This window comes from Manacus candei, unplaced genomic scaffold (genome assembly GCF_025592945.1).
Source record: "Manacus candei isolate 608988 ecotype Guabito, Panama unplaced genomic scaffold, ASM2559294v1 h1tg000097l, whole genome shotgun sequence".
In the NCBI taxonomy this organism is placed as follows: Eukaryota; Metazoa; Chordata; class Aves; order Passeriformes; family Pipridae; genus Manacus; species Manacus candei.
The window spans coordinates 1,263,258-1,334,806 of NW_026138145.1; the positions used below are offsets into that span (position 1 = coordinate 1,263,258).

Sequence of the window (71,549 nt, forward strand, 5' to 3'; positions counted from 1 at the left end):
CATGGTCCAAACAACTCACGCTTCAATTTTTTTCCATCCTCTCCTGGGATTATTCAAGGAACAATATCCAAATAGGCCACTCTATAGCCTGAGAGATGCAAACTGGGCCCAAGCTGCTGGTTCCCCCACAGGATAGCAGGAATGGGGCACAGAATCACAAAGTCATTTTGACTGGAAAAGTCATCTGAGATCACAAGGTCCAACCATCCCCCAGCACTGCCACGTCCACCACTAACCCACGTCCCCATGTGCCACATCTACTCGGCTTTTAAATCCCTCCATGGATGGTGATTCCACCACTGCCCTGGGCAGCCAGTTGCAATGCCTGACCATCCTTTCTGTGAAGAAATTGCTCCTGATATCCTATCTAAACTTCCCCTGGCACAACTTGAAGCCATTCCTCTTGTCTTGTCACTTTTTACTTGGGAGAAAAGACACCCCCACCAGGCTCCACCCTCCTGTCAGGGAATTGTAGAGATCAAAAAGGTCCCCCCCTGAGCCTCCTTTTCTCCAGGTTGAACACTCAATTCTCTCAGCTGCTCCTTGTAAGACTTGTGCTCCAGACCCTTCCCCAGCTCCATTGTCCTATTTACACTTCATTTCTAGGCAGGTTTTGATTAATAGGAATTGATGCTATGGCCCAAAATTTGAGTCCTAAAATAGGCCTCATCCAGGAACAAGTGTAAAACCCAGAGTTCTACTCTTCCTGTTTGAAACCCAGGTCTCAGACATGATTCCTTGAACATCAAGTGGAAAGCAGGGCCAGGAAAACGTTACAGACCCTTCACCTTGGAACAGCATCACCAGAAGGAAAATAGCACATGAGTCATGAGGCCAGAACTCACGGAGGCTTTCAATGCCTTCATAAGGGAATATGAAAAAACAGCAAAAGAAAAAAAAATTTGGATTTGCAGCAGGACTGAGATTTCAGTTAACCTCATTCTCATGCCTTGTAAAATATCTGAGAATAATTAAATTTGTTCCTTTTCTTTAATTAGCCTGTGTCTCATTAGAGCAGTTCACTGCTATGTCTTTATTTACTTGATTTATATCTCCTCCACACCTTTGCCTTCCCTCCTTCACCTAATCTTAACATCTCTCTTTTCCTTCCCTTAAAGCTCTTTATTTCAACGCTTTGATGTTATATTGGCTTCCCCTCGACATGTTTTGTTTAAAAGAAAAACAAAGACAGAAAATCTATACACAAAACAGAAGTCAACTACATCTTGACAAATGAAGCTTTTAAAAAGTCAGAAAAAGCAGATTTAGAGATGAAAGCTCATTCTTAACCCAGCTTCCTTCTTCAGAGACCTTAATATGATCTCTTTATGTAACTGTTTGCCAATTAATTCAAAATATAATGCAAGCTGCAATTTTGCTTAGAGACATGCATTCATTAGGGTTGGGGAAAGTATATAGTTTTCAGGCTTTGATTGATTTTTTAAATCTCATTGAGACGTACAGAACAAGACATCTTTTAAAAGACATCAATTGTCCAAACAACCACGGTTTATATCTACAAATTCACGAGAAACAGATGGTTTGCACACAGGGTAGAAAACAGAGTTATCCTGGAAGAATGGCAGGAGCATTTAATCTTAGAGTGATGACAAGTCCTGTTCAAGTTGTGACCTACATCTAGAGAAAACAGCAGTTCTTCATCACAGAGTTGGCCTTTCTCAACATATGAGCAAAGCTTATGAACAGAGAGATCAGATTCCTGAATATGTAAGATTATAACCTGTAAAAGTTGCTCTGGGCACTTGTAATTGTTATTTCCATCCTCTGGAAGATGCCTCTGTATTGCCCTATGGCATAAGGACATGTGGCTTTACAGGTAGACACATCCTTAAAACCAGCCCAAATTCAAATAGGAATAGGAAGCTTTTTTCCCACCAGTTCTGCTTGAGAAACACATCTTGGAGAGACAGTAATTGCAGGGACAAAGGTTTTACAGGCTCCATTTCTGATTTCATACCTAAACAGTGCTGCTGCCCCAAAGTTGTTCTGCTCATCCTTCCTATAACAGCTCTCTGGCCTTCTCTGAGATACAAGATAAGAAGCTGTGGAATATGTTATTAAGGTGTACTGGCATGTGCTTCAGGTACCCAGAGTATTCATTAAACAGGAAACTGTTTAACTGGGCTCAGATTTAATTTTCAGGGATTCCTGAGTGGAACCAGGAGTCCAAACCTCGATGCCTTTCAGATCTCTCCACTCCTGACTCACTGGAAGTGCTTCCAAGTCCCTACCCTGCAGCTCCAGCTGCAGCCTTTTTACTTAACAACATTACTGCAACATTAAGCTACAGATGCAGCCCAAGATCTCATAGAAAATGGAGTCACTGCCTAAAAAAATAAATTGCAGACCTCTAAGTCCTGGTATAAACTAAAGTATTCCCTGCATTCTTAACATGTAAATGGGCTGAAGCATCAAACATGGTCCCGTGGTATCATATTCATGGAATCACATAATCATTAAGGTTGGAAAATACCTCCAAGACCACTGAGTCCAAGTTTTGACTGACCACCACCTTGTCAACTAAACCATAGCACTCAAGTGCCACATCCAGTAATTTCTTGAACATTTCCAGGGATGGGGACTCCACCACTTCCCTGGGCAATCCGTTCCAATGCCTGACCCCCCTTTCAGTGAAGAAATTCTTCCTGATGTCCAACCTGAACCTTCCCTGACGCAGCTTGAGGCCATTTCCTCTTTTCCTGTTGACATTTTAACAGGACTGGGTAGGAAGATGGCCAGAATCCTTCTGAGATTGCAGTCCACCTGGATTAGCTTCCAAGTGAACCTTCCTCAGTGAGCCTCATTTTTAAAAACTCCTACCCAGCCGTTTTTGGCACTTCAATTAAATGCATTACTGTATAGAATACTGAAGCTAAAATAAACTACTAGTGGAGCATTATCACCCATAGAATTTGGCTGGAGACCATACCAGCTCTGCAGGCATAAAGACAATCTCAGACATTACCATTCTTCAAATACATAATACAAGTCTTGTGATATAAAGGGTACAATGATATGTCTGCAGACAGAGCTCTCTGAGTGTGGTAGTTTTATGTTATTTATGTTAGTGTTTATGTTATTTAACTACATAAACCCACTACAGGTAGGACTCCAACTTCTTGTGCCACCAGACCTTAGGTGACACAAGCCAGGTGGAGAAAGAAAAACAATCTGAGCAGCAGATTAGTGAAGGAAATGGACTGACCACGAGAGAGGGGCACAGTGCACACAAAAAGCAGAGAAAGGAAAGCACGGGGCTGTTGGGTGAAGTGGTCAATGTTTGGCCAACCAGTGGGAAAGAAAAGGAGCAGAGGAGAAAGGCTGTTACCAGCAGCATGGAGGGAAGGCACAAAAGAGAACTGCTGGACTGAGGCCCAAACACGCTCTCCCCTTGAGCCAGGAGCAGGCCAGGGGTAGTGATACAGCCTCGTTCTACCCTGCTTAGAATCATAGACACATAGAATGGCTTGGGTTGAAAGGGACCTTAAGAACCATGTAGTCCAATCCCAGACCATCTAGTCCAATCCCTGCATACAGGGATCTGTTAATAAACATCAAAACTGCAGCTGGGGATATTCTGACCAAGCCCCCTTGCTCCTGTGGCCACCCTGTCCTCACCCCAGCACCCCGGTGTGGGTGGCAAACACCCATTCCACAGGCACTCACTTCTTGGATCCAATTCCAAGTAACACATTAGCCCTCTCAGGACTTTTTCTCCCAGCATGTAAGTTGGAGGACTGTGAAAAGCCAAGTGCTCAGCTGCAGCCCAGCAATGTGCCTCCCTCAGGGACAGCACACGCTGCTGTAGGGACACAGGACCCAAACCACACAACAGCAGCACAACACTTCTCACATTCCAAGACCTCGCTCTCAAGACAGCTACAGCTGGTTCACGAGGTAGGAGAGCAGCACAGGGTGGCAGAACAGCACTGCAAGAGTATGAGACACCAGATTTTAATTTCAGGGAGCAGGAGCCAGCTCTGAGCTTCATGTTCAATAAACGAGACCAGTAAATTAGTAAGGAGGTGATTCTGGAGTAGGAAAGAATGGATACCAGCATACAGTCTTAGACCTGGTTCAGAGACTGTCTAATGGTGTCCCAAAATACGATGCTGTTAGAGGCTGTGTGAAAATAAAACCCAAAATTTAAAAAGTCAGCAAAACCAGCAACAAGATGACAACATAGATGGGTTCCTCAGGAGTCCCACATAATCAGGATCCTGGCCCTGTCCTCTTTGCTCAGACAAAACTACCGAGGAGAGGAATTTCCTCTGCGACAGAGCACGCTGGAAGCATGCCCAGGCCCACCATGGCTCCATCCCAGTAGTTCAGCGTGGAGCCCCCGGTGCTATTCACAATCAAGAGAGTGAATTGTATGGCCCCCTGCTTCTCCCTGTCCCTCTGGCAGCCAAATTCCTACACTGGGGTTATGCAAATCCAGCTCAGTCCCCCCCTGCCCCCCCACTCCTCAGCTCTGTACAATATTTTATTGAGCTATTGTTTCTCCGGGACAGTACAGAAAACATCACGTATTGTTCTCTGCTGACAGTCTCCAGCCACAAAGGAAAACATTCCTGCCCTCACAGCTGAGGTTTGCAAGCACACAGCACGTGCTTACACCCCATTCGTTGTAGCACAGTCTCACGAGGTCTGGTACACCAGTTATCATCCAGGCAGCCTGTTTCCCCAGCTGGTGTTATCCCCAGGCACTCTGAACAATGGGTCCCCCCTTAGGCAGGTGACAGGCGGCTTCTCCAGCATCCAAGGTGCAAAACCACACCCCCAACGTCACCCACCAGTTGGCCCGTTGCAGTTTACAGGCTGCTGGGCTCCCTGCAGGTGGGATTCTGTAACCGGGGTTCAAACACTTCATAAAGAATGCTCTGGGAGCTGGGACAGGCTGCATCGATGGGCCAAGACCAAAAGCATGAGGTTCAACAAGGCCAAGTGCTGGGTCCTGCCCTTGGGTCAGAGCAACCCCCTGCAGTGCCACAGGCTGGGGGCAGAGTGGCTGGAAAGTGGCCCAGTGGAAAAGGACCTGGGGGTGCTGGTGACAGTGGCTGAACATGAGCCAGTGTGTGCCCAGGGGGGCAAGAAGGACAAGAGCATCCTGGCCTGTATCAGAAATAGTGTGGTCAGCAGGACCAGGTGTCATGGTTTGAGATCTCCAAGATCCAATTCCCTAGCTCCATTCCCCCTCAGCTCTCCTTCGAATCCAAGCGAAGGCCTCACCTGTGGACTGCGTAGCAGGGACAAAACTCGCTTCACCACAGGTATATCACGAAATGCAGGGGCATCTTCGTGAGAGTCCCTTCCTCAGGGGATTCACCCGAGTCAGAACATCTTGGGCAGCTTTCAGTTGAAAATCTTTGCCTCAAAAGTTCCACCAGAGCTCCTGTGCTCTGTCACACCAGGGCAGTGACCCTCTGTTCAGCACTGCTGAGGCCACACCTTGAATCCTAGGTTCAGTTTTGGGTCCCTCATGACAAGGGAGATATTGAGGTGCTGGAGCGATTTCAGAGAAGGGAACAGAGCTGGGGAAGGGTCTGGAGCACAAATCTGATGAGGAGTAGCTGAGGGAGCTGGAAAGGCTCAGCCTGGAGAAAAGGAGGCTCAAGGGGGACCTTCTGGCTCTGCAACTCCCTGACAGGAGGGGGGAGCCAGGTGAGTGTCGGGCTCTGCTCCCAGGGAACAAGGGACAGGACAAGAGGAAACTGCCTCAAATTGTGCCAGTAGAGGTTTAAACTGGATATTAGAAAAACTTCTTCACAGAAAGGATGTTCAAGCACTGCCAGGGCAGTGGTGGAGTCCCCATCCCTGGAGGGATTTATAAAAGCCGTGTGGCTGTGGCACTTGGGGCCATGGGTTAGTGGTGGGCTTGGCAGTGCTCGGTGAACAGTTGGACTCGATGGTCTCAGAGGTCTTTCCCAACCTAAATGATTCTAATTCCCATGACATTGAGCTCTGGGATCCTCCATCATCTCAAGGAGCTGATATGTGTGGCCAAAGCAATTGCAGAGCTGGGCCTGGTGGAGGCAGGTCATCAGTGCAGCAATATTTTGTTTCTCCCACCTGACAAAAAAAAAAAAGCAGGAGAGAATTATTTGTCAGCTCAATCCCTGTGTTAATCTAGTTGCAAGTATAATATGATTTCCCTCCTGCCCCAGTAGTAGGTATTGCAACACCTTACATATGGATCATTTTAATCTAATATAATCTGGCTGGCTAGAAAGAAGGTTTCCCTCCACCACAGCTGCTTGTGATTAATGCTAAATATACATGCCAAGCTTCAATCAGCAAGAGTGTGCATCTTAGCTAGTCTGCATTTGGTAAATCAACAGAAAACCCTATAAAATGCAGAAGGTGCTGCAAAGCTCTACATGCTTAAGTTATATCCAGCTTCCCCCCCCCAGATGCTTCCTCTATTTGCCATTTCTAATGTATCATGATCTACTATTCCTTTTCTTTAAGCAAAATTGATTTAAAAGCTGCTGATCGCAGGAGATAAGAAGTGTCACCTCACCTTTACAAATAACAAACCCTGGGCAAATACTCATTAACTGTTTTGTCCTCTTCATTTTACATTCACTTACTGCAAACTTCAGCAAGAGGAGAAGCATTTCTGTTGAAATTAAGATCAAGCACATATGTTATAATAAAAACACAAAGCCAATAAACGATAGCTTTTTTATCACTATTAAATACAAACATGTATTCTTATTTTACCGTAATTATCAGACTGGGATTAATATAATCTCATATATTGCTTCCCTTCACGGTGAATTAAATGATGTAAAAAGTCTCCCACTAGTATTCTTACCCAGCAAGAAACATTTTAATTGTAAATTTGCCTTTTGGAGTCTTTAAATTACACACACACGAGCATTAAAAAAGGCCACTACTATGGGAGCTGTGTATCCACTAATCTGTAAATAGACTCCCAGTCCAGGACTCATCTCTGAAATGTGGCATCAATTGCACAGGCTCCCATTTAGTTTTAGTTGAATAAAGCCATACTAGATACGCAAATAACATCAAACTTGCCCGGATTAGAAAGGGGCACCTCATACTCTAAATCATGATTGTCAATCATCACCCAGGATTAAGGGATATAGTTTAAAAACCTAAAAGCAAGCACTTCCTTTTAACTTCTGCCTACTGTGCATTTTGGATTATAGCCCAGAAGCAGCATTACTTGAAACAAGGCTGCCTCCCTTCTGCCATCTCCGGGAAGTGCATCTTTGCCATCTGTTAGCCTCTGTTTGGGGAGGAAAAAAAAAGTCTCAGCAAAGCATGCAATTTAGATTTGAGATCTACTGCTGACTGTGATTATATTTATAACTTGCTTTTCACAGAAAAATGGGGGGTTATTTTTGGCTTAATAAGTGCTTTCTGAACACAGTCCTCGTTCTCATCACAAAGATGTAAGGCAGTTAAAAACCAGAGCAGCTGCTCTGCTTGTACACAGACCTGGCAGCCTCCCTGAATCCCCAACTTCCACGTTAGGGGTTGTGAGGGAATTGCCTGGAATGCATTTCATTGTGCTCCTAAAAACAGATCAGCATCCCATGGATAATTCACCTGTCCTTCTGCACACAAGACAGTCAACACTCAGCCTTCCAGATCTGTTCCCCACCTCTCCCACATTCTCCTGGTTGAGCTACAAGACACTTGGGCAAAGTGAGAAAAAGTCTCTTCTTTGCTGTCAGAAAAGACCACAGGATAGGGAGATTTGGTCAATAACTATTAACACTGAATGGGTGTGCCAGATCAGTGAGCCAAGCTCAGGATTGGGCCATAAACCGGGAATAATTTATGGAGACAGTTAACAGACTGGGCTGCTGTTCGGGCCCTGGCTCATAACTTAATACCTGATTTTCCAGGTATGTGGTTTTTCCTTATCAGATGTAAAATTCAGGCCATTCTTAGGCTTTTGGTTATTTCTGCCCAACAACTGCTGTGCCAACTCAGGTACCTGCACATGCAGGTTCTGTGGAGAGCAGGACACGGATGAACAGCTCTGGGACTCGCCCCATGTAAAAGAGAAATTACACAAGGAATCCTGCAGAGAGGTACCTGTCTACACAAACAAGGACCTGTTTGCTCTGTCTGAAGGCATTTCCAGTTGGTGTTCTGTGTTTCCATTTCTTTGGCTACTGCCAGAGACAACACGAATCCATCCCATCCTTCACGTCCATCCTTGTGGACTCAGCTGATGCTTGCAGAGCACTAAAATATGCCAGATTATGGCACAGCCCCATTCAAGTTTTTTCCTAATGTCCAATCTAAATCCCCCCTGAGTCTACTCAGGTTTCCACTGCAGATACTTCAAATGTCCTTGGATGTGATCCTCCCCAAGCAAAGGTTTCTTCCTGCCTCTGTTTATGATTGTGTCTCCCCTTCTCTCTCTGTATATATATGTATATATATATTTATACACACATTTGTACACCTTTGGAACATTTTTGAACATATGGTATGTAGCAGTCAAGTCACAAGGAAGAAAAAGATAAACTAGAAGAGAATACAGTATCACTGTTATCCTAGTCCACAAAAATAGGATTAAATCAACTTTGACAGCTACCTAAAACCTTCTTCAAAATGAATATTTTTGTAATATCTTTGTAATTGAGATGCTCACCAGAACTTGAGGACAGGGGTCATACCCTCAGCTGGTATGAAGCTGCACTGACTCCATCTGCACTTCCAAAATCTAAAGGAGCCAGTGATCTTGCCCCTAAGGTACAGCTCATGGCTGCAAACTGATTAAAGAAAATATACACTGGTTCTTTAAGCAAGAAGGGGAAAAACCTCAGCTAAGGCTAATCTTATCAACATATAACCTTTTAATCAGATTATTGAAACAACATGTTAATTTATGAAAAGTTCAGCATTCTATTAAATTGCAAACAACACAGTGAATTGCAACCCAACAGGTCGCTTCATTGAATTCATGCAGCCACTCCTGGCAAAGGCATTCCAAATTTGAACTTAATTAATATTCCTACTCCTGGTTTCCATAGTTTCTTTTTAAACATGAGTACCAGCAGAAACTGGCAGTAACTTTACCCATATTCTCAATAATAACCCCCCTCTGGCTGTCAATATGTATGAAAGGAAAAATTTTTTGCATACCCCAAACAGCCTGTCATTTTCCTGCCTTTTGTCAATAATATGTTGGCAACTTCTTTCCCCTCTTTTTTTGCTTACACAGTTTAAGATGCTTAACTGTTTCTCTGCTTGGGTTGTGAGCAAGGCAGTTTCCTTCCTTTGAGTATTGACCTCAGCAAAAAAACCCCACATTTCACAGAAGGATGGGGGAGGGGGAAGAAAAGCTTCCCTTGGAGAATCAAAAACTTAATGGCTAAAATGCTTGGGGCAGTATTTAATATTTTTTCTTCCTTACCTAGGAACATCAAAAATGACTAGTGTCCATCTTGGACCAAGAACTTATTATTCTAAATATGATTTAAAGCTATTTTTGTATTCCTGTACAAAAGGAATATATATAATATATTTCATACAAGTCATACCTGAGCTACCCTGAATATCAGAAACACAGACCAAGAAAGCCTCACTCACCACATGGACAGAAAGCAGGAGATCCCACTTGGATGAGGAGAAAGAGGGAAGAGACATTCCCATCAGTGTCCCACTCCCACAGGAATCTTTCTAGAGGGCACAACTACTCTACAGCTTCACAACACTTCCCTTTCTGCATGATGTAGTTCCCAAAACCATCTTTCCCTGTCACGTGAGCCTGTTCACCAAACAAACCCCTCATTCATGGTATCCTCTGAGCGCTCTTATGAAGAATTTCAGGTAAAAATCTGCATAACAAATCCACACTGAGCTCTGTGCTGCTCCAGGACACTAATAAAGATTAATCCCTCAAGCCTGGTAACCAGTGACTTCAGATTTATGCCTTTGGATTTCTGCACAGGATAACCCTGGGCCACTTTCCTTGGGGAGATCAGTGTGTCTGTCTCATCTGGCCAAGCAAACCCCAAATATTTCAGCCAGTGTCTGACTGAACATCTCTTACAAGCAGAGTTGACCAGTTGAGCTTTAAACCAGGTGAGATGCAGGTGATGTCAGCTGGCAGGTGGAAAACAAGTTCACTATTTACTCTGTTAGGGACTGAACTTAAAGCTTTTTCCTAAACTGAAACCAGCATCTAAGTCCAGGGTCTTGCCATGGATGTATCCAAACTGATTCTTCTCTCTGAATTTCCCCATCCCTGGAAGTGTTCATGGCCGGGTTGGATGGGGCTTGGAGCAATCCAGTCTAGTGGAAGGTGTCCCTGCCCATGGCAGGGGAGTTGGAACGAGATGATTTTTAAGGTCCCTTCCAACAAACCCTTCTAGGGTCCCATTAATTCCTAGGGATGGCCCATTAGTCCATTTTAAACAAAAGTGGCAAAGGTATAGATTAAAAAAAAAAAATGTTCTGATAAATTTCGTGGGAAAAGTTCAATGAAAAGTCCGGAAGTATAAATTTGTTTATCACTAAACAAAGGCTACAGAGTAAGCTCAGCAGTAGTTTGTTGTTTATCCCCCTGTTGATCAACTGAAATGTGTGAACTGGTGTCCAGTTAGATCATATGTTAATATATGGGAGATATAAGGGATGTTGTGTGTATCTCAGAAGGATCCACAATACAGATGGACGCTCAACCACCCAAAATTTGGGGGACACGGCATGGCACAGAGGGTGCTCCAGAGTGATTTAAAGGAGTTTTGAATCATACAATCATTTAAGTTGGAAAAGACCTCTAAGATCATCAAGCAGAGGGAGGAACCTGTTGGACATTATCCCCCAGGAAACCAAACTTGGTTTATTCCAGTGTTCAAAAAGCTGCACAAAAAAAAGCAATTAACACCCACCCTGACAAAACAGGGCTTAGATACACACAGTCAGTAAATAAATGCAGTGTTCTTTATGGCCTGAAGTCTCTGCTGATCCTGCTTTAAAAGTAGCTGTGGGTGGGGAAGTGGATGACTTTCTGAGGTTCCTTTCAATCTGAATTATCCTGTGTCTATCATATATCTGGGAACACAAGCAGTGAAACCTACACCTGCCATGCAAGTGCAGCCCTGGTTGAATATTCCAATTGCAAAGGCTACTCTAAAGAAAAATTCCATTTAGGAAAGATTACAATTCCAGTTAGGAAAGATTAAACTCGCAGATTACAAACTGGCACAGTGAGCCTATGTCACACCCTCAACAAGCAGGGGAGACAGACAGTGATGGCAACAACACTGAACACAACAAGGCAGCCTTGGGCTGGACACAACCCCTGTTTCATTTCACCAAGGCTGATGTCAACCACAGTTTCCAGGATTTTGCAGAATAAGAAGGCTGCCTCACTGCAAAAAGGTGATCTTCCACCCTGTCATTCCAAATTCTGCTGTTTTATTGAGTTCAGTCAATGAGGTTCTGTTAGCTGTTGTCTCCTGTGTTGCCAGACGGGGAAGCTCAAAACCACCTGTGAGTCAGGAGGGGACAAGATGACAAGCAACTGCTTGACTGATAAAGATCCTATTCTTGGAATAGCTCCTGTCTATCCTGCCAAAAATGCCTTGGCCGAGGAGTGTGTGGTGGCTTGGGAGGAAGGATGAAGAAAAGTGAGGGAGTGCTGAGGATCAAAACTCCCTCCAGGTAAGGCAGACCCAAGGCAGAGTTGAAAGAGAACGGTCAGGTCAGATGGAAGCACCCTGGGAGAGACTGGGCATCTGAGAGGATGTCCAGCCAAACCCAGGATTTCCTGGAGATAAATAATTTCTCCTTAATGTTGGTGGTAGCCTTCAGCTTCAGAGACTCTCAAACTCCGAAATCTGAGGGAACCAGTTTAGGAAAAAATAAATTGATCGGGAAGCCCAAGTGATCCTTTGATGGGACAAAGAGATGTTTTGTGGTTCACGGTTCATAACACAGAGAAGGACAAATATGATGGCTGGGAATGTCCTTCACTGCTGCACAGGGGAAAAAGATCTCTTAATTCTTCAGCTGCTCTGTGAAGGGCAACAGACATGATTTCTGTTATGACCTGATAAGCCTCAGCTAGAAGATGGATCCCGGAAAAGAAGAGGGTGAAAACAGTGAGGACATTTGAGGGCAGGTCCTAAACAGAGCCCTGAAGGAAGCAGACAGACATGAGATGCACCCCAGACTGCCAGAGTAGCTCTGAAATACCAAAAAGCCTGAGAAGTCACTCAGAGCAGCCCCAGCATTGCACCTTCCACCTGCGAGGGGAAGTTCACTGTGTTCAGCGTGGAAAAAGAGATCCAGAAAAGAAACTGTCAAGGGCATCTGAAGAAAGTCCATTTCTCCAAGAAGGCAGTGCTGGAACAGATGGATGGCATCTGTAGATTGTCTAACTTGCACTGTACCTCATCCTGCAGCCTCAGACAAGTGCACAATCATCAGTGGAGCAAATGGTCAGACAGCAGCTGCCACTCAGGCAGGCAGAGCTGGGATCCGAGGGGGAGCAACGTGAGAGGGGGCCTGTTCTGCTCTGCCAAGGACCAGCAGGTGTGCAAGGAGAGAGATGCCAAGCAGAAGGGAACCAAGCTAGAAGAAAACTCATTTTGTTTGAAGTTAGCCACTGTCAGATTAAAGAAATCAAAGACTTGTTTAGAGTAAAGCAAAGAGAAATAAAGGAAGCATTTTTCAGATTTCAGTCCAAGCCTTTTGTCCAGTTTAACCTCCTTTCTCTTGCTCCTCCATTTGCCCGTTTCCTTCATCAGTCACAACAGAGTGGCTCTTCCAGAAGAGGCTCATCCCTTGGCTTTGAGATCCCCAAAGAGACCAAGATCAAAGCAATTTAGGAAGCACAGTTTTCATGGCTGCATCCTCATGTGCACCAACGTGCTTCTTCACACAGCACTGCCATGGGAGATAAATCCACAAGCAGTGCTGTGCCACAGCAGCCAGAGGGACTGTGCAGAATTCCTAAAGACAACTCCTGAACAGAGAAAGAAAGCATTTGCCTGCTATCAAATTCTCTGCTCTCTAGTCCACCACCAGACTTACCAGTAAAACAACATCAGCTCTAGATTATTCCATTTGAAAGGTAAAGGGAACCCCAATAAGCCATGCAAGCTGAAAGGGCTGAATTCATCACAGACAGTTTTCAGGGGTCAAAATATCAAGCATCCATGGTTTTCTTGGCCTCTACAAGTAGGTGAGCTGTCTTACTCATCAGGTATCTCATGTTAGCTGCTCCAAAACAAGTGGCTTGGGTCACTTCAGAACTGATGAAGCAACTGAGACTCTTCTAGGAAGCAAATCATTTGTCCTACTTTAGTTCTATTCCAGGATGAATCAGACTTTGGAACGGCTCCCTTCTCTCTTAGTCCATGACTTAGGGAGCCTACTCAACTAGCACAGTACCCATTTAAACTCACAGAATGGGAATTTGGTGATACCAGTCCCCCATGATGTTTCCATGCCTGGAGAACTGCTCCACTTTTGCTTCGTTTGGCTCCAGATACGTCTTGTGTGGCAGTGCAGAGCAGCTTTGTTGTCTCCTACAATCTTATTTCATCACAGAACTGGCTCTGTTCCATTTCCCCTTGGAGTCCACATTGATCGACATCCAAAAAAATAACATCCCGCTAAATTAAAGCAAAAAATTCGAAAGTGTTATGTCACTCCCCCTGAGCTTCCTCAGCACATCTTGTTCTTTCTATGCCTATTTTATGCAGAGAATGTTCAAGAAGAAGAGCCATTCCTTGTCTTTTTTTTTTGGCATGAAGCAATTTTCTGGCACTGACAATTAAAAACAAGTGCACTTCAATTCAAAGTTGGAGACAAGTGTAAGAGGGTGTCTGACAGCACAATATATAACTCATGCCATTTTTTTTAAACTGAGCTGACAGACTCTTACAAGTTTCAAAGAGCAGACACCCTGAGCCTGATTAGGACCTTATTCAGCCCTGGAAATAAAGAACCAGGATGAACTCTCTTCTTTAGCAGACATTGCTGTTGATTTCTGCCCTCACAACGTGACTGAACAGTTGAGCACTAAGCACTCCCGTTGAATCATTATTTCCTGCCTTCTCTTTTTAAGCAAGGCCCCTAACGTTGCTAAATGTACCATTTTCACATGAAACAAAACAGAAAACTGCCCACCTTCCTGTTCATTACCTCATACAGTGGGGTCTGAATGGAAAACACCAACGTGGAGGGAATTACGTGTTGCACAAAGAACAGTTTGGGCTTTCTTGACGTTCTTAAATGGGAACCAAACCACGTTTTGGATCACGTCGCTGCCACACGAGGAATTCTCCCTCTGGTGGTCTGATCCGAGGGTACATTCTGGAATAATTTCCCAGAGGGAAGCTGACAGCTCTTTCACACCCTCCCCCCTCCTCCCTACACACAACCAGCAGCATTATTCTTACAGGGTTGTTATTTATAAAGACCAAATAAAGTAATTTCCTTTAAAGCAAAGCGCCTTCGTAGTGTAAAGACTTCAAAGAGGCCTTTGCCCACCTTTGTAGTGACTACCACAACCTTGAACTTACATCTTTTTGTTCCCCCGAAGTCACTTTTACCTATTTTTCAATTTTCAGAGAAGAGCATCCTTCTGTTGCTGACAAAAGCACCACCTTAGCACCCCTCTCATCAAAAAAAACTAAGTGCCATCAGCTAAACACGTTCCACCGTCTGCTCTGAGTTATACACCAGTCATGGTAGGTTTTAATTTGATTAGTGATTGGGCTAAAAGCAGCTAAATAAAAATTATAATGCCCAAGAGCCACTTAGACTTGTTCAGACACTTTAAATACCAAATCCCTTCAGCAACATAACATTATCTTTATAGACAAAACTGAGTTTAAAAGTACAAATCTAATTGATCTCAAGTGCATTGGAATTACTATATTTAGGCATTGGATTATGCACTACAGAAAGCCTCATGCTATGTAAGCAACAAAACTAATTGTGGGAAGACAAAGGTATGTGTCTAACGTGCTTATGGACTTTTAAAAATTCATATTTCCATTGAAGCTGGCAAAGTTACAGCTGCTCACACCAGCAGTGAATTTGGCACAGCGCCCTGTATGTTGAGCCAACATAAGCCAGCTATTTCTGGTCTCCTTCAGAAGACCTGGACTTCAAGCTCTGCCTCAAAATTACTATTTAAGGCTCTCACTGTTGCAGGAAGGGGGGGGAAAAAAAGTAAATTAAAACCCAGCAAGTTGATTCTCAACAGCTAAGCTAGACTTTCTTTCCTTTAGTCTCGACTGGGGGTTCAGTTCACGCAGACATTTATGGCAGATGCTCTGACACCACAGAAGGATGTCCTTACACATTTAAAGGAGTTTTTCAAATGTAACATTGCTATTTCAGAATAAAGGAGTTGCCTAGACAAGAGGAAGGAGCAATTCACCCCCACAGACACTTCTGATATTAATATATCTCAGCATGTATTAAAAAAAAAAAGGACAAATAAATGGAGAGGTTCACTAGCCCGGTTTAACTTGTGTCTGGCTGGTCAGGAACATTATTTTAAAACCTTCAGAGGGATGCAAGGATTCTGGCTGTGACCCCAGGAGGGAAAAGCAACAAAATCCACTTTTTTCCCTGAATATAACCCCAGCTCTGCATCTCAGAACAGAACAGTTGTAAAAGAGACACTTGCAGACAACATGATTTAAGATCATAGCCTGGTGTAGGTTGGAAAGGACCTTAAAGACCATGCAGTTCCAACCCCCTGCCATGGGCAGGGACATTTTCCACTAGACCAGGTTGCTCCAAGCCCTGTCCAACCTGGCCTGGAACACTTCCAGGGATGGGGCAGGCACAGCTTCCCTGGGCAACCTGTGCCAGGGCCTCACCACCCTCACAGCCAAGAATTTCCTCCTAATATTCCATCTTACCCTGCCCTCTGTCAGTTTAAGATATCCCTCTAAAACTTAGTGGATCACCCCGTGTTGCACTTTCTGCATATCCCTGGATTTTCCAGTGATAAGGCCCAGAGTGCAGCCTATTCCCTTGATCCCTCTTTATAAAAAGATACATTCACTGTTTAAACTGACTAATTTTACCCCCAGAGGCTTCCAAAAATGCATTAAGGAGGGAAAACAAGTAACATAGCAGAAGACAAAACAGGTCCTAAAAATATATATATATATATATATATATATATTAAAAAGCAGTCTCCGGTTAATTCAGGAACATCCACAGAAAGAATCCACCTATTAAGCATCTAAACTGAGGTTGTATCCCAGTATTATCACCAGAGGTTGGGCTGGGTCTTGGAGGTCTCATTTCAAGCTAATTCCTAACAAGTCAGGGAGAGCAGGAATGGAGCTGGATCAGAAATTCCACAGAAGAACAAGAATCTTTCTGGGTTGAAAGGTTAATTTTTTTTTTCTTAATGAGAAATTAAAAACACACACACTGGGAAACAAAGTTAAGTTAAATCTAGCTCAGCTTTACACATTTTACCAATTCACTCTGCTGTCTGTAGAACACAGCAATATAAATATTGCTATCTCTGTTAAAATGAATTATTGACAATTTTAATACATGTTGCACAGTACATATTAATATAGAAAAATACATGTTATCAGCAGTGCAATGTTGACCATGTACTAATCCATTCCACCTGCTCAAATATTAGTGCAAATAATTATATATTTGTAATGCATCATTGCTGTCTAGTTTGAATCTCTGCCTCCAGAATAAATGTCTCTTCTCTGAAGTTGTTTGCTATTATGAGTAAAATGTTATATATTCATACTCAAATTGACTTTGGGTGGATAAGTAAAATGAGCAACCTTCAAAAATCCACTTGCCTAAGACTTAGAAAGTCATTTTAATGAATTGTTTACAGCAAAATGGGTGTTACAAAAATGTTTCAAATGCAAGCTGGTGTTCTCTGGCTTCTCTACAACACCCAAATGCCACAGTCAAAGCAGTGGAGAGCTCACAGTGACCATCTTCAACTGGCAACATCAACCCAGGTGAACCTTAACTGTGTCTTCCAGCAGGAGCTGTTTATCCTGACACCATGGAGCTTGTTTACCTAGGAATTGGTTCTGGGACATCTCTCCACAGTTCCTTTCTTTCCAGGCAAAGAAGGAGCCTTGATGAGGTTGGACACATGGTAGAACAACAGCTCCTGTCCCCACCAGACTGATGATCAACACGGAAAAGAAGATGGACATCCAAGACCTGCCAGGGCTCCTCTCTGCTCTTGACTAGAAGTGAGGTTGGGATAGGGATGACAAGGACAAGGGCAGCCCTGGGAACAGGTGAGGTGGGGTTAAGGTGAATAAAGGGAAGGCTGTGGGGCAAACAACCTCCTCTGGGGAGAAGAAACAGCCCCAAAACTTGCAGAGCCCCACTGTGCACACAAAGGGGACAAATTAAAAAGACCAACACCTCTTAGTCCATTCTCCCCTCTATCCTTCCTAAATCCAGATTTAAGAACAACAAAACACAGTGTGAGGAAGTTTTTTTTGCAACAGCCACTGCTGCTGTGATGCCTATTTCCCAAACAGCATTTCTTTCTTCCCACTCTGGCTCCAGCAGCCTCACAGACAGTTTTGGATTTCAGTGAGAGACAAGAGAGAAGGTTTAACACTTCAAGAAGAAAAATTTTAAAATGTCAACTTTCAAAGAATGTTGTATATTGGAAGATCAGCTGAACAGGCCAGCACTGGCAGCTGTGGCTCTCTTGAGATGGTCACACATGCTCTAAAATTACATTACTGGGGTGGAACAATTCTGACCCCCCCAAGGAGACTGGACATCAGGAAAAGGTTGTTCACTGAAGGGGCAGCTGGTCATTGGAACAGGCTCCCCAGGGAAGTGGTCAGGGCACCAGACCTGCCAGAGTTCAAGCAGCATCTGGATAATGCTCTTAGTCATATGATTTAGTTTTAGGTAGTCCTGCAAGGAACAGGGAGTTGGACTTAATAACACTCGTTCTCTGATTCCATGAGCTCAGAGCTACTGGACCCTGTATCTCTTGGACCCAAACTCCCATACAGGCCACAGGACAAGCAAAGATCTCTTCTGTAGCACAGAGGTGACACAAAAGCCTCACATTACTCCACACTGAGGCCACACAACCAGGGGAGGGCAGAGGCAGGCAGAGGATGTGGGTGCTGACCCCTCACAGCAGGGATGAGCTGCTCAGCTGGGACCAGGACAGGCTTTGGCATGGCAAGGGTGGGAACTGCCACAGTCTGTGGCTCAGCCAGCATTCCAGCCTCTGCTCCAAGGTCCTCTCACTTCACAGAGGGGAAGCAGCAGTGCAGATGAGCAGGATCTGGGACTGCTGCAAGGGAGCCTCAGATTTAGTTTCATCCCATATCAGGATGGACTTCAGTTACAAACAAATAAACTACAAATAAAATTTCAAGATATCTTGACCCTCAAGTATAAAAACAATTCATTTTGGTTTATTAAGCTGTTCTCAAAGATACTCAACTTTGGCTCAACTTTGCATTTCATCTTGCTTTCCTGGCACATTAACTAAAGGGCATCAGCTGAGATATCTAACACTTTTTGCCCCATGGTTGGCCCCTTACATGAAGTTTCATAATGCACAGCCAGGTCAGGGGAGAGAATATGGAAACAGAGCCCTGCAGAGATGAGAGAATATGGGGAAGCTAGAAAAACACAGAGGAATGAAGCCAAACTCCTCCTACTGGGCTACATGTGGATGAAGAACCACTATGTAACATGTAAAGGTCTTCCAGAAGCCACACTGCAAAGTTAAAAGATTTTTTTCTCTTTGGTAGTGTGGTAACAGAGGGGAAGGGATAGTGCAGTCCTGAGATCTGAAAGGAAAACAGGGCACAGGGACATAAAGCTAATAGAATAAAAGTAGAAACCAAGGTTTCCACACACACTGAGGGCTGTATTGACACAGAGTAAGCAGTGCCCCACACAAGAGAAAAGAAGAGAGGCAAACACAGCTGCTTCCCCACTCTAAGATAAGCAGAAGAGGTGGTATAGAAATAAACCTACTACCACCAAAAGAAATCAGAATGGAGGGGAAAAAACACAAGCAAAGCAGTGAACATAACTGGCAGGAGGTCTGGCTCCCTCCCCTCCCTGAAACAGGTGTAGAAACACCAGGGGAAAAAAAAAAAATCAACAACATGCCAGCCTTGATGTCCAGAGAGAAAATACTCCAATGCAGACAGCAAAACAAAAATCTGTCTCTGTTTACAGCTACCACAGAGGAGGTGGTGGCAGAAATAATGCCTAGAAGCCAATTTCCAGCAGAAGATCAGGAGAGGGAAGGTACTCCTACCTTTCTGTTGTCCTCTGGAAGAGTGTTGATGGCTGGCTTATCCACCCTGCTGCTCCTGAGACAAGAAGGGCAAAGGAGAAGAGCTGCTACCTGCACTTAAAATTAGATAAGTGATTATTTAGATAATGTTTTCCTTTGAATAGAAAAAAATCATCACCTCAGACTGGATTCCACGAGTGGTTCAACTCAAGTGCTAACATGAACTAAGATAGTTATTGCCATGAGAACTTAATCCAAAGAGTACTCCAGTGTTTTGGAATTTTTCATGGCATCTAAAACTGAGTACATTAGGTTTAGTGCCATGCACATAGCAGATTGAGAAACCTGGAACTGTGGGTTTCTGAAGGACAGGCCGAGGTGCACCCAATCCATGAAGGGACCCAACGGGCCTCACACTCTTCAGGTCACTTTGTAAGACACAAAATTTCCTGCAGAAATGGAGCAATCGCTTCAGAGGACACTCAATTACGCCACTGACGATTTAAAATGACTTTGTGAAGAGGAAAATAAAACCACACCCAAAGTTTTCTTAGTGATCACGAGCTAACCCCACCCACTCCCCATCCTCAAATCCAGCAGTCACTTACCATCCTCCAGATCACTGTAGTCTTCAAGTTAAAAAAAATCAGCTCAGCTCTGGCAAGTTCTCCCTCCCTCCCACCAGGCTGCACAGTGCTGAGGCATTTCTGCTCCTCCCAGAGCTCAGGTTCAGCATCACCACCTGTCCTGCAGAGCAGACCCACAGCTGGGTTAGAGCCTCTTCCTGGTAAATCCAAGTCTCCAGATGAATGAACAGCTGCACAGCAAAGTATTTGAGCCAGTCCCCTTCCTCTAGAGGCTCACTTCATTTCAGGGTGGGAGATTTAATGCCAATCCTGCTTATTCTCCCAGGTTGATGTGTGTGTCAGGTTTCCATTAATCCTGTTTTAACCTCCTCCTTCATGTGCTTCTTCATTTCAAACTGCTCCTTCTCCACACCCTTTTAGTTCATGTCTTCTTCACTCCTTACCCTCTATTTCCATATTTCCAAGCACTTCCATTTCCCCTTTTTTTTGTTGCATTATTTGTGAAGTATTCTTACAGAACACCAACTCCTCCCTGCCCTCTGTGCACACGCAAACAGAACACAAACCCAAATGATCTTAATAAATTACAGGACTTGTAAAAAAACCCCACAGCTTATTTTTCAGCCTACAACAGTTTGCTGCAAAGCCATTTTCCCCAATTGTAGACAACATAATTACACACACACACACACACACACACTCTCCCCCTCTCAGGCAGTTGTTTGGCTGCCAGCCTGATAAATAAATGCCCACGTTGTAGGAGGGAACATTAGACAGGCAGTACTTTAAATCATTATATGAACATTAAAAGGCATATTTGTATTTTAAGATACTATTTTATTGCATTCAGAAGCCACTGGAAATATTTTTCTAAATTACCTGCTATAAGAGCTCTAAACTTAAAAATGTGTGAAAATTATAGTTCCCCGCCCCATCCCAATCCAACCTGTATTATAAAATAAACTTACTGACAATGCAGCCTTCTCCAGAAATAAAAACTTTCAGTATGTGCTTGGGGAGGTTTTTAAAAGGAAGGGGAAAGCTCACACCAGTGATAAATTTGGTCAGTAAAATTACTTTTATTCTTTTTTTTTTTTTTTAAATAGAAGGGCTTATACAATTGAGTATAAATATCTTTGAAGAACATGGAAATGAAATGAAAAAAAGTGTCTGGAAGGAATTTTTTTTTTTTATTGAGGAAGAGTTTACATCTCTAAGTTTAAGTATTCACCTACTTTTTGCTGCCTCCTGTTAACAGGCATAATGGAAATATTGCACTGAGCATATGCATGGAAAACACAGCTAAGAAAGCGAGGAATATGGTAAATACATTTCATACAACCTTAAAAAAATTCAAACAATCATACAACAAATTCTGAAGCACTTCTGTGATCTGCAATCTCAAGATGATGTTCACTGTTCTGAGGTGTTTACAAATTGACACTTTTTTCTTTTTTTTTTTTTGTAGAAAGATTTTGTATTGGTTAATAAAACCACAGCCTTAAAATTGTTGGCTTTCGGTTACAGAGGTAACAGAGAGGTATCATCTGAACTCACATCAGAGCTTTTGAAAAAAAATGGCAGCAGTACAAGCATGTGCCTCCTCCAGTGTCCAAAATTCTTTGTGGCTCTGCCATGGCCAAGGAATAGAGCAGTGCAGCTCAGCAAAGCAGCCAGTCCCCTGGAATACTTGGAGACACTCTGGCATCCATCCTCTTGTTTACTGATACAATGCTCTGCTAAATATAAAACGAAGCAGGAGACCCTCAACTAACCAAGAGAAGTCCCACACAAGTCCTGTCAATGTTGACTACACCTGGGAATTCATTAAGGAAAGAGGAAAACAGAATTATCTGACCAACCCATAAAGTAAATTGATAGAAATGCTGCTCTGAAGGTGGGAGAGAGAAAAGTTTCCATAACAGTACAAACAATGTGTTAGAAAGGATTTGCTCAGGGATGGTGTAGGTCAGATTGAAGACACAAACCACTGTACTTCCAACCTCGTTTCCACAAGAGTCTGCGCTGAGAAAAGGCTTATTTACATCAATTTTCAACTGCTTGTGGAAAAGCCACCCCAGATGTTTCAAACATCACTGTTCCTTCAGTTCACTGTGGGTCCATGTCAGAAACACCTTGAATAAACACTGGAGCACAAGGGACACAGAGTAGTCTGTGTCCAGTATGAAAATTATGAGCAGTGGAAGAGCAGCTTTTGCACACTTCAACATTTTATATTGCTCAGGCACTGAGGATCAATTACCTTCAGCACAGGAATTTTCCACCCGAGGTTTTGGCCAGAGCCACATGGGAAAAACTGGGCTACATTTTATCCTTTCACTTCATTAGAATTTGAATTTATTTACGTAAAAAGTAAGACAGGAGAAAGTTTTTGTATATTAACCCAACAATGGGTACCTTCACCTTGTAGTAAGGATGCCTTAGGCAAGGCAGCTGCATTTACTTCAGGAGCATGTATAAAATTCAGTGTCCTGGTATCAAACAGAAACAATAATATCAGATCATACAATGCCAGTACATTCCAGTGGGCTTTTGACTATTAGGTAAAAAAAAAAAAAAAGAGTCAAAGAGCTAAAAAAAAAAAAAAAAAATAATCCAAAACTTTTCACTTTAGTTCTGTTTAGAATGTTACACAATGAATAAATTACATCTTTCTGGGATAGTGTTGCTTTTGCTCCTCCATCTGAAAGAAATTCCAAGCTAATTAATTAGAGCAAGAAATTACATTGAGCAGGATAAGGTTTTAAATGAAAGAAATGACTTAGAAACACCAATCAAAGATAATTTGATTATGATTAGCTGTGCTGAAGTCTAAGTCATTAAAATTGATGAAGGATGTTTTTACACTGGTCTAGTCTATGTAATCCATTACCTACGCTATGCTCTGTACTTCAAGTCTAACAAACGGTATCTCATAATTCAATATTGAAGACTAAAATACTTCCAATGCACCACTTGCTTTCCTACACCAACATGTTTCCAATTAAAAAAACAAACCAAACCAAAAAAAAAAAAAAAGAAATCAGTAGCAAGTAGATTTGTGAAATTCTTCACTGGGAGAACTTTAGCTCACGTGAAACACCACCCCGAGTTTTACCTGCTCACCTCCTACACTGTCATGTTTAGATATGGCTGCTGCTTTATTCTGAACAGTCACTGTCCCACAAAAGTTACGCCCACAGTTGGTAAGGAATCATTCCCTGTGCTTTCTGACAACTGAGGCCTGCCCAAAGGAACAGGTTCTCTTGCTGTGCTCTCAGCTGAAGTGACGGGCGAGACGAGCGGACCTATAATCGACACGCAGCTGAACGAAGGAGTGAAGGATGTTCTTGTCCAGATTAGCAAGTTGTTCTCCTGAGCAAACTTGCTTTAAGTTATCAGGGGCTACAACCAGAAGATTGCAAAGTGCATGCAAGGTATCAAAGAGCTGTAACACCAGAGTGATCTGTGGGCAAGAGAAAAGAAAGAAAAAACAGATATAAATTATTAGAGTTGCTTGAAGTCTTGTAACAGCTTGTTCACCTAGGTCTTCAAAATACTCCCTCCTGACAGAGGATTCACATCCATCATCCTCTCCTCGTGTCTTACCTTGAAGTCTTTGGCACACTTCCTGTACTCAGCCACATCACAGATAGCCAACATGCCCCCCATGCAGCTGTAGGAGTATTGCTGGAGGTGTTCGTAGATGAGCCGATGGAAACGAACTCCAAGCTCCATCAAAACTGTGTCCACGTTCTTGCCATCCATGGAATTTCTGATCTTTTCCACCTGCTTTCTAACATAGCCACAGACCTTAACACAAGCCTAAATTTAAAACAAAATAAGAATGATTAGGTAACTTACTTTCTAGGAATCTGTTCTTCTCAAAGTGGTTTCCGTATCATAAGCCAAACATCAGCCACTAATCTTTAAACTCTCACAGCACAGCACTGAAATTAGTCACTCTCCAATTAACAATTTTCCAACAGTTTTTTATTTGCCACGTAAAGATGCAAAAATGTGAGTAGGAAGATGGATGCAAGACAATATTCAATTAAGTTATAGTTCAGAGCAGTTCAGAATAGAACAGTTTCATTTTGACTTTTAATTCAAACAATGATCAACCAAGGGGTGGGTGGGGAGGGGGAAGTGATTAAAAACTTTGTCAGCTGTAGTTATAAATTCAAATTAACAACCATACAGGCATCTTCACCATTCCCACATAGTAAAAGTCTCCACTTCTCCCATTCCCATCTGGGAATGCTCTCACTTCTTCCCAGTGAGTTTGTTCTCTACTCCTCCCTGTATTGTTCCCTAACAAGAGCCCAATGTGAGGCAGCCCTACAGCTCCTCAGAAACCCCCAGGCTGGGATTCAGACAGATTTGGTGGTCCAGACAGCACTGTGCAGTAAAGAATGTTCATGCAGTACCTGTGATGCTTTGTCATGTTCCTGCCACTCTGAGGGGAAAAACCACCCAGCAACCAGAGAGTACCTGATAATTGATTTTCTGAAACTGATAGCTCAAAGCTAATTATCAGCTAAAAGCCTTGTTCCAAATCTGGGCCTCTTGGGACGGGAAAGAATGTGCCAGTTCCTCCAGCACCTACTGATTTGTGTCTGACACTGGAGACAAAACTGCTCATGTTCATTTTCAGCTTGAGAAAATAGCCCACGACAGAGTTTGGAGGTGCTTGGTGCAGAATAGAAGTAAATTTAGCACGTGCACATGTTGTCTGAAGCATGTTTGGCAGGGAACATCCTCTACCTGATGACACTCCTGAGCTGAGACTTCAGTTACTTACATTAGTATATTGAATCAAAACATTGTTTTCATCTTCTGGTTTAAAATCTGTCTTCTTCTGCTCTGCAGCCAAGATGTGCTTCATCTGTCCAATCATGCAATTCAGTGTCCTTTAAAGTTACAAACACGGGTTGGGTTTGGAAGGGAACATTTTCATTTCCTTGATTTTTATATTTACACAAACTAACACGACTCTGTACAAAAGTCAGCAGCATAAAGCAATGAGGAAAAAGCCCAGCACCTAATACTTGACTAATTTACAGAAGATACAATAAATGCTTTTAGTGTGTCAAAGGAAATATTTCATTTAACAAACATGCACAAATACACACTCTTTTCTAGAGTTGCAATGTAATTCTATAGGGGAGATATGCTTGGTTTTTAGTGAGCAGCTGGAAAAAGAAGCATCAGCCCAAAAATCCCTAAAACCTCTTCCCTCCAAGTTCAGTGTCTTGGAGCACAGCACACAGCACACTGGCCAGCTGCTTTTAAAGGGGACACATTAATTGGAAGGTAATCCATTCAAATCCAGCTCTTCAGAGAAATTGGAGAGGATCCTTCAATGCAGAGGGAATCAGAAAGCTGAAGGGAGCATTCCAAAGGGTTTAGGAGAATTAGATCACATTGCATATTAGTCAGAAGCATCAGAACACACTTGGAAAGTGAAGGAGGGGTGAGGGGGAAGGAAAAACCTCTTCCTTTGCCAGAGCTTGGTATTTCTCTTGTTCTCACAAATCTAATGGAGTTTTACAGTGTCATTTATTTCTCCCTTATAGGATTTATCTGTTCAGAACATTATCTGAGGTCAAGGCCCTGGTTTCCTTTAAGTCCAAAGCAAAGGTCAAACAGCAAAGCAGCTGAGAGAGGCTGCAAACCTCTCCCAGTGCCTACCTTGGCCAGGAATATCCCTCTGGTTTTTCCCCCCCTTCCCTTTCCTTCATCTCTCTCACCCTTCCAACTTCCCTGAAGAAAATAGTCAAGGCCATTACAGGCATTGAAGGATTCAAGCCGGAGTGGGGTGGAGGGGACACAAATATATGTATCCAAAGAGGGAACAAACTCCTTTTTTTCCTATGCACAGAGCTCAGATTTGTATTTCAGGTGCACTTCATCCAACAATCCACACAGAAATTTAAGGAAATTATATCTTTCATTCTCCTCAATTTCCATTTGCAATAAATACTCCCAGAAGGCTGTTTACACAAAACACATGCTGAAAGAAAACTGGTTGAACTAATTTTGTTTGGCTAATAAATCACTTTTAGAGGTAGATTCAATTGCTGTGAATGGCACTCAAGAAGCTGCACTTGGACTTTTCCAGATTGGATAATGCTGAAAAAGCACCAATGTTTAGAAAAATTGCTTTATATTTTCAACTCAATTCCTTTAAGCAAGACAATCCATTCTCAACACCACCAGTGGCACCACAAAGCAGCATGAAAGAGGCACACAGACACATCTCACATGTAATGTTCATCTCAAAATTAATCTCTTTTGTATGGCTGAAACACTAATTTTTTTGAATTCTCCATCCACAAACCTCTGAACATACTGTTCTCCAACTTGTTCTCACAAGTCTTGCTATCACTTTTAAAAGATTAATTATTTTATACACAAACTATTTTAATGCTGATGACCAACCTGTATCTGTCCAGATCTAAGCTCATGGCCTCAGTGCTTGAAATATTTCAAACTTTGTGTTTAAATCTCTAAGGTCATTTGCAGCAGGAGCAGCTAAAAATCTCAATTGCCACTTACACATCCCCTGTTTCCACCTTTCTTTCTGCACTTTCAGAAAATAATACACCAAATCAAAAGTAGGGCATCACACAACAGCTCCATTTCCCAACATTAAGCTTGTTAGTTTATTATTTGCCTCTGCTGCAAAACAGCTGTGATTTTAATTTACAATTTTTATAGCTATCCCCTCATTTATATTCTGAGAAATAGAAAAAAGATTAAATGAGTCACAACCTCAAAGCAAGTCAATGTCAGAATCAAAATTATTCCAGGTCTACAGACTTCTATGACTGGGTCTAATCCATAGCACTGCACAGATTCCAGCAAATCATCTAACCTATTTTTGTCAAACTTTGCTCCTAATGGAAATCCTGTAAGTGTTTAACCTATTTCAATCATCATTTCTCCCTCTTTTAAAGTAGAAAAAAAGAGTTTGAGACAATAAGGTAAAACTGAACTATTGCACTCTTACAACATAACCATCTTTAAACACCCTTCCAGAAGTATTTATGGGTCAGAAATGTGCCATAGAAAAGATGACCCTCTAACCATATAAAATCTGAATTTCCTATGCACAATAATGCATGTTTATCATTTAAAAAAAAAATTAAAATATCAATTTTGCGTTCAGGAATAATTCATGCTTAAAAGGACAGTTAACATGCATCAGAAAGGAGTTTTACACAAATTAAGAATTAAGAGAAAGTTTAAATCTCTACTTACCTATCAATGCCCATATCCAGCTTCACTTCCATTTGTTCTATGATATCCTTTTTCTTCTGAAGGCATTCAGATAATTTAGGAGAGGAACTGCAATGGTGTGACAGTGTTAAAATATCAGGACAAATTTCTCTGCTGGGTCTGCTGCTTACAACAGGATTCAGTGAAGATTTCCCATCCCATCAGAAAGGACCCCAAGGCACAGCCACAAACCCCCTTTAGTCCTACCTGGAATGCAGCAGTGATGTCTCCAAGGAAAAATTGCTTCTCCTACCTATCAATACTCTTGGAGCTCACTCTCCTTCATTAGTTTTCAAAGGAACCAATTTAACTTCCCTTCTTCCCCCTCCCATTATGGCATTTTATCTTCCACAATATCAAGTTGATCTACTCTGAGCATAAACTCCTCTTAACAGAGATGAGGAATGAAAAAAAATTGCTTTCTTTACCAAAAAAACACCACTCACATTGGAAATATTAATCAAAATAAAGGTACCTGATTAATGGCATCAGATGATCATTGAACTGCTTGTCAAATAAATGGAAAATTGTATTGGCCTGGTGGACAACATCCAAGAAATACAGATTTGCATTCTTTGAATCAGAAGAGGGAATGCCTAAAGCAAAGGAGGTTTCATTAGGATTGTACAGATATGCAGTTCTTATAATTAGCATGATGACTTTTTAAATATGCAGAATTTTTCCATGAATGCTTAAATCACAGGCTTAAGAGTTTCAAAAATTCACAGAAGTGCCATATATAGGGTACTTCTCACAGCTATATTGGGTAACAGGCACAGAGAAATATCTCACTGTTAAAATTTCTAAAAGCACAACAGGACAGTCAATTTAAAACCTCCTTCAGAATGGGAGTTTAATTTTGCCATTAAAAAATGACAGGTTCTCACTGTCAAGATTTTAATTTCTTTTAAAAAGCAGTTTTCTTATTTATTGCCACTCTAAAAAGCAGAAACATACAAACAAGCACAGAATTCTTATGAAAATTAAGACACTAAGCCTTAATATAAAAATATTCTCTTGTTATGACACAGAGAACAATTAAAGAGGCAGAGAGTGCTGATGTCCCAATTCCTGTGATAAAAATGTTTTTGAAGACAGAAGCCTGTTCCCATCTGAGCACCAATTCCCCAAATGAAAGTTACACTTCAGAAGACATTAAATGTTGACTCCAAAACACATAAAATTTCATTTAACCAACACACTGTGAACAAGGCCAATCAATAAGGCACAGCAAGGACCTGCAAAGATCCTCTGTACAGAAAGGCCAAGGAGATGAAATGCTCAGAGAATTCTGTACTCACCAGCAAGGCCTGTTTCTAATGCATAATCGATGTGTTCAGTGCATAAGAACTCTACAAGCATAGAAAAAATTCTGAAAGCATTCTTGGGTAAGTCAGAGGGATCAGAGAGCTTCAAAGAAAAAGGAAAAAAATTATCCTAAAGGTCAGTTCTACATAGATTTGAAAGTTTATTTGATATGGCTCAGGGGATAAGCTTAAAATGTAACAAGTATTCCAGAATAATTGGAATTTTATTTTAAGTGAAAAGTATCCATATAGAGAATTATAGGAACAGCCTTTAGTATCAATAAACCCTTCAGCATTTACAAGTAAACTTAAGCTGCCACAGATGCTACAAGAAGCAAATCTATAAAGTTTCTAATAATAATAATAAAGGAAGATATTAATTAATAGTCCTTAAAACACAGTTTTTCAGATGTAATCTTAGGAATTACCTAAACCACTGGATGCTGGGAATATGCATACAGAAGAAATTACTTTATTCATTCCCTATATTTTTATTTTTTTAATAAAGAATAAAGGCCACAGGCCACAGTGAGAACCAGGACAGTGGGTTAAGCTGGACCTCCAGTTTCTGTCCTTTTATCACTGCAGTAAAACTAATGCAGCTGAAGCTCAGCTCCATTTGGGCCAGTTCAGCTGGAGCCAATGGAGCAGGAACACTTTTATGAGGTGAGGCAATGCCCACATTTCCACACAGCACCTGTACTTTGATGAGCTGGGAGCAACGTGGGATTTGGGACAGCAACCTGTCAGTAAATCCCCTTTCTAAAGGAAAACGTGGCAGGGCTTTTGGACATAAGAGATACAGCTTTGGTTTTTAAGGAATTGGGTGAAGGCTTTTATGAGTAAGAAGGATTACTATTGCAATTCAAGTTAATTTACACAACAACACTCACGGATATTTCTGCAGTTTTTCCCCCCCAAAACCACAAAACCCCCAACAACAGACATTTACAAACACTGAAATGTTTCAATATATGGTTACATTCAGAACTAACAACTTATTTTTCCTGAAGCAGTCACAGTTGGTGCAGTGCATCTGCACACATTTGCTATGTGACATAAATATCACAATTAAATAGCCAGGGATATGTGTACCTTCTCTTTTGCAAAGTGGGTTGCCTTGTCCACAAACCCCTCAGTTCTAAAACCCTAATTCTAAAAATCTCCTTATATGCCAAGATCCATCAGGGTTTCCACCCCAATACAATTATTCTTAGACCAAATATGAATAAATCTGATCCCAACAGGAAGGCAGGGAAAAAAAAAGGTTGTGCACACGTGGAAAAAATTAGTTTATATCTTGAATTAACAACTGTTTCTAGCAACTGGGATACTGAGAAAATTAATGATCCACCTGTTTGTCTTACAGGCAGTGGTTTCACCACTAGGAAGGAGGTGATCCCAGGGTGTGCAGGTAACACTGCTGTGTCTGTACCCTGTTCTATCTTTGGCCTTGCTAGGTTTATAAAATACTAAAACCTCTAAATGTCTGAAATGCTAAGTTTTTCTGCCCTCAGCTCATTTGGAATGTTAGAGGAATTAAAACTTGTTAGAAATCAGTCTGTTTAGCTAATAAAAAAAAATCACTAGCATTTAAGATTGCAATTGAATTTCAAGGGCTTTCATTTACCCTAAGTGCCAGACAAATATGACTGACAGGCAGTAAAAGCAGCAATTTAATCAGAAATAAAATACTTTTTTTTTGTTGTTAGACCTAAAGCATTTAAAGAACACTGGAGGGTAAACAATGTTAAAGACTATTTTTCTCATTAGTGATCATTCACCAAGGCAAGAAGAAATTACACTTGACACAGGAAAACAAGTGTTGAACTGTTCACTGTATTTTTAAAGCAGGAAAAGAAAACCACACTAAAGGCTTCTCGGGTCTTGGGTGTAATTCAGTAAGAAAAGCAATGTAGGTAGTAAATTTAACCATCCTCACTTCTTCAAAAAAAAATATTAAAATAGTATTAAAACCCACAAAATACAGCTAAATGCACATGTAAGAGCAAACTCTGCTCCACTACCACCCTGTTCCCATGGAAAAAAACCCAAAAGATAATTTATTTAACAACGTCCTCCCTTATTCTTATTCCTCAATCAAAAATTTAACCCCGAGTTAGGATTTCACACGCAAAATGAAGATCACAGGAAGCAAACTCACCCTGTGACATCTTTCAAAAGCTTGTTTGGTTTCTTGCAAGAGGTTAACCACCACTTCTTGTGACAGGAAAGTTTCCCCATGTGTGTCAATGCTTGGCCCCAAGGGTAGGTTTGTACGTTGCCTCAATCTCTCTTTGAGGTCTTGAATGCTGGAACAGAAACATTCCCAAAGAAGAATTCACTGGATGGAAATTTGGCTACTGAAATTCCCCAACAATTTAGGACATTTTAGTTGTTAACTTAAAAAAAAAAACCAAACAGGACCCAAGACACAGTTTAGGATATGCAAGCATTAAGACAAGTCTTGCAAGCTTTAAAAAACATTGCCATTAAATGCAAAACTCCCACCTCTGATTCCACCATCAACTGTGTTCTACCAGGGCTCGTTCACACGTGGGACCAGCTACTCCCCTTTGTGGGATAAGAGTAATTTCAATGGAATCCTGTGGCACTTATGCTCCATGGACAAAGTTTAGCCTCCATACACTGTCACACTGCACTTTCAAAGCACTAATGAGAACTTTCCATCTCATCCACACCCACAGATCCTCTCATCCTCAGCAGTCCTTTATTTAGCCAAGCATGCTCCGACACATTTCCATGCATAAAACAACCCAGAAAGTTACTCACTACGGTAAATTTAATTTTCCCCAAGAAAATTAAATTTTCATTTTTTTTTTTAATTACTTTGCTGCTGCTTTTTCCACATCACTTCTCATTCCTGACACACTGAGCTCTTTGAAAGGCACAGTAGCCTCACCACCTCTGCTTCACACGAGTTTAAATCCTTCCTATCCCATTTCTCACTACTCCTTTCTTAGTTTCTCTACCCTGAGGATAATGAAGTCTTGTTTTACCTTTCTCTAAGTCCATTGCATCTTCTGGGCTCACTAAGAGCTTTCTCACTGACATTGCTATGGTCTTTTCCCCTTCCTAGGTCTTGGGAGGGGAACCACAAGACCTGGGCAGGTGAAAAAAAATGTATGCTTTTAGATACACACATATACATGCTTTAGGTACCTTAGTTTTGCTTCAGTCCTTTTGTGGATCTGGATCCTAAGTTGAAACATAGGTTGAACTGGTATTTTTCACTTCCCATATGTATAAATACCATGCATCACCTTTCACATGTAACACACTTTTTAGCAGAACATAAAGTGAAAGTAAATTACAAAAAGTTGTAGGTCTTTTGCAGTTCATCACTGTACATCTGACAGGGCAAATAGGACATTTCTCTCCTCACCACCTCCCTTCCATCTTAAAATCATGGAACTTCCCAGAAGGAACTTACCCTCCAGTGCCAATGGACCTCTTCTGGTGGTTTTTGGAATCATAATAGCGCTGCAGAATCATTGCACTCCTGCTTTTCAAATAACCAATTTCCACCTCAATGTAATTCTCCAGGTAGGAAATGAAAATGGATTTGATAAGCTTAGACAAGAAAGTCTGCTTATCAGTACCCAGGTTGAATTCCATCAATTTGCTTGACAGATTAGTGGTTCTTCATGCAAAAGAAACAAAGAAGGGGAGAGGGGGAAAAAAGGCTGAGTTTGTAAAGTGCATCATATGTTTGTAAAGTACACAGCACAACAGAACCCTGCAAGGCTTGGGGCTGTTCTACATTTAAGGAAAGAACTTCCCATAATTCAGGTTTAACTACACACAGCACAACTGCCATCAAGTTGCCAGTGAGATGGGTAGGTGTGGCTTTTGCACAGTTTTGAAAAGACCATTAAAGATCACTGCACTCAGTACTTCCCATTAAAAATAATAATGGCAATTTGAAGTTTTCTTTAGGAAAGCCACCATTGCAGAAGTTAATGGCCATATCATTTTTTTTCAATTTTTATGAGAGGTTTCCATTTCTGGCTCCTCTTTCAACATCTTGAGAATCAATCCATCTATCACAAGAGAATATCTACAACAATAATTTCGCCATTGATATATAAATACCTTGTATATAGATCATAGAGATTCTTTAGATACTGTTCTGCATCTGATTTCCTGTGTTCTTCTAGCTGGTCCTTTACATAACCCTGTGGAATTTGGTACATCTGTTAGAAGATCAACTGACAACCACAGGTTCTTAGATCATTAACCACTTCTTCCTAGATTATATATAATTTCCTGCAAAATTTATGTCTTACTTTAGGTAATTCATCTATCCTTTGTTTTTAAATCTCTAATTTACACATCCAGCATTATCTACAGAGAAAGTTAAATGCATCTTTTAGAAGAAAAGTATTTAATAATAAAGGCAGTAATGTGTGAAGCAAAGACAAAAGGCAGATGGCTTTGAAAATATGCTTGACCAACTAACACCAAATCCCCTCGTTTTAAGAATCAAAAGCACCAGAGGCCTCAGGGCATCTCTGCAGTTGACAGTAAGCAAAGGAGATGGTTCTATATTTGCTTATCATAATACAGACACAAAGCAGATACAAGCTTAGAGTCTTCTTGTCATTGACTATTTGGACAAAAGTATTATTTACCATAACATACTAAGTCCAAACTGACACAGAAAATTGGGGTTGAAACACAAGCTCCATCTCTTCACCATTAAGGAAGACATCTACAGGGAAATTGCTTTTTGCAAGGGATGTCATGTTGTTGACTTTAAGCACTTAAGTGAGTGTATTTGCAGGATGGAAAACTTAACATTTTCAATTATTCTAGATTTTCATATAAATATTGCATTAGCTGCAAGACAGTATTCACAACATAAGTTATTTTCACTTATTCAGTGAACACACATGACACCCAATCCCAAGAATGAGCAAATTAAAGATGCTTATTAAACTTCTTTTCCTGACATATTCTTGGTAGGGGGCATAGAGAAGAAATCAAATACACATATGACATCTCATGAATTACCCAACAATATTCCCTAATAATTTTACATATTGAATTTGAGTATTTTCAGTCACCCTGTATCCAAAGCACAAGCAGCTTTATTTAATATAGGCTTGATTATCTGTCTGAGTTGTTACAGAGCAATGAATATGATTCTACAAGGTTACAAATATTGTAAATTCTCATTAGCTGCTGTTACTGGATAAAATATTTTTTTATTAAAAGTTTCCTCGATGAACTTCAACATGTTAGAATGTGAAATACCTGAAGTTTAACTTCAAAGATATTTTGAATGAGTTTGGCTAGCACAGTCTCTGGATTGCTAAAGATTTCTCCAACTTGCTTATTCACTCTCTGGCAGAGAATGGCTGCATCTTCAAAGACATCATTCCTCAGGAATGCTCCCTAGGGATTTAAAAGCACATTTCACAATAGATTTACAACCACCTATAGGACTAAATAAATCAGCACCCAAAGAGATACACGTAAAACAAACTCCATTACCTCTTGACACTGTTTTATATACACATCAACACAGTGGGAATAGCCCTGTGGAAGGAGAAAAACAACTCAGTGTTAAAGCAGTGCAGAATGAAATCAAGCAAATAAAACACCTGTGAAAGTTATTGCAAAAAAATTGAGATTCATTCAAAGTGTAGACTTTTCCAAACTCATTTTTGTCACAGATCTAACATACCTTCACTGACCACCACTACAGGAATACACACAAGTTTCAACATTCTTTCTCAAACATAAAAGTTCACAAACATGCAGGAAAAGATTAGCTTAGAATGTTCTCCACTGATGTTGCCTCCAACCCTCCATCATCTGCCCCCCTTTATTCTCTGTCATCTGATTTCAGATGGAACATCTGGGTATTTTTGAAGTTATACATTTTTGAAGTTACACATGTCATCTGAGATGGTGGTTGTTCCCATGCAAGATGTTCACTTGAAACAGGCACTTGTTGTACCACGGGTTGTTTTATTCATGTACTCAAATTAAACCCCTCAGTTTTTACCTTAAAATGAAGCAAAACTGCTGCTACTTCTCTCATCCTGGAGATTTCTCCTCTCCGCTGTGCACTGGTAAACTCTTGAATTAACTGGCACTCTAAATCGTGGTACTTACCTGGAGAGAAAAGGGGATAACAACAAAAATCCATCAGGCACTGACAAAAACTGTAATACTGACAGTATTGCTTACTTCCCTAATCATCTTTAACAATTCAAATATAGGAATATGGATTGAACTGCATAGATAACTTACTTGCTATCTTCGATTTTACTTCAGAAAACCTGTTAACAACAAAAAAAATAGCATGATTAAATTCAAATCCACATCACAAGAGGAATCACAGGCATCCCAGAACATTAGTAAGAGGCACTCTACTTAAAAATGAAAACATGTAACACAAAGATGACAGAAAAGTTCCCCGCTTTATACCCCTAAAAACCTACAAGCATCTAATTCAAATCTAGCATTAAGTCAGCAAAGCAAAATTATCCCATTAAAAGTCTGTTAAGCAGTTTAGGATGTGTATGTAAAGATGATCCTACAACATGAGCATGTGAACACAAATTTGAGAATAGAGGAGAGGGAAATAAGCACACAATCCAGCTCAGCAGCTGCATGAATCACTAAGCACAGCACCAAAGGGGAGACAAGGGAAGCATCAGGAAACTACAGCTATGTGAAGATTTAGTTTCTTAAAAAGATGTGCAGATAGATTTTTACCTATCAAAAGGCAGTTCCTGTGCAATCAAATGCAGTTTCTGAATGATATCAGCTGCCTCTTTAATCTGTTGAGAGGAAAACATGACAGAATTATTAAAGAAGGTCTGATTGTGGGCTATTCCTTTCCTACCCCCCCTGTACAATTTCATACCCATAGTTCCTATTTCTAAAGCTGGCTGAGTTGACATACCCATGGAAGAGATCAACCCCTTCAAGCTCCTGTATGTACTTTTAAGATGCTTAAGGTATTTTTCTTTAACACAAAGTTATATAGGTCAAAACATGGTGAAAAGTCTTGCTGCATGTTCCCATTAGGCAGGTCTGTGGGGGTGTGTCAGCTACCTGGACAAAAATCTCTTCACTGCACTAGGCCAACAGAGCTTGAAGACCAAAAGATTCCTCAGGGATGATTAGATCACACCTAGGTAGAGCAGTCTCATGGAAATCTGTACCCTCCCATTTGGGAATAAAGTATATAACTGTAACACAGAGCTGTGACATCAAATTTCAATAGTAATTAGGATGAAAGTCTTACTGACTCACACCCAACCAGAAGAGACCTCTGTTGAACTCAGAAGGGAAATGGCTCGTCAACCCTGTCAGGGAAAGCACTGGGAAATGCTTTAAAACTGATGAAATTGGCTGTATCTAAAAAAGCCATGACCTTGCTCAACACTCAGAGAGGAGGAAGGGGAAAAAGGGGATCAAAGCAGAGCATTCTCTCAAGGAAGGAGAAACAGAAGCTGCATTAGAAATTATAAACTCTGAGGTCCAAAGCAAAAACCAAGATGAAAGTCAGTTAATTACATAGCTACAAATTAAGAATAGCTGTATAAACACAAAGGTTAACAAATAAAGATAACACAGCATGCAAATTTGTGCTCTGTCCTTGGTAGCAAAACCTTTTATCATTTATTCTTCCACCATGGATCAGCATGGGAAGTGCATCTAAGTAGTGCTTAGTGACTTCAGCTCCATTGGCCTCAATAAAATGACAGAAAACACCAATCTGAAAATGTGGGGGATGCAGTTGGCTGCAGCTGAACCTCAGTGGATTTAAGCCCAGTGTTGGCTGGGCCAAACCGGACACAGCTCTGGGATGGTTTTACAGGCTTTACTGAGCTGTCCTGGGGATTAGAAGGCTCCTCAAAGGGGCTGGTGAATAAAGGTCTGTGTATTGGGGGTACTGACTGACAGTGGCTGAACGTGAGCCAGAGTGAGCCCAGGAGGGCAAGAAGGACAATGGCACCTGGCCTGGATCAGCAATAGTGTGGCAGCAGGACCAGGGTAGTGATTGTCCCCCTGGGCTGGGCACTGGTGAGGCCTCACCTGGAATTCTGGGGTCAGTTTTGGGTCCCTCGTGACAAGACATTGAGGGGCTGCAGTGTGTCCAGAGAAGGCAATGGAGCTGGGGAAGGCTCTGGAGCACAAGTGTGATGAGGAGCAGCTGAGGGAGCTGGGGGGGCTCAGCCTGGAGAAAAGGAGGCTCAGGGGGGACCCTCTTGGTCTCTCCAACTCCCTGCCAGGAGCGGGGATCCAGGTGGGGGTCGGGCTCTGCTCCCTGGGAACAAGGGACAGGATGAGAGGAAATGGCCTCAGGTTGTGCCAGAGCAGGTTTCAATTGGATAGTAGGAAATATTTTTTCACAGAAAGGGTTGTCCATCCCTGGCACAGCTGTCCAGGGCAGTGTTGGAGTCCCCATCCCTGGAGGGATTTAAAAGCCGTGTGGATGTGGCACTTGGGGCCATGGGTTAGTGGTGGGCTTGGCAGTGCTGGGGGAATGGTTAGACTTGAGCATCTTAGAGGGCTTTTGCAGCCTGAATTATTCTATGATTAAAACCTTTATAAGCTGACACAATGGAGAACATGGAGACTATGCAGTTTATCTTGTTCCTCCTGTTAGTGATGATCCAGGGAGCTGAAGTGAGAGGAAAGGAAGCATCCAAATCCTATTCTCCCAGCACTCAGAGCGGGCTGGATTAAAACTTTGCAAGAATAGAACCAGACACACAGGTAAGAATGGAGAGCACAGGCATCACACGAGGTTGGTTGTTCAGCAAAAATAGGGGCACTCAAAGTATATCCACTCTGATTATTAAGAGCAGCTTATGTTTTGAACTGTCAGCTCACAATAGCCTCTTAAGTCAAAAGCAGCCACGCTCCTCAAATAAATCCAATGAAAGAGCAGTTATTTCTATTGGCTTACAGCAACCCTAATACCCAACAGTTGTGATCAATACTGATGTCAGTAAATAGTCTATATATCAGCAGTTATTCACCAATGCTATAAAATAAAAAACCCAAAACCAAAACACTCAAACAAAAAAAAAAAAAAACAACAAACCCACAGACACAACATTTTCTTTGTCTCCTCTTCACACAACAGCTGTTAACAAACTTATATTTTATTGAATTCAGGGCCTTTTCTTAAGCACAGCAGAAGCCATGACAAATCAATCCTCTGTGGTTTCTGCTTAAACCCGGACATATTCAATTTTTAATTGAATCAGCCTTCTGTAAACTATTAAAAACAAAATAAATATAGATTCTATAAAATATCACTGGCAAAAAATCACCCTGGAAATCATGGAGAAATAAGAGAATTTTAACACAGCACATTTTTATGCACAACTGAAAATGGAATAATGTTGAGTACAGAACATAAGAAGAGAAAGGGACATATAAGAATAACAGTAAACACATTAAGCAGGACAATGTTATTGCACAATAAACAAATGAGCTGCTAGATCATTTTGACAGTTTAATTGCATTAACTGGAGTGATTTGCTCACTTCAAGACTCTTCAGCACAGGAGAAACACTGGTCAGCTGGTACCACAAGGAAAATTGTAAGGATTCAGAGGATGAAGACACAATACATAGGATGGGACAATACAGGAGGGAAAACCTTCACAGAGGTGACAAGGTAGAAGTTAGACCAAGAGAAAGCAATATGGGAAGCAACAAATTGAGTGCAGGGGGGAAAAAAGGAATCCAATGGACTTTAAGAACTGACACTAGTGAGAAAAATATCAGTTAGGAAATAACTGCATTATAATTCATTTTGTGCCTCTCCTTTCACAGTATCTCTTCCTCTTAATGCCTCAAAGAAAAATCCACATTTGCGAGGGCTGGCACAGCACAAAAAAATCTTAACATCCTCCAAAACACCATCTAAAACCCACATCAGTTCAAAGATCAGAAGACACTGACAAGGCACTAAGGTTTTACATTTAAGAATATTTGTTACTATCTCACACTTCAGAGCTATTTTTAGTTCAGAGATGCATTAAGGTGTAACAGCACATGTCTAGGCAGGTTCTTTTATAAACACTAGTTTATTATTAAAGTAGGAGGCAAGAAGTTACAGAATCCACTTGACTGAAATTACCTCAGTAAGCTAACTTGTATCCAGAATTTCTTGTTTGTGTTCCCACACACTTCCCCTACAGACTGGCACAAGACTTACAGCCTTTACTATATTTGTCTTCCTCCAGATTTGCTGAATAGCTTGTTATTCTTCAGGGATGTATAAAGATCCATTTGTTTACAAATTTCCAGCTTTACCCTATTTATAAACCTGATTTTTCTGATCCTCCAACAGGGTGGATTATGAAACTCTAATTTACAAATAAAATGAAAGCTGAATTCTATGAGACTCTTGAGCAGACAACACATAATTCTCTAACTTATGCTTTGTTATTTGCCACGCTGTCATTAAATTTCTTTAAAATACATGTTTTATTATTATATAGGAAAAAAAAACGGAAAACTTTACCTAGATCTGGAAAAGGCTGGTCAGAGAAGAACTTTCATTATGTTGAAACCTCTCTGTTTCCTTTGGAAGTCAAGGAAGTTTTTCCTGTGCTCCCTCTTGAATTAGGGCAAACTATCAACTGGTAATTACCACCTATCCACAGCCCATGAACTGAAAGTCAGGGAATACAACTGCATGAAATGATGAGTTTTTCATTTCCCTGAGATACCTCCAGCTCAGTAGAGAGGGGGGGTGACTATTAACCTGTTCACAGGTCTTCTATGAGCTGCATTTCAATCACATATTTCTTTGCTGAATGTGCAAACCAAGTTTTTGCTGTTCCCACATTATTATAATTTTTTCCTGACTACAATCCTACCACTGCACAGAATTTAAGGAGAGAGGGAAGATTCTTCAGGACACACCTAAAAAAACTCAAAAAACCACCAAACCAACAACTCTAAAGAAAACTCCACCAAGCCAACTCTACTTAATCTGCATAGGGAAACTTAGTGCTCTTTTGTCTACAGCTGGATTATTTCCTTCAGTTTATTTCTATTTGCCACACCATTCAGCTTGTATTTGCTTCATGAACACACTCTTGAAGCATAAGAAAAACAAAATGCTTTAACAGTTCTTTGAAGTTTTCCTGCCTGGTTCCTCTAAATTCCAAGGGTGGAGACATAACCACAGGACTATACAAAGCCCCAAGGCATGCTGTGACAAAAAGGTATCCAAGGCCAGTGGACTGACCCAACAGAGCAAAGTTTCACAAAGAAGTTGCATTCAGAACTGTTCTGCATTACAGGATGGAACTGAGGCAAGGGGTTCAAAGGGAAAAGGCAGATATTGTGTGGACTCCAAAGTTGCCCTCCCAGCGTTCCTCAAATCTCCGATAATTTCATAAAATGAGAAATGCCAACATTGCCACCTTAAGCATCGCTGAATACAAATGCTTTATCAGCAATCTGCAGCCCAGTGTTGTTCATTTACATTTCAGAACAATGCCACTTTAACAAGTCAGTCACCCAGTGGTTTGAAGTCTGACCATGGTAAGTCATGGTAGCAGCTTGTAATTAGGGCAGCACCGCTCGTTGCTTTGAACTGCTTTCATCCCGCTGACAGCTCTTACCTTTTCAGAGTTTGTAAAAACATCAGACTTCAGCTCTCCATCCAGAAACTCATTAAAGTATTTCATCAGCTTCTGAGCCTCCACAGCCCGTTGCCGTGGCGTGTTTACCCCCTCCAGTTGGTCGCCAAGGTGACAGACCTTGGTTGCTACATAGCTGATGTGCTCATCCAGCTCTTGGAAATGTTGGAAGGCAACCTGGGAGAACAGAGACATGGACACTAAACCCATGATTTCCATTTAATGTACTCCAGGAAACACTAGATTTACTCCAGTAACAGGCACTGTGAAAGCAGGTGCTGTGTCTCAGAATCACAGGCCTACTCAGAACCACTAATGAATTACACACATCCCATTAGTGTCTTCCTTTAAACTGCTGTGAAGATTCACTACTTTCACCATCACTAACACTCATTAATGGAACATGCAGATAAGTCCCCCTTGACAGGAGAAATTGTTTTCCATCAAAGCCTCTTTACTCTTATCTCAAAGAGTAGCACAGTGTACCAAGAAACGTTAAAGGAGCACACGATGCTTTTAAAACTTGCACAGCTTTGCACTGACTCTACTCTTCAGACTTTACCTGGTTGCTTTTCTGCAGCTCTTGCACTTTCTTGGCAAATTCCTTTGCTTCCTTCTGGCATTGCTGTTCTAGTTTCTCCACCTTCCTCTGAATCCTTTCATCCATTACCTGTAATTCTTGGATATGATTTACGAATTCTTCCAATAATCTGATTTAGAACAAAATACAGGAAAACACACTTTAGTTTGAAACACACTGTCTTCTGCAGAGAGTTTAAAACACCTTGAAGGAAAGAACTTGCCAACAAGGCTGATATAACCACAACTTAAAAAGGCTCTTTTGTTTTAAAGTCTATCCCCCTGGCTGTGCAGCACTCAATGCCTACATAAAAACCGTGTATGGTAGGCCAAGGGAATGTAGGGGGATAACTAAATTCCAATCACTCAAGAACGTGGCTCAAAATCCTTCTATCCCCATCTTCCCCTAATAATTCTCATAAGGACAAAAAGAGCTCAGGCCACTAAATCCCTTCAGTGGAAGGGCTACAAAGGGAAAATATTTTCTACTGTACATGTTACTGTAAAGTTGTAAATCAGCATCCTATTAATAGGCAATTAATACACAGTTTAATAATGTTGGTTTGATTGATTTCATTTCTTCCTATACCCATTTTAAGGCTTTTTCTGCCCTTTCCCATCACTTTGATTTTTCTTTCAGACTCACAGTTTACTCTCCCCAATCGCAGTACACCTCAATGCATTCTTAAATTCCCACTATTATCTTCATTCCATTCTTAATGTCTCTCTCTTTCTCACTCCTGTTCTTGCCCATTCTGTCCCCTTCCTGTCATCTTTTCACTTCTACTTTCCAAACATCCCAGTCACTGATGCTCAGGGAATGATTATTCCCAGATCCTCCAGAGCCATGAAACTCATGACAGTAACTGAAAACATCTGAACCATTACAGAACTCTGCTGTCCAGGTTTAATGTCCAAGCAGAAGAGGAGAGGAAATGGGAAGTCCTCAGGGAGCTACTTCTGGATTACTCAGGAACCTGCATTTTCACAAACACTCTGTTCAGAAGGTGGATGTGAAGCCCTCCAACCTGTGGTGCTGCTGCAAGGCAGAATGAGCCCACTGCTCCTCTCCTGGCTTGCCAAGTACAGGCTACAGACTTGCAGCAACCAGAAAGAAAAAGTAGAATGGATTATTCCACCCTCACAGACTCCTTCCCTGCTTGCCAGAAGCCCAAGAGGAAGCACATTGCATTAGATTCCACAGAAAACCACAAGGAACAGGTCCAAGTTTACAGAAATATATTTAAAATAAAATCTGAACGATAGTGACACACAGCACACTTTCAAACAAAACCCTAGGGAAGTGCAGAGAGTTTCTATTAATTTTAACAAACTGCTTCAACCTGGGGTTTGTTTTTTAAACAGATATTGTGCCAACTCAGCACTTATTCAGCCACAGTACTCAATATAGTGAGAGAGGAAGGAATGCTGAAGCAGAAGAGGCAGCTGCTGGTCAGGTTTCTCAAAATATAAATAAAGACTCCAACACACTTACAACCAAACAAAAGCAGCATCTTCTAAAAACAGAACAAAAAACATATACCAAAAGATCTGGGTTTTTTTTTATATTAATTTTGGCTCCCTTCCCAATACTAGAACATGCCACAAGAAAAATATTAACTGCTGCAGAATTCTCCTACTTGTCCTGAAGAATATGAAGGTGTATCACAGAAGTTAACACAGGCAAACCAGCAGAAATGTAGAGGATCTGTTAAAATGAACTGGTACTGCTACAAATTATCCACTACTCTAAAGTAGATCCTAGGAAAAAGTGTGGAGAAAGAGCTCCAGGAAGCAATGTTGTGTCTTTCCAGGCTTCTTCCTGCTTAAATCACATGTAAAGCTCTGCACAGGATACAGGCCCCAGACTGAATGTCGAGGGTTCAGCACCTTGCTAGAAATCCAACAATATCCTTCCTCTTCTTGTGTGCCTCCTGAGAGCCAGACTGCTCCAGGAGGAATGTCTTTGGCCATGCTAATAAAGTGTTTTCTATTTGCTTTTGAACAGCAACAGCTGGTCTATGAAGTTGGCTATTCCTAAATTTCTGTAGCTCAGGTTACTGCAAACCATCTCAATCTGGAATAGGATCACGTGGATGAGAAGTCCCCAAGGCACAGCTACTGCAGCTGCTGATCTCCCAAGTTATAAGCACGTGGAAAATGAGAACACTCAAGTTAGTTGTGTCTCTAAAAATATCACCAATACTGGTACAAAAGCTAAAAAGTAGCACTATTTGAAAGGTACTCTTTCAAGCAAAAGAAGATCCAGGTAGATCCAGAAGTCAGAATAGCTTATCATGGGATCACATCCCTAGAGCTGCCTTTCTTCCCACCCTACCTGTTTGTGCTGTTTGTGCTGTTTGTTTGCACCAGGATTGCCAACTATGGGGTCTTAAGACAAGGCAGCTCAGGGAGCTGAAGTAAGAAACTCATTAAATTAACTATCACAGCAGTGAAGCCTCATGTTATGCTTTAGTCCAGCAACTCCAGTGCTTTGGAACATTTGTGTCTGACAAGGACAAACAACACCAAATTTCCTTCATTTAAAAGGTCTTAATCGGAAAGTGACTTTCCCTATTCTTGTCACTGAGTAATTAGTTCTGAATAATCAACTCATGGTCACAAATTTTAGCAATTCTCCCAAATGAAAACCTCCTTGGACACACAGCAACACCACATACGGGCTTTTTGTTACATGTGGAACGAAATAGTACAATCAGAGACACATTCACTTTGACCATTATGCAGTTTGGTTTTACCTTTTCGGATCAAAAGCTTCTCCACCTCTGGAACCTCCTCCAGGTGTTCTCCATGCCAGGCGTTCAATGTATTCATCTGCCACAAAAGGCTCCTGGCCACAGAATAAAAACCTCCTTACAATGTGCCACAGCAGGTTCTTCCTTAAGCAGCTGCTCACACATCATTTTGAAAGTGTTTAAAAGCCTTATTACAATCAAGAGGAAGCGCAGTGCTGACAATTACCCCATCACCTCTTAGCTTTAATATTTAATTTGAAGAACACTGTTCTTAATATGGTGACTTTGAACATCTAGTCTAGATTTTAGGATTTGCTGCAGGTCTGTGAGCTGGCTCTAAACGACCTTATTTCCAGCTGAGCCTGTGCCTTGTCCTGACTGAGTGTCCCCCCCGTGCAGCAGCTCTGCTGGTTTGGGATGTTACATCACCAGCCATCAGCTGCACAGCACAACAGACAGGAGAATTCATCTGTCTGAAGAAATTCTGTGGAAAAATGAGGGTTTTTTTTTTTTTTTTTTTTTTTACAGTGGTTCAACCCTCTGGTGCAGGTCACAACATGGCATCACAGCCAGAGCTGGCCAAGGCGCTGCCCCGTGGCAAAACCAGCACCAGATGCCACCGGACATTGTGCAACATCCAACTGCAGCTGCAGGAACGAAGCAGATAAAAAGGGAAAAACAAATCATACAAACACATGAGGGACTTGACCTTCCCCAGAAGGAAAAACAGGGTATGAGGGATGCTAAAAGCTCAAGGTTATGCAAGTTTCTTCCATATTTGCTGGTTCTTCCCTTAAAATACCGCTCCAGGCTGAAGAGTTAAGATTATTTCTCCACTCAGCGATGTTTCCTGAAGGCAGAAACCTCATTTATAAAACCAACATCTCCTGTTTTGGCTGGCACAATACTTACACCAGCTCAAACATTTCATCACATGGTTAATACTAAATTACTCTAAACACAGTCCAACATTTATCCTTAAAAAACCAGTATTTATCACTTCAGCTTCACCGGTAATTTAGCAGCGTTGAGTAGGTGCTAAGCTCAGCACATCTAAAATTAGCAAGTAAATTAGTCCCACAACCATCAGGATTTCATAGAAACCTTTTAAATTACACACAGTAACAGTTTTGAAAGTGTGAAACAACCCAAAACAGAGCTGGGAGTGGCTCTGGTTATTAGAGGTATTTGCCACAACTGATGGCATTTGCCATTTCTGATGATGATGACGTGTGACCATGCTTTTGATAAAGCCTGGTCTTAAAAAATGAAAATAATAAAAAATAAACAGGTATAAAATTGGTTGTGGTATCAATATGTCTGAAACTTTGTCACAAGTAATAGGGAGGGAAAAAAACCAGCATTATAGAGTTAGTTTAATAGCTAAAACCAAGGGTTAAAAAGCACATGTTGCCAGTTCAAGGTCTGTTTTCTCAGAAACAAATTATGCCCCATCCAGGCAGGCCCAACCATTAAAGAGAAAGATTAAAGTTTTTTAAATATACTTTGCAATATACTGAATCCTGCTGGATGGGGCAGAAATTTCACCCTTTCAACAGATCACCCAGTAACTCCTCATGCACAGACTGACTCGAATAACTGTGTTTTACTGGTTAAACTGCAAAAATAACTGCTTGATGCTGCATAAAAACAATTTCCCTACAAGTCACTCATCTCTTTAACCAAATTCCTCCTTATACAAAACATGAAGCTTCCTTTACCCGAATCCTCTTCACCAAAAATCAAAATGCCATGCTTTCATACCAGTATAAATCCTCTCTTTATTCCACCTTTGCATCTGAAAGTTTGGGAGCATTTTTGCAAGTTTAATTATAGGTGAACTATTTGATACCGTAACATTCCCTTCAGGGGAGTCATCCAGCTTCCCAATTACCTTAGGGCTCTTTGCAGCACTTCTTTACATGAAAATCACAATCTTTCCTGCAGCTCCCTCCCTTGCATCCCAAAAACGAGCCAGGCACATGGCAAGGAACACTGTGGCTGACCCCATATGCAGGTGTAACATTTCAAAGGGGCATAACCTGGAAAATACCTGTTTTTCAAGAACACTTGCATGGGACAGCCATCCTTCAGTTCTTTATTCATATAAATATATCACATTTATATCATGTAAATCATGTTCTGTATTATTTAAGGAACAATAATTGCAGTGGATATTATATGAAGAATATTGATCAACAGAGGGGAAAAAAAAAGAGCTTTTTCTTCCAAATTTCCACAAAGGCTGTGCTAAAAATAATCTACTTGATTTATAAAGAATAAATGAAGTTCAACAGTGTCTTTCTAAGACATGATTTCCCAGATTCCACTGCAGATCCAAAACTTTTAGTTCAGTTTGTATATCGTATCTTCCACATCCATTTGCTTTTTTAAAATGTTATCTTGATAACAGGGGTTAACCCACAGCAGACAGCCTAATTCCTATTTTAAGTCTCCTATCCTGTCCTGCAGAAATTGCTGAAAATCAGCTATTACAAATGTCATTTGCAAGTCCTTTGCCTGTTATCAGATGAGCCCCAACAGTCAATTTTTTCCCAGCTTTGAACTTCCCTCTGGCTCCAGATGAATTAGTGTGATCCCCTCCATTCAGCCAATACTCCTGATTTAATAAGAGATAGGCCTCAAGTGCATGATAACCTGGTTTGATCTGGTCTTTATAAATGAAATTATACTAACAGCCAAATTAAAAACCAGTTTAGAAGTAATAATTGTTAACTTATGCTTTAAGTGATGCGAGGGAGAATGGAGTCCACGTTGTGTCCGTTTTCAGCACAGATCCTGCTACACAGTGTCACATATCCGGAATGAAAATGACTGCAGAACACACAGTCATGAAAATGCAGTAATCAAATTCCACCCTCAGCACACAGGCAAAGGGTTACTCCCATAGCAAGCACATTTTCATGTTCTGATGTATAAGGAAGCAACTTCAAACTAACTTAGTAGGCAACATTGAATTAGTGAACGCCAACAAAACCTCTCTTGCTGAAAGAGTAGTGAAAGCAGGAGAGACAGAAACACTGGATTTCATGTTGGAAAACATAATTTCAAGCCCAGTCTCTAGGCAAAATTCTCACCTAATTTGAAACTTAATTGCAAAATGGAGCAAATTGTTGCATGGCCCAAAGCAGCTAAAACATAAGAGTTTACTTTCTGTATCCAAGTTACCCACATCCAACATCCCACAAAGAACAGAACTGCATTGTCATTATGTTGAGAAATAAATGGGCTCCTAGAGAGATACAGAGAGGGCACAAAACCTGGCATCCAGCTACTTGGAACACAGCATTTCAGTCCTGCTATTTTTTTAGAACCACGCAAGCCAAATGATGTGTCATAACACTTCTGTGCCATAACTGTGATTCATAAATTCGAGTGCACACAATGCATTTATCATAAACCACAGATATAGGATCTTCCAGAGAAACAGGAAGACCTTCCCTGCAGGCTGGGCAAAGCATGTCCCAGTGACAGCCCATCAAATGAACAACTGGCTCATGAGAGACCTGGAGAGCAAATGCAGGACACCTGGTGATGACACCACATCCCCGTGCACGAAGGGGGGGACACACTTTTTGTTTATCACAGGTCACATCATGAGAGCTCATGGTCCAGGCCAGGAGTTGGAGTCACAGACACCCAGAATGGTTTGGGTTGGAAGGAACCTTCAAGATCATCTCATTCCACCCCCTGCCACGGGCAGGGACACCTTTCACTATCCCAGGTTGCTCCAAGCCCAGTCCAACCCGGCCTGGGACACTTCCAGGGATGGGGCAGGCACAGCTTCTCTGGGCAACCTGTGCCAGGGCCTCCCCACCCTCCCAGCCAAGAATTCCTTCCCAATATCCCATCTAACCCTGCTGTGTGTCAGTTTGAATCCATTCCCCCGTGTCCTGCCACTCCATGCTCTTGCCAAAAGTCCCTCTAGACCTTTCCAGTGGGCTCCCTTCAGGAGGGAGATGATCCTTGTAGGTCCATTCCAGCTCAGGACATTCTGTGGTTCCACGAGAAGGATCTGACAGACTCCTGCCATTCCCGCTCCTGCGTGGCCTTGGGTGAGCAATTCCCTTTTCCGTTCCTCGGTTCCACAGAGGGAGGGCAAAGCCATTTCCTTATTTCCTTGCAGCAGGAGCCGCACTGAGACACCCCAGAGCCGGGGTCAGAGGAGCGTGTTCCTCTGGCAGAGGGAGGCAGAGGGAGCGCGGGGCCGGGCCTGGCATGGCCTGTCACCCCGGGCAGGGAACGAGGGAGCGAAGGAGGGAACCGCAGCCCCCCGGCAGGGCCCGGGCGCCCCACGCTCCCTCAGCCCCACACACCCACCCCCCGCTCCCTCAGGTGCCCCCGCACGCCCCGCGGGGAGAGGCCGCCGCATCCCCTCACAGCGAGCCAGCCCAGCCCGGCCGCCGCCTCCCAGCCCCGGAGCCGCCCGCACCCACCTCGAAGAGCTCGGCCGTAGTGGCCATGGCCGCGGGGAAGGGAGGCAGGGAAGCAGGGAGGGCGGCGGCCCCTCAGCGCCCCTCGGCCGCCGCCGCCGCCCCGCCGCGGCCGCCCATTGTGTCCCCCGCCCCGGCAGCAGCAGCGGCGGCCGCGGCGCCGCCTCCGCCCGCCGGAAATGGGGCTGCGCCGGGCGGGCACGGCCCGGCCGCGGCTCCTCCCCGGCCGCCATCGGCACCGCCGGCATCACCGCCGGCATCGGCATCGCCGCCGGCAGCGGCATCACCGGCAGCATCGGCATCACCGCCGGCATCGGCAGCACCGCCGGCAGCGGCATCACCGCCGGCAGCGGCATCACCGGCAGCATCGGCATCACCGGCAGCATCGGCATCACCGCCATGGCCCTGCGGGCGCTGTGGCTCCTCAGGCACGACCCCGCGGCCGGCGGAGCCGTGCTCTTCTCCAGGTAGCGGCGGCGGGGCGGAGGGAGGGGGGCTCGGGCACGGCGGGCTGGGCAGGTCCGCGGGTCGGGCTGGGCGCCCTGGGGGGGTTCGGGTGTTCTTGGGGGGGGAGAGGGTGCTCTGGGGTGAACGGGTGCGAGTGGGTGTTCTGGCGGGGTCTGGATGCCCTGGGGGATGCTCTGGGGAAGCGGGTGCTCTGGGGGGTCTGGGTGCTTTGGAATCCGAATCTTCCGGGGGGGTCCGGGTGCCCTCAGGGGGTGCGGGTGTTCTTGGCGGGGTCTGGATGCCCAGAGGGACCCGATGCTCTGGGGGGAGTGGGTGCTCTGAGGGGAGTCCGAGTGTTCTTGTGGCTCCCGGTGCTCTGGGGGGATCGGGTGTTTTTGGGTGAGCGGGTGCTCTGAGGGTCCAGATGTCCTGGGAATGTACTTGGGGGTCCGAGTGTTCTTTGGGGAGGTCTGGGTGCTCTGGGGTGTCCCGGTGCTTTGGGGGATCCGTGTTTCGGCCGCTCCTCCCCTCGGTGCCGGGGGAAGCCCAGGGCAAACTCCCCTGGTTCACCGCGGAGGCTCCGGAGTGTTCAGAGCATCCTCGGGACCACAAACGGATGCAGAAACACCAAAACATTATGATGCTGAATAAATAAGTCCCCTGGCTCATCCCAGCGCCACTGGATACTGTTCGCTTCTGACCCCGATTTCGAAAGTTTCTGGCTTCAGATCATGTGCTTTTGACTATATCTGTGTTTGGTTTTTGTACAACTTCTGCATTTTGCGCCTGAATTTGCTTGCTCTGTTCCTCTTTCTGTTCGTCTCTGTAAAGATTTTAACCAGCTCTTCTCCGTCCTAACGTGGAAAAGGATGAGGCAATGATTATGGAATACTATCAAATTAACAAAATGGGCAAACAAGAAAACATATTTTTTTTGCTTGTGTGTTACTTACGTTATCTTCGTATTGTTCTGTAACTGTACAAGAAGTAGACTTTTTTTCAGTCAGAAATTTAACTTTTCATTTGATATTGATTTTTCCATACAAATACAGGGGTTTTTAAAGTTATTGGAGGAGGCCACTAAGGAGCCCTCCAAAGGAGGAGTTTTCATTCAGAACTCTTGCAGAGTTTTAAGTAAGACTTAGGGCTAGACAGGCTGCTTGTGGGCTGGCAAAATTTGTTGTGACTTCAAGGAAATCAGTTCCAAACAATGAGAGGAAAAATAACTGAGGCTAGGGAAATTTTAAGAAAAAAAATCTGGATAAGTAGAGCTACAGTCCTAGTCTGAATTCAGTAAAACCAGAGAGAGAACCTAGGACTAAAGAAAAAACAACATAAAAAAGAGCAAGCAGACTATCTTCCATCTTCAGGTGCAGACAGATCTCTACACTGAACATTCCTCTGATTGTTTTAGGATTAGTATTATGGTCCTTGTATTACCTACAGGACTAGAGATGAGGCCTCCCCTCTACAAACACAGATAAAGAGAAAGCCTTGTCCCAAAAAAGCAGGGAGTGTAATCACCAGGGAGGAAGGGGGGGCTGGTGACAGGGATATGTGAAGTAACTTGTCACACAGTGAGCGGCAGAGACAAGGAGCCCTTGCCCTTTGAAAGGGCAAACTATACTTGATGCTTCAAGTGATTTCCAGACTTAGATCTTTCAAGTTCCCAGAGGCAATAATAGGGCCGTGGAAGCCCCAAGTTTATCCTCCTAACTGACCTTAAATTCAACAAAGCACACAGACAATATAAAGAATGCGGGATCACATGGAAGCTGCTGGTTTCGGGACTTACGCACCCAGCTGGAGATACGTGAGCCCTGATCTTTAACCTCAGGGAAGACATCGGGGACATCAAAGCATTCCCATTTTTTTTTTCCCCTGAGCTGATCATAACTTAATTCAGGCAACAAGCATGGTGTCTCTCTTGAATCGCCAAGTCCCTGGAAACTTTCATCTTTTTAAGTTTGCCTCGCTCTCCGGAAGGGAATACTGAAAAACGGAGATCTGAAGGGCTAATTAATCATCTCATGGCTCAGCTACAGCTGGGAAAATTCAGTGGGAGGAGGAAAAGGTTGCTGAGGTGTGGGGGCAACTTCGACATACAGAGCAGAGGCACTGGGACTTGAGCAAGACAAAACCAGACTGAAATATCTCCTCTTCCCTTGTTTTGGAAGCATCCACCAAAAATAAGAGCTGCTCACCAAGGTTACACACAGCCTCTTACGAGCAACCTCTCTCTGGAAGGCCTCATAAATTATTGAGCTGCAAAAGCCAAGCACTTTGTTGCTTGGCTCTCCAGAATAGATGTGAGACTGCAGGGAGGTGTTTTACTGTCATCTGTATCCTGTTTACGGATTTTGTAGCTCTGGCTTCGCCCTGCCTGTGCTTGCTTTTTCCTTACTGGAAAAAAAACCCAAACCCAAAAGCCCTAAATGCCTGATTAGGAATCAAAGAAAAAAAGCACAGTCACTGAAAATAAGCCTGAGGAAGTGTAGCTGCCTCCAGCCAGAGACTCTGCTACTCAGTTAAGAAAAGAGGGTGTAGGTGTGACTTAGAAGCAACAGGATAAGATCCATGGAAGTGTTCAGAAGCAGGAGGGAAGTGCTACAGATGGAGGTCATAGATATAACAAAGTACCACATTGCTGGGGTTGCAAGTTCCGTGGCAATTTAACAAACAGACTGTCAGTGTGACCTTAAAAAGATGGTATAAAAATCAGAATAAATGAAAGCAACATGGTGCAACATAGCAGTTTTAAAATATGCTGTACCTTGTGTCTGCGACACGATTACATCTTAAATACTTGAAAAAATAATGAAATAGTCATAAAAGCTTTAAGTCACATACGTTGGATGTGCAGCGTGAAATCAGTTTTGTGCCCTGTCCACCCAAATTATACAGCCCTTGCTGGAAAATTTGGACATGTGTACAGTGAAATATTTTTGGATTTATAATATTGTAAAGATTTTTAGTTCATCTGTTGATCAATTATGTAAGCTCAGAACACCAACGGGAAACCTGTATATAAGTAACTTCCATTTTCTTAAATATCTGAGAACTTGTTTTCAGTGTGATCTCACCTCTTAGAAATATTTGGGTGTTGAAGTTTTGCTGCACTGGTGGGAGTCATTCATTAGTGTTTATTAATCGTCCCGTGCCTTTGTGCAACAGGCAGGGGCAGATTCACATTTTATTTAAAAAAATGAGTGGATGTAGCTGCTCAAATTTTCCAGTAAAAATCCACGGGCTAGAATGAATCTTAATTACTCATTAAATACTTTTATTGATTTAGATTCTGATCCCATCAGTATTTCTACCAAGTTGCTTCTGGCTTCCGTGTACACAAGGTTATTTTTAGGACCGGTGGGTTTTGGAGAGGAGAAGAGAAGAGAAGAGAAGAGAAGAGAAGAGAAGAGAAGAGAGAAGAGAGAAGAGAGAAGAGAGAAGAGAGAAGAGAGAAGAGAGAAGAGAGAAGAGAGAAGAGAGAAGAGAGAAGAGAGAAGAGAGAAGAGAGAAGAGAGAAGAGAGAAGAGAGAAGAGAGAAGAGAGAAGAGAGAAGAGAAGAGAAACCCGTCCTTGATTTTAACAGTAACCCAAAGATTTTTATGACGTTTTTGCTTTCTCTGACAGCCAGAAGAGGGATTGGATGGCTCTGCTCCTGGCAACTCCGTTGGTATGATATTTTGGGTGAATAAATAGGTAAATCAGAGGCTCTTGTTTCCTTGTCCCAGGCGTTACCCCACGGTCGAGCTGCGCGCCGAGACCTTCAACGGGTCCACGCACGTGCCGGTGCCCTCGGACGGCGCTTTCCTGAAGGCCCTGCTGTTTGAGCTGAGGCTGGTGGACGACCACATTTTTGTGGAGTATCGGGACACCTGCACTTGGATCGACCACTCCTCGGTGTATTCAGTGTCCACTGACTCGGGGGATCTCTGGCCTGTCCTTGCTTTCCAGAAGAGCGGGCTGATCTATGCTTGTCTTCCGCTGGTCGAGGGGCCCTTGGAGCCACAGCCTCCCCTCCTCACCATCAGCGGGCTCTCCCAGGGACTGGCTCTTCTGTTGAGAATCATGGACTACATCTCTCCCAGCCGGAAGAACGAAGCTGAGATGAACACAAAGGTGGGCCAGCTCCGAAATCTGCTCATCCAGGCCTGCCCCCTGGGCACCCCCTTGAACGCAAACATCCGCAGCCTGAACGGCTCCTTCGAGGACATCCAGGAGATGCCTGCGGATAAGGATCAGCCGGCTTGGAGATCCAGCAGCTACAAAGGCAAACCTCAGGTCAATGTCTGCATCACTGAGAAGGTCAAGTGCATGCAGTATGACCAGAGGGATGTGGTGGACATGTGGCAGGTTTATGGAGCTGTAAACTGCAAGGTGAGGGTGTTCGGTGTGCAAGACCGAAGTAGTTTTTGTGGGACACTGGGAAAGTAAATACTCTTGTCATTTTACATGTGAAAGTAAAGTGAAATGGCTATTTACTCCTCAGCAAAGTTAAGAAACTCACCAGCAAGTGTCTAATACTGTAATATTTCAGAGTGTACCAATATTACACATTAATTTGATGCATTAGTTTTATTTCGATTTTTACTGTGGGTTTTTTTTCCCCATAGCAGTGGGAGTTGAACCAGATGGTCTTTAAGGTCTCTCCCAACTGAAACCACTCTATAGTTCTATAATTCATGCATATATTTTCCCAAATTTTTCTTATTTTAAAGGAAACAGGGAGAAATAATTTCATACAGTGTTGGCATATAAAGACTAAGAAATGGTGGTGCTAACACCAAATTTATTTCCAGCTATCTAACGAGCAATGTGTTAAATAATGATTAGAAACAGCATTTCTAAATATCTTCCACAAGTATCTTTACGTGAACATTTCTAATTAGTTTTCCTGCCAGACAAAAGTTTAATCTTCTATACTACTTTATGCTATTACAACACCATTTTGAATGCACAAATGTTGGTTGTTTGGCTGACATAAGAACAGTTGATAAAGAATCTGGTGAAAGAAATGGATTGTGTAATTATTTTGAATGGTTTTATATGTGGCAATGGTTTTCAGTGTAGAATCACAAAATGGTTTGGGTTGGAAAGGACCTTAAAGCTCATCAAATTCCAGACTCCTGCCATGGGCAGGGACACCTTCCACTAGCCCAGGTTGCTCCAAGCCCCGTCTAGCCTGGCTTTGAACACTTCTAGGAATGGGGCAACCACAGCTTCTCTGGGCATTGTTTAATATTAAAATATCTCACAATGACCATTAATAGCAGGCTGGAATCCATTAAGTGGATGTTGTAAAAGTGACTGAATTAGTTAGACTGTCACCAAGTGTGTGATTTTAATGTCTCAGTACTGATTGTCAGCACTAAGGTGAAAATTTTGAGTGTGTTTGTTTTCTCAAAAGCTATAAATGTATTATATTTTTGAACATCTAATTATGGCTTGATGGAGGTATTTTAGAATAACTTCTCGACTTTGTTTTTTCAAGTGTGACATAGAGGGATCTGCACCAAAAGTAACCCTCACCCTGAATCTCCCAACCAACGCTCCTCCGCTCCAGGACATCGTGATCCATCACTGTGTGACCTCCACTGACCCTGCCATGCTCATGTCCTTTAGTGCTGCGCCACTGGATGACTCTGTGTACAATGGACCTTACAAATTTCCCTTCATTCCTCCTTCAGATTCCTTCAACTTGTGTTACTACACTTCCCAGGTAAGGACATCCCCCACCCTCGTCGTTTCCCAGTCTTCAAATGGGAATAAAACCCCTGTGTTGTTGAAGCTGTGGGGATGAATTTGAGTCCAATACAAGTAGTAAAATCTTTTTTACATAATTAATTTTTTTTTTTATATAACTAACTGCTTGGAAGGCACTTCAGGACTTGAGTTGCCTGAGTTCAGGAGTTGCTGGTACTTTTGATTTCTTGACAACACTGCTCTAACTTTAAATGAACCACTTAAATGCCTGAATTAGACAAAATCTATCCAGGCTGAGATGTCAAGTGCATGTACCACAAATCTGTGCATTGCAAGCAGCCTTGAAGAGTTTGGCACAGTCAGTAATTAATATGTTTGGATTTTAAAGTACTTCAGCAATGTAAACAGTAATATAACTGATCTTATGATGATGGTGTTAATATATCTTGAGAATGAATGCAGCTTTCTCCAGGTTCCTGTTCCACCGATTTTGGGATGTTATCAGCTCGTTGAAGAGGGACCACAGATAAAAATAACAGTTAATTTAAAGCTCCATGAAAGCATAAAGAATTCTTTTGAGTACTGCGAAGCTCGGATACCTTTTTTCAACAGGTGAGAATAAAGAAATCCTAAATAAATTCCTTCCATTGCTCTGTGATCTTCCTGGAATGAACTTGTGAGGATTCAATATAACAGGTTATGCTCTATCACCAGCAGACACTGACCTTGCAAATGCTGGGAAGCCCCGTTGGATTTCCTGTAATTTCCAGAATACAGAATTGTACCAGGATGTTTGGTAACATTCCAGATACTTCTCTTGCTCATCCTGTTTCCCTGGGGGATTGTTTTCACGTGCCACAATCCTCCAGGTGGATTAAGCCTCGAGATCACTTCCAGCCTAGGGCTACCTGTTCCTTAAGGCTGCTAATCCCAGCTCCAGATCAGCTTATCAAAAACATAGCTATTTCAAATTAAAACGATAGTTTTCACTTAAGCCTCTCTGACATCTGCACGGGCACATAATTATCATGAAAATTTAAAGGTGAGATGATACAAAGTGGCTGATGCTGATCATAGTGTTAGTAAAACAGTATCAGTGAACTGAAAGATCAGCAACAGCCCCTTTGTGACTCCTGGGTTGAGACCACGGTGATCCCCTCCTGCTCTGTGATTTCTCCTCGTGAATCAGCAGTGTGCTCACATAGGTTTGTCTGTATGCACATAAATAATGCCTTTCATCATTTGCTTGCTTTCTTTAACAAAATAGGTATTAAATTGTAGTTATTCCAATGGTTTTCTGTCTCCTCTGTCACACCTAGGGGCCCAATTGCTCAGCTGGAGTACAAAGTTAGTTCTGGCCAGCTGGATTTGTCCAGGGAGAAGAGCCTCCTGGTTTGGGTCATCGGTGAGAAACACACCCTGTGCACTCTCCTTCCTCCCCAATCAGTTCTCCAGGGTGTGGGCACAGCTGGAGCATTTCTAACAGATCCTGTTTCTGGCTTTAGGACAGAAGTTCCCCAAGTCTTTGGAAGTTTCTCTGACTGGAACCTTGTCTTTTGGCCCTGCAAGCAAAGAGCACCCTAGTGATTACATGTGCACTGGGAACACTGATTATGTCAAAGTAAGTCACAGGCTCTGGAAAAAGAGGCCTTAGTAGGCACTTTTTTAACTGCCTTGAGCTGGCTCTGAAGACACATCGGTTTAAAATCTTTATTCTCAGCATGGAGTTTTGTTTTCCTGCTTGGAGGATTTGACATCCTGTCCCTTTGGAGTTTGTTTCACACCAAGAGCATGTAGCACAGATTGCCAGTATTTGCACAGCAAGGGTGACAACATGCACCAGATCATGCTTTCCCTCTCTTCCTGTAGCTGCATTTTAGGATCCCAGACTTTACACTTACTGGATGTTATGTAGACCAGCATTCTGTTCAGATCTTTGTACCAGGGAAACCCAAAATTACTGCAGGTGAGTTGCTAAAAATGCCATTTATTTAACTGCAGCTGCATATTGAAGTTATGAACTGGGTGACAGTGACCAAAATTATGGAGCTAACGTTGAACTTTTGTTCTCCAAAATTACACTACCTGGGCCACAGAAGGCACTCCTTAAACCTGAGCAGCTCTGCCTAATGGAAGCATTTTTATTTGTAGCTGCCTGTCTGTTGCAACTTCTGCCAGTCATGTCAGCAGAAATCAGAAGTCTGTAAGTGCCTTATAAAAACTGTGGTCTGCACTGTTAATTTTGTGACAGGGCACATTCTGCCCCAAATTGTAACTCAGAAAAAGCAGCGTTTTCTTCCTGTGTGTTTTATACTGAGTGTGCAATTTATATTCATCAAGCAAAATCCAAGCCATTCACCTGCTTTTGACTTAACCTCTGTTTGAATTTTAAGCTCATGACTGATACATTAGTAAAGGTAATTGAAGCTGAGACTTTAAATGTCTCATTATCAGAAACGATTTTCAAATAATAATAAGAGTCTTACAGTTTAAAGAGGCCATTATACCTTTTCTGTAAACTAGTAAGGATGGATTAGTAATCACTTAAGTTGGATGAAGGAATGTCTGATTGTAAGGCATCCAGTAATGCTTATTTTTCCTGCCTTTTTTTTCCCCCTTTAGCCCGGGAACTGATTTCTTCTGATTACTACCTCTGGAATTCCAAAGCACCAGCACCCATGGTGTACAAAACCTCACTGGACTAATTTACTTGCAAATAATTTTTTGTATTTAATCAAAGCCTATAGTTAATGAGATTATGGTACAGTGAAAATAAATATTTTCCATCACTTGTGCTTTGTGTGTGTCCTTAAAATTTTCTGTTGAGGAAAAACAAAAAAGGGTTTTTTTAAAAACATAAGTCTCTTAAAAACATAAGTTGGTTTTTTTATTGTTTAGTCCTGGATGACAGCCTAGAGAAGACAGTTTGAAAGGTACTTGCTGTGGCTGTTTTTATTTTCCCTTCTAAAACTAACTGGTACAAAATATAAGCACCTGGTGATAGAGACAAAGGACTCCAGTTACTTCACTGGTTTTGTAAAGCAGAGAGCTCTCAGGATGGGAAAGGTTTCAGTATCTTATTCCTGTCCTGAAATCACAAGAATCTGATCAGACCCCAGACTAAGAGGACAGTTAAAAGCAGGAGTTCTGTTATTTTCACAAAATGCCTACAGAATACATAGATAATTTATATGTCAATATAAATTGTCAATAAATTATCAATGATTTGCCACATTTTAAGAAGGGCAGCATGGCATGAGCAGCACCTCTGAAAGTGGAGATGACACAAGAGTCTTTATTGCCTCTGTCAGCAGAAGTGGTGACTCCCTTTCCCACATGCCTGTTAGCTGCTTGCTCAGAGGTGTGAACATGTTTTTTCAAATCACAAGACTAGCTCTGGGCAGGCAAAATCAGCCAAGTTTACTGGAGGTCCCAAAAAACATCACTGAGCTGTTTTACCTTGAAAAACAGGTGGAAGAGGACTCAATTTACGGAGACAGATCTCTGATTTTGAGAATAATATCTGCAGGAACACAGGAAATGGACTTTAGGAGAGTCATCAGGAAATGTGCAGATTCTGGAAAGCTGGTGAAGAGCTGAAAGAGCCTGGAGAGCAGCACAAAAGCAGAGAATGCTGAGTAATAACCACGTGCACCAGCTGCTCCTGCCCTACCTCCTGCTTCACTGTACACCGTGTGATAAATCAGATTAGTGATTACGTAAGGAGAGAAGTTCCAAGCTATAATTTAAAAAATACTTAGATTGAGATAGTGATCTAATTGCTTGGTTGAATGTTCTGAAGGGTGGATCAATCCATGTGAAACACCATCCAGCTGAAACTACTGTGCAAACTCAGGAAACAGAACTTAGGAAACCTGTGCTGCAACCTGCTTCACACAGGTGAGGTGTCTGCTCTGCTCAGCAGGGGACAGGTGAATTAGTGATTTTGCCCTGGATCCAGCCCCTACCTGTTACAGTTGTCCATGTGTTTGAGCACCAGGATGTGAGTGGGGAGAGGTGGTCTCTGCTGGAAGGGCTCAGATCATGCTCTGTCCACCAGGCCACTCATGTTTTGTTTTCACCTGCCCGTGAGAAAAGGTGGGAGCTCTGCACAGCAGCACTGGGGAGGGATGGCTCTTCTGGCTCAAAAAGTGCCACCCAAAAAAACGCTGGGAAGAAATGGGGCTGCCAAAACTCACAGTGTGTTAGGAAAGGAGACCCTTTGCACTTAACAGCAGGGGGTTCTTCCAAATCCTGTTCCTTTTTGTTTCCCTCTAGCTCTCTCATGGTTGAGGGAGTTGCAGTGCTCAGGAAGGGAGGGCTGTGGCTCTGGGTCACTTTGCACACACACCCCCATCAGTGCAGGTTTGGAGAGAGAGAGGGAGTGGGTGATGTTTCTCTTCTAGCCCTGAGCAGTTTTTTACAGCTTCATGCAAGCCATCACCTGTTTTGATTTGTTATCAGGGCTTGCTCCATAAACCCCTGGATTAGAATCCTGCACACCCTTCCTGCAGTGCTCTGGGGCAGCTCTGTGGTGAGGGAGGTGAGGAAAGCAGCTCTGCCTGCCTGTTTTAAGAGAGTGGCTGAGGTGTCTCTGGCAGGTGTGAGTGTGCAGCACACCCTGTTCTTTGGGAAGCACCATGGACGGGTCAGACAGCAAAACAAACCAGGTTAAAGGTACCCACCTTCATCCAAAAGCCTTGTGCAACAAGTGTGAGACACCCACGCTGGGGGGAGGGAAGTCAGAGGAAGCCTTTCCCCTGTCCTGCTGGCTACACTTCTGGGAAGGGCCCATTCCCATGGATACTTCAGAAATATTTGTAAGGTAGAAAACTAGTAAAGTGAGCTCTGTACTCAACTTAGTAGGCTTGGTAAATGAGATGGATCACAGCTCAGGTGTGTCACAACTCAGGCACAAGAGGGGACACTGGAAGAGTTCAAGGATTTATAAATGGCTAAACCTGTCTGCCTCTCTCTCTCTGTTCCTTGGTAGTTGCTCAGACAATTTCACTGTTTCTCTACATGGTCTGACCACTTTTCCTGTTTTAAGAGAGAGAAAAAAAAAAACAACAAAACCTTCAAAACTTAAATCAGGAATTGATTAATATGATTGAGGGCTCATATGAGCCTGGGGACTCCATGGCAGAGCTGGCATCTAACACTAGTTCTGGTGGGCTCCAAAGGTCATCAAGTGTCAGTGGTATTCCTTTAACTCTTCAATAAAATCCGCTAGTTTTTAACACAACAGTTTCTTTAAAAATGTGTTAAAGGGGAAAAAAATATTTCTCTTTTGTACAGAGTGCTGTTTCTTCTACAAGAGTGTTTGCTGCTTGGGTTGCTTCTATTTATAATTTCCTCACAGGTATAGACTGTATGAGATCTATGGAGATAACTTCAAAGACTTCCAAAAATAAGTGGCCAAAGAGTTCTCTAGAACTTATGTTGCATTTCAGAGGGCCAGAGGAAAACTAAGATGGAAATAATAGAAAACAAGAAATGTAGGGACTTAAATAAACGTTGGGTTGCCAACCTGACATTTTCCCATATAAAAAAATGTGTATAAATATTTAGAAGATATTATGTAACTCACTTCATTAGTTTATTTATTTGTTTCATTTCATTAAAATTTGAGAGTAATGTAAGAAATGGCAATTAAAATTAATTTAAAGCAAATACACACTGTCAAGCTTTTTAGATTGAACATCCAGTTGGCAACGAAAATTGATGTAACAGACCTCTAAGAAATTACAATAATGCAAAATTCATGTATAACCCACCAAATCTCAGTAAAAAAGGCTGAGATTTCCAAATCCAGTGGTGAGGGGGATCAAACACGTTTTGGAGCCCCCAAGTTTTACTTAAAACTTTGTGGAAGGAATCAGGGAATTCGCACTGAAAGTCCCAGAAGGTGCAGTGGCTGAGAAGCAGCAACTTCTGCCAATGCTGAAACCATTTCAACCTTGTTGAAACCATCAGGGTTTGAATGAGGTTTTTTTTGGGGGGGAATAGATGTTCCAGCACAAGCAGGTGCCAAAGTGTGGATCCAAGAAGATACATGATAGGTGGTGAGGGGAGAAGGGGACCAAAAAGTGTCAAAAATTCCTAATATGTGGCTTAGGTGGGCACTGCTGTGGCCAGAAGGACCAGAGCAATCACTCCTGGAGTACCTGGCACTGGTGTGATCCTCACCAGCCGAAACAACCCTTATTTCTAGGAAAATATCTAGACCCTGAAGCTCCTGGGAAATCCTGAGCTCACCAAGATCTCCAAGTCTCCCTTGTTCTTCACCCCTACCCCCTCACTACCCTGGTGTAACCCTGGTGTAACCTGCCTCTCCCTCAAAGTGTGGAGTCCAAGGGGTTGTACCAAGGTGCCACAGTGAGAAGAACCTCTTCAGGTGTCTCATGTGCATTCTTCCCGCTCCAAATCCTGAGCTGTACCAGAAGAAAGACAGGACCAGGAAACCCACCTTTCCTGACTGGGAACTACTGCTGGAGAACAGCTTCCCAGGCCCCTGGGAATACCATCCCTCCACTGTCACCTCAATTTGTCTCCTGAGTTTGCTTGTCAAGTTGGGAGGCAGAGTCAAACCATCACCAGTGTCCATGTGTGACACAAATTTCCCCTCCAAATTCCCAGGGCCTGTTCCTCTCACCACAGGAGGGATTTAGTCCACCTAACATTTGTGCCGGCTCTTACTGATCACTAATCAGTAATTTGGTGCTTTTCCAGTTTTCCGGAAGCTCTTCCCTCCCCCTGGATCCCAAGGCACTTGGTGACAGCCCCAAGATGGTATATGCCAGTCCCTCAAGTATTTGGGGTAAACCCCATTCCTTCAGATAATTTGGAAGCAGCCACTTTTTTAACATAATTCAGCCCTTCTCTCCGCTGCAATTTTTCACTGTTTTCCCCAGCATTAACTACTTTGGCCCCTTGTTAACAGTAAACATTGAAACAACAAGATATTAAACAATCAACAGCAGTTGTCCTCTGTTTATTCACACTGTCCTAGGAATTTCCCACACTTTGTCGTCTTTGTACAAGCCCTGCTGAGATTTAAGTCATGGGAGTTTGTGAGTAAGTCCATGTTTGTCCCTCACTGCTCCTGCTGACTCCTTCACCACCACCTCGTTCTCTCATCCCTTAGAGGATGGACAAAATACAAGTGTATTTTCCAGCATCTTTTTGAGTGGAGAAAACCAAGCCCAGCCATCCTGAGAGTCCATCCTGGGAGCACCAGGACAGGAAATCCCTGCAGCCCTCAGTCCTAAAGAAGACATTAGATGAGTTTTGTGGATCCCAGTTTGGGAAGTGCAAGCTTCCTTGGAAGAGCTGCCATAGTCCCTGTAGGACTGTCAGTGGGAATCCCATAGGGGCACCTTGGAATTGTTCCTAAACTCCATTCCCTTCACATCCCCTGCGGTGAGTTGACTTTGGCTGGACACCAGGTGCCCTCCAAAGCAGCTCTGTCATTGCTCTCCTCAGCAGGACAGGGAGAGAAGATTAGGACAAGAGACATAAGGACAGGGAGATCACTCAGGTTCGACTTGGGGAAATGAATTTCATTTACTACCAGTCAAATCAGAATAGGATATGAAAAATAAAACCAAATCTTAAAAGATCTTTGCCCCACCCTTCCTTCACTCCAGGTTTCTCTGCATCCTCCCCCCAGTGGCACAGGGGGATGAGAAATGGGGACTGTGGTCAGTTCATCACAATGTCATCTCTTCTGCTCCTTTCTCCTCACTCTCCTCCCCTGTTCTGGCATGAGATCCCTCCCACAGGAGGAGGGACTTCTCCCACATGGATCCTTCTCATGGGTTGCAGTTCTTAATGATCTTCTCCAGTATGGGTCCCTCCCACAGGGTCAGTCCTTCAGGAACAGACTGCTCCAGAGTGGGTTCCCCATGGAGTCCTGAGTACTGCCAGAAAACCTGCTCCAGCCTGGGTTCCTCTTCATGGAGTCACAGGTCCTGCCAGGAGCCTGCTCCAGCGTGGGCTTCCCGTGGGGTCACAGACTCCTTTGGGTGCATCCACCCATTCCAGCATGGGCTCCTTCAGGAGCTGCAGGTGTATCTCTGTTGCTCCATGGACCTCCACGGGCTGCAGGGGCACAGCTGCCTCTCCATGGACTGCACCACAGAAGGCTGTGGGAGAATTTCTGCTCCAGCGCCTGGAGCACATCCTGCCCCTCCTTCTGCGCTGCCCTGGGGATCTGCAGAGCTGTTTCTCTCACATATTCTCACTCCTCTCTCTCCCTCTGAGGTTCCCAAGTTTTTTTTTCTTCCCTTCTAAAATACGTTATTCCAGAGGTACTGCCGCTGTTGCTGATGGGCTCAGCCTTGGCCAGTGGCAGGTCTGTCCTGCATGTGGTTGGCATTGGCTCCCCAGGCCACAGGGAAAGCTTCTGGCATCTTCTCACAGAAGCCACCCCTGTAGCCCCTCACTGCTACCAAAGCCTTGCCACACAAACCCAGTACAACACCCCGAAGTCATTCAGGGGCAGGAAACAGAGAACAGAGTTTTAACTCTCAGTGGCTCCCAGTTTCAATGCTAAAAATTCCAGGGGCACAAGCAGGATCCTGTATGGGCCCAGCACAGGCCACTTGGATAGTGCATCTCCTTGATTTTCTGAAATTTTTCTTTCTTATTTCCACAAATCCCATGTTGCCTTAAGATGCACTAATTTGCTGACTTTTTTGCAGAAATAAGTTGGTAATTTGTGCAGGGGAGCAGGATCTGAGAGAAAAAAAGGCCTTGTACCCCCCAAAAAATGGGAATTCTCTCTCTTGTGAGCAGGCTGGCAATAAACCACTGCCTCTCTCCAACCACAGCCAGATCTAAAGGACCAGAGGTTCATAGCTTACAGCAGCCCTCCAAAAGACAGGACAACCAGCTGCATATTCCCAGGAGGATTTCAGAGGAAATGAGCATCCTAGGAACTTCAGTGCTGGTCCATAAGGAGCTGCTGCATGTGTGAGATGTCTGGAAGGACAGCAGCCTCACCAGTCTATCCCAAGTCAGTGAGGCCAGGGAGGAGCTGGAAAACAGGAGCTGTGCTTCTCCCAGGGGAGTGGGATGTCCCACTGTACCTCAAACCTCACCTCACTGCCCACAAAGGGGCCATAAGACTCTCCCAAGAGGCTTCCCATTAAAGATGCACCTGTTCACCAAGATGCCACATCCTCAACAAACCAAGTTAAATACCACAGGGAGGTCTCTACCCTCATGGATGCTTTTTTCCAAGGACTCCCCACCCACAATTCGACTGAAATTCAGGTATTTTAGGGCACAGGCTTGCCCCCTTTTCCCCTTCTTGCTTTGCTTCCTTGAAACCTGGTTGAGCTCTAGATGAATTTTTGAAAGCCTGATGCCTTCTGTAGTAACAGCAAAGAACTAAACCCAACCCATTTTCTTCCCAATGAGATCAGCTGGTCGCTTTTGATTTTCTCTAGAAACCAATCTTTTCAAGATCTTTTTTTTTCCCCCCCTTTTTTCTTTATTTTTTTTGAAGTCAAAGTCTGTTTCCCGTTTGGTAGGTGACCTGTTTAATGTTTTCCCTGTGTCTGGGAACTCCTTAGTGTAATTAGCGACCTTTGAACTCCACAACTAATCCTGAGCTATTTTGTATTCCTTACTCATCTTTAAGGCTGGACCTTTCTTTTCTTTTGAGTCCGCTGCCACAATTAAAGAAGAAACAGCTGCATTTCAAAGGGATTCCAATTCCAGAAGCTTAATCGTGATTGACACGTTCTTATTCTAAGCTATAAGAAACTCTAAGAGTCCTTTCTTGGGTTAAAACTTCAATCATTTTCTAAAAAATTATCTCAATATGGATTTTATTCATTTTCTTTGATAACCATTCTTTGCGATTTTTTTGACTTGAAAGATGCTTTGAGTTTGCGACGAACACGAGCTGCACCCACCCAAGGAATGAATGGTGTCGGGCTCGGGCTGGAGGCAGAAGTGCCTAAATTCCATTTATTGTCAAAATCTGATTATGAAACCTGACGTCCTCCGTGTAGCTTGACATCATTCCACATGCCTGAAAGGTAGGAGAGGTGGGAGCGCTCGCAGATGAACCCCAGGAAGGCTGGGGAGGGAGGTGGCATAAAGCATCCTCCAGAAATACGTGTATTTTTAGCTCTTCTTTCCATTTTTTATAGCACAGATTAAAAAGCCGTTGTCTGGAAGAGCCCCTCTTCGCTCTTGGAGAAATGAATTCCCCGTTAAAACTCACAGCCATAAAACAGGGATAATTCATGTGGCTTGAAATCATCGCCACAACCACAGAACAAACCCCAAGCGAGGCTGCGGCGCTTAAATCTCTTCCAAGGCTGATCCTGGGAAATGATGGGAGCCTGTTGGGTCCCGTTATTTAATTATCTCCCTCTCACTTACATTCAAATTCAGCGTGACCTCCGAAAGATGGGCTTAAAAAGGGGAAAAAAACCCCTGAAAAATCTGTGTGTGTGTGTGTGTTTGCCCAGATCTGTGGGCACACGAATCCGTGGGCACCACTGGTGGATGCTGGTATAAACCTGTCCAAAATGATCCCAAGGAGCCCCGGGTATGGCAGCAGGCAAGACCCTCTTTTCCTAAGACAAAGGTCAAATAAAAAAAGGGATGTTAATAAACAGCCCTCCAGCTTAAAGGGACTTTTTTCTTTCTTTTTTTTTTTCTTTTTTTTTTTTTTTTTTTAAGGATTACATCTTAAATTCCGACAAATCAGATTTAGGAGTTGCTGAAAGTGAAATTGATCCATCCCTCAGCCAAACTTTGCAATACTTTCCTGTTCTGACATCATTTAGATAGTTAGCTGTATTATCAGATTAAAAACCATTGTACAGGGCCGCTGAAAGGAAAAGGAGCCAAAAAGCTAAACACTGCCTGAATTCGGAACCTTTTAACCTGGCTGAAGTACGTTGGGTCCCTGTTATGCAAATACCTTCAATCCTCTGCTAAGTTCAGTGGAAATAATTTTCTTGAATGACAGGTTTATTCAGCAAGGATTCAGTTGGCGATTAATCCCCCTTTGATCTAAGGTATTTCACTTAACTACCAGTTACCTCGTCCTGACAAAGTGCAACCGAGATTAGGGAGATCACTAGAACACGACCAGGGTGTGCGTTTATTCTCCCCAACCGTTCAAAGGGAAGGGCCAAGAATGCAATCTATTTGCAGCATTTGAAGATGGAAAAGTCCTGTCTCCCAAGTTAGAAAGTCAATTGAATTCCAAATGCCGCTCGGTCCCGATGGAACGGGACGCGCGGCGCAGACGTCGCCTCCAAGCCCGAGATATTCCCACCCCCTGGGATTTTTCCCGGGACCTGCTTTTCCCTCGCTCTTCCAAAGATGCCTCTTTATTTCAAATTAGCACGTGGCATGTGTGAAAGATCTTTGAAAAAAGCAGATATGAGGGACGATATTTTCCAGTTTTAAGCTGTTCAGTGTTATTCCTTGGGATTCACCTTGCTTTTTGCTAAAAAAAAAAACCCCTTCTCTACTTCTCCAGTGTCTACATATATATATATTTTATATACATATATACATACTTTTATACATATACTTATATATTTTATATATATTTATACTTATTTAAATACATTTATAGAGAGAGAGAGAAAATATAGAATATATATTCTATAAATACATATAATATTGTACATATTATAAAATTACATATTTTTAATCTGATAATGCAGCCGTTTAAATGAAGTCAGAAGAGGGTTGGATCCATTTCACTTTCAGTAGCTCCTAAATCTGATTTATTGGAATTTAAGATGTAATCCTTCAAAAAAAAAAAAAAAAGTCCCTTTAAACTGGAGGGCTGTTTATTAACATCCGTTTTTTAATTTGACCTTTGTCTTAGGAACACCGGCTCTCATCTGCTGCTGTACCTGGGGCTCTTTGGGATCATTTTGGGTAGGTTTATATTGTAAATATAGATGTATATTTATACCTCCAGCAGATACAGTACAACATTTTTGTACCTATTCATGAAGGAAAACACACCACTAGAGATGACAGAAGTCATTCCCTAAAATAAAAAAAAATCAGGCAGCTCCTCCGGGGCTGCCCGACATCTGAAATAATATATTTTTTTCCTTTACTTGTGTTTTCTTTTTGCTGAATTATGACATCATTTTGTGGAAGCCTAAACTGCAAAAATGCTGCAGCAACCCAGACAGCACCACGGGAGCACGGTCCTGATCCAGGGCTTAGCTGGGTCAGCCCGTGAGAAGCTGATTACGGGATTGGGCATAAAGCTGTATTTTCTTATAGCAAAGGGAGAGGCGGAACAATATCATTTGTGGGATCCTTTTCCCGGTTAAAGTGGCTGCCAGGATTTTCACTCCAAACCCAGTGATTTCAGGGGAGGTTGTTTGTATGTAAATATGGCTGAAGGAGGGGAGGAAAATTATTTTATTCCACTTTTAGGACTTTGCCGTTTCCTGAGATATCAGGCTGTTACTTGGACAAAATTCCCCGTGCGTAGGATCTGTTAAAATCAACCTCCCGAAGCATGACTGTGTCTGTACATCCTTGCGGAATTGGGGCTGTATTTGGGGTTTTATACATTCCATGGACAAACTGTAAACCATCCAAATACCTTGTGATTGTTTTTCTTATGAAAATGTTAAATGATTTAGATCATGTTAAATGATTTAGATTTTTAGGAAGATCCACGCGAAGGGGCTTGAGCCTGCACTGGGGTCCCCTCACTCCAGTTGAGTCCCCTCGTTGTTTATTCGCATTTTACAGAATCACAGGACAGTTTGGGTTGGAAGGGACCTTAAATTTCATCCAGTTCCAACCCCCCTCCTGCCACATTTAGGGAAATTTTAATTTCCAGTGAATATTTCCTCGCGGGATTCCTCGCCCCCCACAGCCGCGAAATCCCCCCGAAAGGCTCGTGGAAGGCCCCCATCACACTTGATCAGGTCAATAATACACAAACTAAGAAGGATTTGCACTCGAGACAGTAACAGCTTCTCAAGAGCCATTACAGTGTAGTGGCTTTCAGGGAGAAATCCCTTTTAAGAAATGCCAAAATCTGGAGTAACGTGATAGTCTGTGAGGCTTTAGGGTCTTTCTCGTAAGCATAATGTTACACGTACTTAGGAGTTGGTAAAAATAAAAAGGGAGGGGTTTAAAATGCTGTTTATATTTGCTATATAAACTATATTTGCTATATGAACTCCATGACAAGCCAGCGAGGGACAGAAATTTATATTTGAAAATAAGCCCAAATTCTTGTCTTCCTGATCTTGTAGCATAATAAATAGAACATGGGGACTGTAAGCAAAGACCCATAAAGCCCATGTTGATCTCTGTACTGCCTCATCAGTGGTAATTGATGACTTGATTTATCTAATGGCTACATTGAATTATTTAGAAAGACAGGGTTGTATTTATATGAGATAAAAAAAATGCCTCATGTTTTAAGCGACATGAAAAATGTGGAGGGGGTGTTCTTGCTTTGCAGTGGTCGTGTGAGTCTGTGCTCCTGTATATACAACATATAAGGATATAAATAAGATGGGAAATATCTTAAGGCAAAATATCTGTATGATATTTATCAGTTTTGTGGGCTGTTTTTCCCAAACTGAGCAATAACAAATTTTCATCAAATGCATAACACAGGATGATAGTCTATTCTGATGACGTTAAAAACTATTTACTGATTAATAATAGTAAACTGGTGCCTAATTGCCTAATTTCTTAATAAATATGGGTTTGTTCAAAACCAGAAGGTATCTCCAAAATCCCTGAAGTGCAGATAATTTCCATTTTTCAGCCCTCAGCAGTATTTCTAGAGGAGAAATACCTCAAACCACTGCAGAGAACTCTGTTTTAAATGCAGTGGACAGTAGGTCAGCCTCCCAATTTCAATAAAGGGCAGGGATATATTAGTAAAGGAAGAACTTTCCTTACTTCAGCACTGCTGCAGTTTTCCTGGGAAAGGCTGATGTTCTCCAAAGGCCGTTTCTGCCCCCCGGTGGTGGCACCAAACCAGCGCTCCAGCTCCAAAACCAGCCCGGCAGGAAAGGGATGGCTTCGGATGTGTCATTTATTTATGTAGTATCTGGGCTGTCTGCAGGTCGCTGGTTCATGGAGGGTTTTTTTCGGGAGGGGGACTTTTCACAAAGGGCCTGGAGTGACAGGACAAGAGGGAATGGCTTTAAAATGAAAGAGGGAAGGGTTAGATTGGTTATAAGGAAGAAATTCTTCCCTGTGAGGGTGGTGAGGCCCTGGCACAGGTTGCCCAGAGAAGCTGTGGCTGTCCCATCCCTGGAAGTGTTCCAGGTCAGGTTGGACAGGGCTTGGAGCAACCTGGGCTAGTGGAAGGTGTTCCTGCCCATGACAGAGGATTTGGAATGAGATGGTCTTTAAGGTCCCTTCCAACCCAAACTGTTCTCTGATTCTGTGGTTCACTAGTGTGACTGATTTGCTGCACCCTTCTGTGGTGTGAGCACTGCAACCGCCTCTGCTCTGCTGCCTTGAATCCACTGTCATCCTGGTCCTCGCCCTTCTTATTTTATTTTGTCATTTTTTGCTCATCCAGGTACACATTTCCTCAAGGTCTGGGTGGGGATAGCTTAATTTTGGGGATGGAAGAGGGCTGGGAATCACTTTGTTACCACAGCTTGGCCTTTGCAAATATTTGGGCTCACTCTCAGCTCCCCTCTGAGCCTGGAGCTGACCTGTCCTCATCCCAGGACACAGCAGCTCCCTGGGGTGTTACAGGTGAGCAGAGGTACATCATGCTGAGAAAACCTCCAGTGGCTGCAACAAGTGGTGGCAAAGCTTTGAAACGGGCTCAGAATTATTTCCGCAAATTGCTGTGGAATCACTTGGCCACTGGCAGTGCTTCTCCAAGGTTTCTCCCGGTTTTTAGAAGAATTTTCAAGACTCAGGAGTGCGATATTACACACCTTTCACCCCTAAACCTCACTAAAAACGCAGTAGTAAGCATGAACTGTGATTTCTGTCTCCGTTTTTCTACTTATTGGCAGAAAAACTGTGTCCATACTTAACCCTGAGCTCAACTGAAAGCCGGTACAATCCAGGTCAGGTACCATTGTATTTATTGGCATCAGAGGGTGAGCTGAGATTGCAGACTAAGCAATCAGAAAAATAACACTTTGCACGGCTAAATCAGACACAGAGGGGACAAGCAACGTGAAATAACATCAACCCATTCCCACACAAAATCACTTTTCAAATCCCTGCGCTCCCAGTCCCCGCCCCGACGCGTCGATTGTGCTCCTCGGTCTCGTTTGTCCAAGGAACCGTCTGGAGAATAACCGGTGCCAGGTGAAGGGACTGTTATTGTCTGACCAGTTTGAGAGGAGAATCAGGGGAATAAGTCGTCATCTCCAGACATTTCTTCACCTCCTCAGCAGGTGCACGGATCCGTTTCTGCGGGCGAAGGGAGCCGCTTTCCTACATGAAACCGTAGATCCGCGGGCGGGCTCCCGGTGGCACTTCCAATTCAATTAACTTACTCACTGGAACTCCCGGAGAAACCGAATATGACGGGAATGAGAGGAGAAGCTGGGCCAAATTAATAGGACGAGATCCTTTTACAGCCTGGTCAGCAATCCTGAGCAGCGGCCCTGAAAAGCAAATTGGAACAAGCAAATTGCTGTTGAAAAATTCTTTCAGCACTCGGCTGTTGCTACTCAGCCGGTCACTGCCGGGAGTCAGAGGTTGAAAAATCCCGGGATGGTGCTGACAATGGGGGCATTATTATGACAAACATTTACATTTTATTTATTGGAGTGTTGGAGGCAGATTAGTCTCATCTCCAGCCTCTCAGGATGGGCTGCACCGTTTGGAGGGAAGAGTAGTGGGAACAAGTGTTTTATTGTGGGGGGAAAAAAACCCAATAAAATCATATTTCCCTCTCCCAGGCTAATGAACAGGAAACTCAGATTTTGAAGATTGCTCTCAGGAGAAAGCTTTTGTCCCCCAGGACCCCTTTTAAGGAAAAAGCACACTTGATTCCAAATCAAGTTTTCTTGAAAAGTAATGTCATTTTATGCATAATGGATCATGCATTATGATGGATCATGTGTGTTATGCAAAAGTCCTGCTGCTTTCCTTCATAGAGACCAGGGCACAATCCATTCAAGGTGTCCAATCAAAGCTTGATACGGATGCAAACTTGTGTGTGGGTATTGTTTAATTGTGTGTGGCTGTGTAATTGAATATGTGTGATCATATGTGCTCGTTAGCTTGTAAAGAGAATAATTGCATGTTCAGTGCTGCAATTTCCACTGAACCTTTTGACTTTCAATAAGTGGAGAAGGAGAGGGAGGGGAAACTGTGCTGGGGCAGTGGAGATGAGCAAGGGAATCACATGCACATCATGAGCCTTCCCTCTTCTAACTTATGTCACAGCTTTTACTTAAATAAAGCACCGATGCACCTGTAGGATAAAATGTTGGGGGAAAGAAAAGGGGAGTATGCCCAGTTGGGACCCAAGTGAATGGTTTCAACTGGAAGAATAATCAGAGTGATTAAGCTGCAAGTGCCTCTCTCGTGGCAGTGCTGCCTCTGATGCAGCAGCATCAGAGTGCACCAGCACTTGTGTTTCTGAGGAGACCTCAGATGTCCAAGCAGGGTGCACCATCTCCAGGACTCTGCCCTAGAAACCTTGGGATCGCTGCTGTGGAGGGACAATTCCCATTACCACCCTCCTCCTGGGCTCCTGTGTGACGGGCACACGGCAGAGAGCAGGTCTGGTGTTGATGTTTTTCACAGTTAATGACCTCCAATCCTGCTCTGTCCTTGTCAATTATTTGGAAAAGCTAAGCCCCAAATCCCATTGCTCTCTCCTGCTGCTCGTGCCTGCTGGCCCATGGACAAGAGCCGAGGGAGTGCTTGTTCACAGAGAGAATTTTCCAATTTTTCTGTAGTTTCCTTCTCTTCTCCTTGACATCTGGGGGCAGAGTGGCAGGAAAGGCAAGGGAAAGGGAATCAGCCAGTCCTTAATCCTTGGGTCAGGAAAGTGCTGGTCTCAGTCCCAGGCTCAGCACAGACCCCAGGGGTAGGATTTCTGTGCTGGGTCCTCTTGGCCACCTCTTTCTCTAGAAGGACAGGAGCATTTCATTGGATGATCTTTTGCCTGTAGATCCCAAACAGGAGCACTCCACAACACCTCTCCTGCCCCACATTCCAGAAGCAGCAGGAAAGTCCCAAAGCAACCCAGCAAGGTGCATCCTGCAGCAAACACGTGGGTGCTCACTCTGCCTCTTCCCAGGAAGTAAACACTAAGAATGAGCCATGTCAACTCCAGCTCATGCTGAGAGGTTGTTGTCACACTCAGCCAGCCTTTGGGTGATGGCCAAGGTCCATCTTGACCTCCAAAACTGCACCAGATTGAGCTGCAAGGAGACCCCTCTGGCCAGCAAAGCTACTGCTGCAAGACTCACATGCCTACAAGGAGGTGTTGCTTTGTTTTCCCTCTGGTGATTCA

The 71,549-nt window shown here is 42.9% G+C and overlaps 2 protein-coding genes across 4 annotated transcripts; one reads left to right on the forward strand and one right to left on the reverse strand.

Annotated features, from left to right (window-relative positions):
* Positions 1-20,924: 20,924 nt before the first annotated feature.
* EXOC5 (exocyst complex component 5) lies at positions 20,925-48,049 on the reverse strand. Of its 2 annotated transcripts, XM_051768812.1 has the most exons (19): positions 47,912-48,049; positions 43,458-43,549; positions 40,682-40,829; positions 40,102-40,296; positions 35,214-35,278; positions 34,746-34,774; positions 34,498-34,607; positions 33,981-34,025; positions 33,741-33,881; positions 32,577-32,659; positions 31,915-32,124; positions 31,644-31,679; positions 30,625-30,772; positions 28,455-28,563; positions 27,629-27,749; positions 27,136-27,222; positions 24,674-24,782; positions 23,479-23,694; positions 20,925-23,335 (listed from the first exon to the last, which is right to left on the reverse strand). In XM_051768812.1, exons 1-19 carry the CDS (start codon positions 47,936-47,938, stop codon positions 23,147-23,149), a joined length of 2,160 nt encoding a protein of 719 aa, XP_051624772.1. In that variant the 5' UTR covers positions 47,939-48,049; the 3' UTR covers positions 20,925-23,146. The 2 variants fall into 2 exon arrangements, with proteins under 2 accessions (XP_051624772.1, XP_051624773.1); XM_051768813.1 differs by lacking the exon at positions 31,644-31,679 and having other exon boundaries at positions 47,912-48,047.
* A 132-nt stretch (positions 48,050-48,181) lies between these two features.
* On the forward strand, positions 48,182-56,851 carry AP5M1 (adaptor related protein complex 5 subunit mu 1). Of its 2 annotated transcripts, none has more exons than XR_007899987.1 (8): positions 48,182-48,375; positions 52,090-52,735; positions 53,850-54,077; positions 54,534-54,673; positions 55,381-55,466; positions 55,572-55,682; positions 55,931-56,027; positions 56,684-56,734. XR_007899987.1 is itself a non-coding variant. In XM_051768819.1 (8 exons), exons 1-8 carry the CDS (start codon positions 48,308-48,310, stop codon positions 56,764-56,766), a joined length of 1,464 nt encoding a protein of 487 aa, XP_051624779.1. In that variant the 5' UTR covers positions 48,182-48,307; the 3' UTR covers positions 56,767-56,851. The 2 variants fall into 2 exon arrangements, 1 of the variants encoding a protein (XP_051624779.1); XM_051768819.1 differs by having other exon boundaries at positions 55,567-55,682; positions 56,684-56,851.
* The last annotated feature ends 14,698 nt before the right edge of the window (positions 56,852-71,549 follow it).

What these genes read in the sequence shown, in the direction of transcription:
- EXOC5 (XM_051768812.1), bottom strand. Translation starts at nt 47,938, where the DNA reads ATGGCCACTACGGCCGAGCTCTTCGAG. An exon ending in ATATAAAACAGTGTCAAGAG is followed by an intron (nt 33,882 to 33,980) that starts GTAATGGAGTTT and finishes TTAAATCCCTAG; the next exon opens with GGAGCATTCCTGAGGAATGA. An exon ending in CTGGATATGGGCATTGATAG is followed by an intron (nt 24,783 to 27,135) that starts GTAAGTAGAGAT and finishes GTAACTTTAAAG; the next exon opens with GACACTGAATTGCATGATTG.
- AP5M1 (XM_051768819.1), top strand. Translation starts at nt 48,308, where the DNA reads ATGGCCCTGCGGGCGCTGTGGCTCCTCAGGCACGACCCCGCGGCCGGC. An exon ending in GGAGCCGTGCTCTTCTCCAG is followed by an intron (nt 48,376 to 52,089) that starts GTAGCGGCGGCG and finishes TCCTTGTCCCAG; the next exon opens with GCGTTACCCCACGGTCGAGC. An exon ending in CCTCCTGGTTTGGGTCATCG is followed by an intron (nt 55,467 to 55,566) that starts GTGAGAAACACA and finishes TTCTGGCTTTAG; the next exon opens with GACAGAAGTTCCCCAAGTCT.